The 72089-nt window shown below is 34.6% G+C and overlaps 3 protein-coding genes across 5 annotated transcripts in view; 1 reads left to right on the forward strand and 2 right to left on the reverse strand.

Annotated features, from left to right (window-relative positions):
• Positions 1-9854, forward strand: part of LOC145634888 (uncharacterized) — a 19735-nt gene extending 9881 nt beyond the window's left edge. For both annotated transcript variants that reach the window (XM_081686223.1, XM_081686224.1), the window contains exons 4-10: positions 2308-2329; positions 2536-2650; positions 2877-2909; positions 3775-3900; positions 5557-5663; positions 5735-5803; positions 9257-9854. In XM_081686223.1, the coding sequence (XP_081542349.1) occupies positions 2308-2329; positions 2536-2650; positions 2877-2909; positions 3775-3900; positions 5557-5663; positions 5735-5803; positions 9257-9576 (792 nt within the window). In that variant the 3' untranslated portion in view covers positions 9577-9854. The remainder of the gene's footprint in view (positions 1-2307; positions 2330-2535; positions 2651-2876; positions 2910-3774; positions 3901-5556; positions 5664-5734; positions 5804-9256) is intronic.
• Positions 9855-28508: 18654 nt separating this feature from the next.
• On the reverse strand, positions 28509-42656 carry LOC145636076 (solanesyl-diphosphate synthase 1, mitochondrial-like). Of its 2 annotated transcripts, XM_081687526.1 has the most exons (13): positions 42413-42656; positions 41675-41832; positions 41469-41558; positions 39373-39453; positions 39205-39276; positions 38525-38671; positions 37441-37527; positions 34778-34849; positions 34516-34601; positions 32649-32781; positions 31487-31576; positions 30580-30678; positions 28509-28993 (listed from the first exon to the last, which is right to left on the reverse strand). In XM_081687526.1, exons 2-13 carry the CDS (start codon positions 41828-41830, stop codon positions 28814-28816), a joined length of 1293 nt encoding a protein of 430 aa, XP_081543652.1. In that variant the 5' UTR covers positions 41831-41832; positions 42413-42656; the 3' UTR covers positions 28509-28813. The 2 variants fall into 2 exon arrangements, with proteins under 2 accessions (XP_081543652.1, XP_081543653.1); XM_081687527.1 differs by lacking the exons at positions 41675-41832; positions 42413-42656 and having other exon boundaries at positions 41464-41490.
• An 18905-nt stretch (positions 42657-61561) lies between these two features.
• On the reverse strand, positions 61562-63455 carry LOC145636947 (protein FAR1-RELATED SEQUENCE 5-like). Its single transcript, XM_081688478.1, has 3 exons — positions 62898-63455; positions 62615-62761; positions 61562-62398 (listed from the first exon to the last, which is right to left on the reverse strand). The coding sequence occupies exons 1-3, from the start codon at positions 63453-63455 to the stop codon at positions 61562-61564; spliced, it is 1542 nt and encodes a 513-aa protein (XP_081544604.1).
• Between the last annotated feature and the right edge of the window lie 8634 nt (positions 63456-72089).

Genomic DNA, 72089 nt, shown 5'->3' on the forward strand with positions numbered 1-72089 from the left:
AGAAATCATAAAATTGAGTGGTTGTTGGACACTTGGACCCCACCTCAATTACTTTCCTTTCCTTTTTTAATTGTGTATTTTGGACCCACACTCCATTATCTGTTTTTTCTTTGTAAATTTTTAATGTATAATAGTAAGTTCCCCCCCCCCTTTTTTTCCATCGTTAGATTAGGTAGTACTGTAGTACATCTTCTACTCCTATTTTATTAGACCGGATTCACCCAAGGCAGCGTTCCATGGTTTTTGTACCGCGTTTTGAACTGAGCACCATCCCTTTTAACTATAGGCTGGATCCCTCCCTCCCTCTTGTTTCTAGGTGTTAATTTAGTTTGCATTGTTTATCCATCTTGATAAATGATAATCATCTAGCGTATCATAACCATTAGAAATGGATGAATGGAAGTAGGAGATGTGTTGCTTGGATATGTAAGAAGAATCTAATATGAATATGAGGTCTGTCTGAATTTTAAAACTTAAAAAATGCCTGGACAAAGTCATTTTTTTTAAAAAAAAAAAATTTGGACTCAATTGAACAAAATCTCCCTTTGAATGGGATATTATTAAGTGGATAATTTTCCAATAGCCACCTTGCCACAGCAGCTTTTAGCCACTAAAATTATTTTCCACGGGCATTGATTCTTGGTATTAAATCAAAACCATTCATTTGGTTGACTACATAATTAAAATAAGAAATCAGTTACCATTTAAAAAAAAAAAAAATTGTTTTAAATTAAAAATGAGTAATCAGTTACCATTAACCCCCCCCCCCCCAAAAAAAAATAAAAAAATAGGTTTTTTCATCCCCTACCTGACTACCCTTTTAACTCAGATGGATGTGGAAAAACAGTTGGATGATTTCAAATTGATCTTTTTGCCTTTGAAGATGATGATCATACGATTATTAGGCCCCGTTCTTTAGAGCTGCTTTGCTCTGCTCTGCTTTGCTGAAATCTGCTTTGCTCTGCTCTGCTTTGCTGAAATCTGCTCTGCTCTACTTAAAATTAATACTTAATATTAAATTATTATAATAATAATTAATATTTAATAATAATAATTAATAATTAATATTTAATAATAATAATTAATATTTTATTATAATAATAATAATAAATAATTAATATTTAATAATAATAAATAATTAATATTTAATAATAATAATTAATTAATATTTAATTATAATAATAATTAATACTTAATAATAATAATAATAACAATAATTAATTATTGATATTTAATAAAAAATAAAAATAATAATAATTATTAATTATTAATATTTAATAATAATAATAAATTATTAATAAAAACAATAATAATTATAATAATAATAACAATAATAATTAATATTTAATAATAATAATAATAGTAATAATAATAGTAATTATACTAATAGTAATAATAATACTTATAAGTTATAACTAATAATATTAGTTATAATAACAATAATTGATTTTTATAATAGCAATTAATATTAAGATAATAACTAATATTTAAAGATAATACTAATTATTTATTTTTAATAATAATAATAATTAAATAATATTTAATAATAATAATTATAATTAATATAATAATAATTAATATTTAACTTTAAAAATTTAATGATTATAATAATAATGCGATAATATTAGTAGTAGTAGTAGTAGTAATAGTAATAGTAATAGTAATAATAATAGTAATAATAATAATAATAATAATAATAATAATAATTGAAATCTGCTCTGCTCTACTGTAATCTAATCTGCTCTGCTCTGCTTTGCTTTGCTTTAATTTGCTCTGCTGAAATCTGCTCTGCTCTGCCTGCCCAGAAGCTCAAAAGAACAGGGCCTTAGATTGTTAAAAGATGTGATCTGATAACAAATTGTTCAATAACTTAGAAATTTGTCAATAACACAACTATGTACTTGTTGAATTTACAAAAGTATCATTCAATTCGATATCAAGTATGCGTAAATTAATGATGTTTGTTCGAGTTTTAATGTGGAAGAAATGCATGATGTATACTATAAGTTTTCTAATAAAATTTAAAAAAAAAAAAACATTTTTTTTATTTACTTGTGAATTAATTTTCTAATTTTATTTACTTGATACAATTTTGTAGTCAAACACATGAATGGGCAAGATTGGTCCTCAAAAAATAAAGGGTAGAGATTGAAAACAATTACAATAGCTACATTTTTTATGTAGCCATTGAATAGTCATCCATTATTAAGTTTAGACTCAGTACTTTTCAACTTTTTATATAGCCGAACTAAACTTGTTGTGTTATGTATGTGGTGCAAGTCTAACAACTAATTATGTTTACTGCAGCCAGAGTTGGTGCTTTTTACAGGCAAGACTTTGTTCTTTACTTGCTATTTTATTTAAATCTATAATAACTATCCTTCGGTGTCCTTGAGGTATAGTCCTTTCTATCTCGTGTGATGGCTGGTAAGATATGCTGATAAATTTGCGATTCCAGGTTTTAGTTTGCTGTCAATGTATTTGTCTTTTTGTCTACCCATCTAAAGGGGGATCCTCCTTCATGTTGATTATTAGGCGACTTTGGCAATGAGAATGTTGAACTTGTTAGGAGCATTGCAAATGTAGACATGCCTAAAGCAGCAATACTTGGAAATCATGATTCCTGGTCTACTTATAAGTTCTCCAAGAAGTAAGTTCAGCTTCCACACTGAGTATGACAACCGATATTTTTGATGGTATGATTAGGCCTCAGATAAATATCATATTAGATTACTTGTATGGAAGTTAATAATAATCCCTATTAATTTTGACTTCCCTTCTCCATCTGTTAATACTCTTTGGTGATACATAATGTATTGATCATTTTACGAGTAGTCATATTTTTACTAACTATTGACTTTCTTTTTACATGCTAGGACGAAAGATGGAGTTCAACTACAGCTGGAATCGTAAGTTTATGCGCTGTTTGAAACTTTCTACCTTCAATATTTTGTCTTGTATTCCTGCCTGAAAATTGAAACCCACCACCTACGACCCTAGAAAGAATTCAATGTTTGATCTCTATGTTTCTACAGAAAGATGTTATGGTAACCGGCCACTATTTTAAAATCTTCTGTAATGGTTTTTAAGTGCTTCCTTATCTTCTATTACCATAAATGATGGGAGAATCAAAGAGGACAGAAAAGGCTACCATAGTATCCTTCAGTCTGTAATCAAGCATTAAATTGGTGTCTTGTTTGTGAGTTTTTCTACTTGTATCCTGAATTGGAAGATCACATCGTCCCCTCTACTGCCATTATAATGACTGTTGTCTTAGGGAGGCTCATTCTTTATAGTTTACAATATGAACCTTAGAAGATGAATGGAAATACTGAAGGACATAGATGAGTGAAATAAAATTTTGGTAACCTTATAATTTTCCAATGTAGAGTTTGGAAAATTGGATGGTTTAAAATTTCTTCTTATGATGTATTGTGAAAAACAAATGGAAAATTAAAATGGATATACAGCAAGGTGGAATGTACGTATTGTTGGGGAAAGGAAGAAAATTCTTCTAGCTAAGGCTCTTTGTTGAGTTGGTCTAAAGGTTTTAAATGCATTTTGTAACTGTTAATCTGCCCATGTGCTGCATTGGTTGATCACCTTGATTTTATGGAAAGAGATCGCTTATTGAGGCGATAGATGTTGTCGTCTATGAAGTATATCACACACTCATTATTATTTTTTAATTAGCTATTTTTCAATAAAATAGATGTTTGGAGCAATTTTTTTGATTAGGTGAAATGATTTCTTTTACCCTTTGTCAACATTTAGGTTAGGTGAAGAGCATGTTGGATATGGACGCTTGGACTTCCCCAAATTAAAGCTTAGCGTTGTAGGTGGGAGACCATTTTCTTTAGGAGGTGATAAGTTATTCAGAAAAAAGCTTCTAAAAGCAAGGTATGATATGAAAGCAAGTTCTAGATTGGCCGTCCTATATTTTGATGCATTTCATGCTGGTTGTGGTATTGCTATCTGTTGTTATATTGTTAATTATTATGCAGAAATTCTGATTTTTATTTATTTATTTATTTATTTTCAATCTTCTTGCAGTTGGTTGGTAGTTGTATAAGCCACATCTATGAGTTTTCTCAATAAATTTTATCTTTCATGAGAAATTTTGTTTTAGTTTAGTGAATAAGAACAGACTATCGGACCCTTTTTGCTGGACAATCTGTCACGTTTGATTATGGAGATGCATTAATTGGCTTTTTAAACTTTCTCTTGAACTCACTCCATAAGATTTCAGGCTCAGATGCAATTCAGTACACCCTTGGCTTAGTAATGGACAATTTTGCTGGACTATTTAGGTGCTAGAGACATTTATTATTTGCATTGTGATGTCAGACCATAGGGTGTGTGTGCAAGTTTCTGTGAATACTTGGACCATTTGGTGACAAAATGTTATGGACTGACTTCCGGTCACCGGAGATTAATAATTAATTGTAATAATTTAATAGAAGGAAGGCTTAATTCTTGATTAATTGATTATAGAGAAACGATTACAAGTGATAGTGGTAGTAACTTGAGGTTACAAGTCTCCAAGCAACTTGAGGTAGCAACTCTCTTGTGTTTGCCTTACAATTTTCTGGATAATCTCTCTCTTACTACTACTACCATACTTAAACTAAGATGGTCAAGCTGACCTTAGGGATACATGTGATGCTTAAGCTAAATTAAGAAAAACATAGATAAAGAACAAAGGAACTAGTTGCCTTCCTTTCCTTCTCTGATCTTTAATTGCTTTTGTCATCTTCTCAATTGGAGTTGTCAAGGCATGGGAGTGTCCCCTGTTGCAGCCCTTGGTTGCTCTTGATTGACTTTCCTTCTTCTTGCATAGTCGGAGGTTGACCCGCTTTGAGACTTGGATTGCTTGGATCCATGACACAAAACAGTACCCATGTTTTGTTATGGAGTGCAGTGGAGCATCATCATTCTTATCATCGTTTGCTTCCTGCATTTCTCTTTTGCGGCATGTGGGTTTTTGTACTCCTTGTAACTTCCTTCTTTATGTTCTCCTTTCTCTTTTGCTACCTTGCGATTGTTACTCCCTCTATCCCTAAATATTTCTCAATTTTCTTTTTAGTACGTCTCGTTTAAGTTTGCCCTGTACTATTTTTAGTAAGTGGGGACCATAACTTTACTTTCACAACCACTAAATTTACCCCACCACTTTTCTCTCTTGTTAATCCTTTCAACCAAAAATTTAAAAAATTACTCTACCGGGAGGTTGGTGTTCTTGTAGCTTACCATCATAATGGAAAATTTTAATGAAAGCAATGTTACATGGCCTCATTCCATTGTTCCAGACTTTTTGGACACTTTAGTTTAGGGGATTTGCAGAAATTTCCTTTCTGAACTGTTGACACCAAAGCATTGTTTTGAGGGAACCAAATCAAAGGGATTATATTATTATGTCTGATCATCAGACAATTTTTGATTTCATGTATATAGCTTACATATGATTGCATTCGCTGATTGGGGTTTTTTCTCTTTAAAATTGCAAGACTTGTTTAGCTTTTTAATGTTTGCTTTTGATTAATAATTTGAGGTCAGATATGGAGTCCAAAACATGGAAGAAAGTTCACATAAAATTCATATGGCTGCTAGTGGAACTCCAGAAGACCACTCAATTATATTTCTCTCACATAATGGGCCAACAGGTAGTCGAGCTTAAATACAATTGCTGGAGATTGTAGAAATTTTGTTGAACTTTTGGATATTGTTTGTACAGGTCTTGGTTCGGGTGTGGATGACATGTGTGGCAAGGATTGGGAAGGCGGTGGAGACAATGGGGATCCAGGTAAAATGATCCCAGTTTAAATGTTTCATTTGCACTCAGTTATTTATGTGGCCATTTTGCATTTTTCTCAATGGGATGGAGATGACTAATTGTGGACGATAAAGTTATTCATGTAAGGCCCCGTTCACTTCACCTTATTTTTTGCTGAACTAGAAATTATTTTTAGTGAAACAAAATTATATTTGCCAAACTTAATTTTTTTTTACCGAACAGAAATTATTTTTACTGATTTTCTATTATAATTCTTCTTTGATAACTGAATTTTATTGTACTGAACTTATTTTTACTAAACTGAACTTATTTTTACTGAACTGAAATTATTTTTACTTAATATTATTTTTTTTAAGGTGAAGTGAACAGGGCCTAAGTCAATTCAGTCAGATTGGCCGAGTCGTTTATGTTTGGGTTTGTTTTATGTCCCGTTTCTTTCGGGTCGAGATGAAAATGCTTAACTTGTTCCCGAACTTTCAGGTTTAGATAAATCTGATATGTTAGCTCACTTTCCTAGTTTGGATATACCAGCTTCTTTTTACATATTCTTGTTGTAGATGTGTGTTGATTTTGCATTCAGTATATTGAATGTCATAATCAAGATTGAGTTGTGTAAATAACTATCAACATAAAAAAAATAAAAAATAAAAAATAAAAAAAAAATCCACTTTTAAAGAAGGGTCAGACTCAGTATAATACGAGTCAGCTCTATTTTATATCAAGTTGAAAATGATACCATGTGAGTACACCTTTCACACGGCTCGGTAAACATGAGTTGAGAATTTACATTTCGGTGGGTATAGGACCTGGGCCAGGTCAAGGTGTATTTAAGTTAACAGCAACATTTTTATTCATCCTTTATAAAAGATGAATAAAATGGGTTTTGCCCTTATAAAGGACGAATGAAAAAGAAAAAAAAGGACAAATGAAATGGTTTTTGCTTATATAATAACATTGAACTTTTGTGTTACATGACTATCAAATTTTTGTATTCTACTGTAGTATTTCAAGATTTTAAACAATAGATTAATGTAAAGGACATGACAGTGAACACATGACCCTAGTTATCCGATGAATAACTGGTGCAATGAATTTCACAAACCAGTTTTCTTATTTTATTTTTTTTTTTGAAGGAAACTAGGCTAGTATTAATTAATCAAATTAAAATCCGTGAGTACATATGGGGAGACCTCATTAGGAACCAGTTTTCTTATTTTGTTTTGTATAGTTCAAAAGAATTTATATAATATAGGAAACTTTGAATCTAGTTTGTCAGTTTTACTGAACTGGTTCCTGCTATTTTTGACTCGTTCTTGACCTTTTTTTTATATATATATTTGACTGTTATAGGAAGTAAAATTCCATACACTGGCGGATGGACGTAGTGACCTACCCCCCTCCCCCCAAAAAAAAATAAATAAATAAATAAAATAATAAAAAAACTGTTTACAAAAAGGCCTCCTTTAAAATAAGATATAAAGATTAAACAATGCTAAGTTTACAAGGTGATTGAAGGTGTTTCAGTGGTAACAAAGCAGGTGAATGAAACTTTCTAGTATAGTTGGGGTAGTAGGTTCGAACCCCCCTTCCCCCCCCCCCCCCCTATATTTTTTTACTTTTTTCGGTTCATTTCTATATCTTTGTTTATTATTATTTTTGAAAACTATCAATGCTTTATTATTTTTTTCTATTCAAATTAGTTTCCTATTTCTTGACATTTATATTCAAATTTTCAAATACTTAGTAGAGTAGATCAAATAAATATGACTTCCATCATTAATTGATTTTTCCCCAAATCACTTTTCACTTTTTTGACATTTATAATTAGCTAAAATAACTCTCATCAAAATATGGTTAAGAACAATTCATAGTATGGAATAAAATTGTCCGTGAACAAAATTAGTAATTTCTTATTAATTTGACTAATTTATACGATTGTAAGGCAAAGTATTTCAATATATATTGTACATAATTTTATTTGTAAAAATAACTCAAATTTATAGATATTTAAAATTTTGGTGGTAACTTTTTATACAAAAATACAAAATCCCATTACATTATGCAAAAAAATTTAACTTGATGTGTTATTACCGGCTTAAATTTTGCTTCTTTTTTTAAGTCTCAAGTTAGTACTCCAATGTATATTTTTTTCCTCTATCATTTACTCGTTTAGTGCTACCTCTACTTTGAAATCCTAGATCCGCCACTGATTCCATAGGCGTATTTCATTGGAATTAAAATCCCACATCAAATTTTCTAGGAAATAATGAAAACTTGTTTGGTTGTTATGAAGGCATTTGCAAATAAGGGGTCTTTTGAGTCACCAAGGGGGGCTTATATGTAATTGCCATGGTCTTGTGGGAATTGGAAAATCTCATGAATCTGCAGTTCTCACATTTTTACTTTTTTATAGCCAACCAAACAAATCCCCTATTTTCAAATTAATATGAATGTTCAACCCTCCCCCCCCCCCCCCCCAAAAAAAAAAAAAAAAAGTTAATTACACAACCAAACAATACCTTAGTGATTTAAATTGGTGACAGACTGATATATGATTTATCTTCCCCCCAAAAAAAAGTTTTTATACAACCAAACAATACCTTAGTGATTTAAATGGTGACTGACTGATATATGATTTATTGGTCTGTTCCACTCTGACTTTTCACAACACTAGGAAAATGTAAATATAGTACCTAAGAAATTAACCAAAATGAATGTTATCTGTTTAACAAGGTGAGTCTTGGCTTAAACTTTCTTTTTTATTTTTTTGAAGATCAAGCATTAAACTTTCTTGGGTTTAAAAACAACATTTGTTGCGCTGGGTTAGCTTTTGAGATACCTCTGTACTCCCTATGTCTCAAAAGAATCTTCTCACATTTATTTAACTAGATTAACTTCCATTTGCTTTTGAATACCAATTACAGGCCCACATTCTCCGTCAACCTTGATATTTAAATCACTAAGGTAGGTGATTTGCTTAAAATGCATTGACGTTGGGGTTAGGTGATTTGCTTGACAACTCACTAATTTGTACAGGGTTGATTGGTTGAAAATGTGAAATGACATAATTCTTACATGAGATTTTCTTCAATGTGAACTTGTGAAAATCCACTTACTTTTCTTCAATGTGTTTAAGAGATTCACTACCATACAGGGATTATCCTATGTAGTTATGTCGAGAACGTTTAGAATACATAGTAATTAATTGAATGTTTGCTTTATGAAGTGATACATGAGATACCTGATGCCTTCTTGGTAACTTTTCTCTTAGTTTTCTAGTGTTGAAATCCATTTTTGGTACATGGATTTTCTCTTGTTGCATCGGCTCTGTTTTTATCTTTTTATGTTTCTCTTAAAATAATGTGTATTCCCTACGGTGCAACTAATAAAATTATGTACATAAACATGGATATTGATGTAGACATGGCTTGGATGAGCTGAAAAGTTGAGTTTATCTTGCAGATTTGGCTCAAGCGATATCTCTTGTAAAAGAGACTAGTACTAATTCCATCCCTTTGGTTGTGTTCGGGCACATGCATAAAGAAATGCTGGATGGGGGCTCCCGTAAGATGGTTTTTGTTGCTAGTGATAATACTATGTACTTGAATGGAGCCATTGTACCCAGGGTGAAACCTCTAGACTTGGGAGGTTCAGTTCGTGCATTTACCGTAGTCGATTTAATGGACGGTAGAATATCAAAGGTGGTAGAAACTTGGGTATCAGTCGATGGAGACAAGACATTGTTAAAAGAGCAACATATATTGTTTTGCTCCAGTATTTAAGGCAATAAAAGGGACTCATTTAGAGACCCATCAGCTGGGTTAAGTTTGGTCGAGTTGGTTTGAGTTATCTACAAATTTTCCTACAAAATTAGCATCACAGCAACAGTGAAGTTAATAATTGAGGGTGTTTGCGGTCTGGTTTGGTGCAGTTTGGTACTCAAGCCAAATTAAACCGCAAAAGTACACTTTGGTATTTTTCCAGGCCGAAAATAAATATGGTTTGTTGCAGTTTGCGATTTAACAACACTTTATTAAATCAATAAAATCAATAATTTATAATGTCTCTTAAATATTTATGATGTCTCTTAAATATTTTAACACAAATTTATAAATGTAAAAGTTAATTTAGTACTACTCCCTCCGTCCCTAAATTACGTTTCTCTTTGGAAATTTACACGGGAATTAAGGAGGGAAGAATAAGACAAATAACAATAATTAGATAATGCAATAGGAAGTACAAAGATAGATTATTAGTTATTACACATCACATGTCATCAATCCTTTGCAAAAAAAAAAGGACCAATCACATGCTCCTAATTGAAAATTTTTAACCTATCATATTCATTGTAATTTGGCACAAGGATTATAAGTGAAATTAGGTAAGGATGAGTGAGAAAGCATTAAATATAAAACAGAAAAAGAGACTTGATTTACTAAAAAAAACTTACCAAAAATAGAAAGGAGGAATGTAATTTTGGAATACCAAAAATAGAAAGGAGGAATGTAATTTAGGGACGGAGGGAGTATCTAATTACATACTCCGTAATATTCTTATGAAGGTATGGTACTAAAGATAAATAAAACTGTTTATTTAGGGTTCGTTTGGCATTGCTGTGGTTTTCTGTTTTTTGGTTTTTAAAAGTGTATTATATATGTCACATAATGAATCAAAAAATATATAGACTTATTAAAATCATGATAATTTTAAAAACTGACAACAGAAAAGTGGAAACACCTTTTTCTTTTTTCTTGTTTTTGGTTTTAAAAAAAAACAGAAAACTGAAAACCAAAAATGATGCCAAACAAACCCTTATTTATTTATTTTTTTATTTTGTTTTGAGAGAGAACTTTTAAAAAAATAAAAATAAAAAAAAAAGCCCAAAAACAACTAGAATGTAAAACAAAGTAAAGACCCTTTTAAAGGAAGAGAAGAGAAATTGAATGATGCATCCTCCCTTGTTTAGATATCTAATGTAAGGAGGGAAGGGGAGGAAATTGGAGGGATCCATTTTCCTTCCACTTTTAATAAATCAAATCCCTCAATTGTTGGAGAGATTTGGAAGGAAATTGGAAGGTCTCATTCTCCCTTCTCTCACCTCCCTTTCCCTTCCCTCTTTTTCCTTCCTTTTCCTTTCCCTTCACTATTGTTATCCAAACATAGTGTAACAGTAGGCCGAGGAACCTTCAAAATATTGCACGCACAAAAGGAAGGAACAAGAACATATATATCATCCGAGGTCTGATCCTAAAGAGCAATCAGTTTTGAACTACAATCAGTAAGAATCTGGAGACGGGTAAACAAGCCTGCAATTCAGACTGTAGAGCGGAATTACCAAAACAAGCGTGAGCCTCTCCCTCAATCCGAAATTGACAACTCATAATTATCTAATAGCAAAATAAGATGAAAAACTCATAATTACAAATTAAAAATAAAAAATAAATTATATCATGCTTAAGAAAATAATGGGAGTATTACATGCACAACTAATTAGAAATGGATTACGTTACAAAGTTATATGTAGGGAAGTATTATTGCATAGTGTTAAATATTCTCTAAAGAGCTTTGGCAAAATAAAAAAATTATTGTTTTGGCATGAAATTTTTTAAAAAAGGACATGACACTAGTCATTTCCGGTTTCACCTTTAATAGTTATTGTTATAGATTGTTGTATTAAAGTCAATTGGATGCACTGTAACGTGATTTTTTTTCCCTATTTCGTACTATAAAATATGAATTAAATCTACTTGATTGTAATAAAGCAATTAAAAAAATAATTTTGAGCAAATAATATCAATATTAGTAATAAGAAGGAAATTTTGAGTTTTGCTACCACTAAAATACACCATTTTGACTACAATTCAAAAAAAAAAAAAAAAAAAAAAAAAAAAAAAAAAAAAAAAAAAAACCATTTTGACTTTTGCTATCCATCTAATTTTTTTTTTTAATTTTTACTACCTCATATAAAAAAAAAAAACATATGTTTTGCTACCACTTAACAGAATTGGTTACTGTTTCGTTAGTGGGGCCAACCACGTTCTAGGTACCCCTCCCCCTTCCAACCACCCCTACTCCATGCTCACACCAACAATCAATCACCAACAACCTCCTAATCACACGCACAACAACTTATGTCTCACCACCAGCACAACACCTCTTTGCACCGTCACTTTCATCACCTCTAGCAATCAACTCAAATTTCCCCTGCTCCATTATCCGCCAACAACATCACCCAAAAACAGCAACTCACAATCGACCACCATCCCTGCCAATAACATTGTTGCACAACCACCCGATACTCCCATCACCGCTCACCCAACGCACTAGTAACCGCGACAGTAGCGGTATCAAGCAACCAATCGCAACCAATAGCAGCGACATCAAGCAACCAATTTCGGTCAATCAAGAAAGCAGCAACCAGTTGCAATCCCTACCAATAACACCAGCATAGGCATTAGGCAACACCATTAGGCCCCATCCCTCCCTGAAACCACCCTAAACGGGTAAAAATGAAACACTAAAATTCGTTTAGAGTGGTTTTAAGAGTGGTGTTTGGGGTTAGGGGTGTCGATTTTTAGGTGAGGAAAATGGGGTCACCGAGGCTGGGGGATCGTTTGGGCGTCGACATGCGGCACGAAGAGGGAAGGGGTGGCTGACGGGCTAGAGTGGCTGAGATTTTTTTTTTTTTTTTTTTATTTCTCTATGTTTTTTTTTGGGGGGTTTTCTACCTGGTACCCTTGAGTTTTTGAGTTTTCTATCTTGTACCCTCCCAAATTCAAATTTCTACAAGATAACCTTGAGTTATTAGTTTGTTTTACATTGTACCCTTAAGTTTTTGGACTTTTCTATATGGTACCCTTGAGTTATAAAATAAATGACTCTAAATTAATTTGACTCAAGCCAACACCATCCAAACGACTTATTTAGCACCTTCAAAGACAAAACTAGCATGTTTATTGCAAAAAAATGACTAACAACTCTAAAACAAGCTCTTTTAGTTAAGTAGGAGCAAAAAAATTTCTTATCTTCCATCTCAAACAATCATACAAAACTTCCATTAAATAGAAAATAATGAAAATCGGTGGTTCCTCCATCAAATATAAGTACACAAGTGGTAAATAGATCATTTAGATGGTGTCAATTTGAGTCAAATTAAGTTAGAGTTATTTATTTTACAACTCAAGGGTACTATGTAGAAAAACCCAAAAACTCAAGGGCACCTTGTAGAACTTTGGATTTTGAAGGGTACAATGTAGAAAACCCAATAACTCGGGGTACTACGTATAAAAACCTTTTTTTTTTTTTTAAAAAAAAAAGTTTTTATTTGCTTTTTAATAAATTAAATCATTATTTAATGAAATAATGGGCCTCACTTAACGAAACCTCACGATTTCTGGTAACGTAAGCTATATGTTTTAACTTTTGGTGGTATAAAAATAAAACAGAATTTTAGATGAGTAGCAAAAGTTAAAATAAAGTGTTTTTTTGTTTTTTTTTTATTTATTTTTTTAATTTTGACTATAGCAAAGGAAACTACAAATAATTAAAGAGCCTTTGAACCTGATCCCTATGAGCTTTTAAAATTGTGCACCTTTGGAACGAAGCCCCTACCTCCCTTAATTCTTTTAGTATCCAAGATATCGAAATCTCCTTGCCTAGCTTATCTTGTAAATTATTCAGAAGGGAGATGGAGTCTAATAAAATGAGGATTCCTTGTCTTCTTTTAGATCGAGCCCATTTCATGACATCAAGGCAAGCCCAAGCCTCACAATGAAGGGCAGAAGAAGCTGCCCCATGTCTCCCCCCTTCCTCCATGTCATAGCCTTGGAGATTAGGCTTAACTGCCCAACCAATCCCAGCTCTTGTAGTTTTCTTATCCCAGGAACCATCAAATTCCACGATGAACTTGTCAAAGCCCAACTTCTCCTTCCCTAATTGCTCATAATTGAAACCCGATGAAAGGATTGGGATATCCCTACTCGTAGCCTCCATATCATTAGTTGAGTTTCTTTGGAGTTGAAAAACCTCATGGTCTTTCATTGATAGATTTATAAACTCCACTATTGATCTTGTTGTCACTTTAGCCCCTTTGAACATCTTTCATTCCTGGACTTCCATAGCCCCCATAATTTTGCAATAAACAACGCACACCGATTACTATGTTTACCATCCTCGCTACAAAAAAGCAGGATATAGTGCTGAATCCATCTGTTCAAAGAATTGGACCCAGGAGAGTCAGGGCAAATTGTCAGGGAGTCATTCTCCCAAACCTCCTATGCCAAATTACAGAACCTAAAGAGGTGTTGGCTATCTTCCAAGTCCACCCTACAGTGATCACAAGCTTTATCAACTTGTATTCCCTATCTAGCCAATTAACCTTGACTGCAATACCATGAAAGAGTCTCCACAGAAAAAGCTTCCACTTCGGCTGAATATCTAATTTCCAAATTAGCTTTACAAATTCCTGATCCCTAGCCAAGAAGGTGGCTTTTTCTAACCCAAAGTCCATAGATAGAAAGTAATAACCAGTCTTAACAGTGTATCTCCTCGACGGATGGTATTTCTAGTAAAGGAAATCATCCTCCATTGACTGCAGAAGCTCCATAGAAAGGATAGACTTTGGACTCTCCCAGTCGAAACATTCCCTATTCTTTCTAGCTTTCCAAGAGCTAGTCTTCCAATCAATGAAATCCCTCATTTTCCAGCTCAAGGCAACCCTTAGAGTTTGGGAGTTTACTAAGGGGAGTTTCCCCTTCACACATATCATACTGATAGCCTTGATATTAATAATTTAATACCATTCCCAACCTTCCAAGCAAAACCTTCTTTGAACACCTGCGTGACTTTTCGTAAACTTGATCTTCCCATTGAGGGGTTCCCTTTCCTGACAAAAAGGTTTGTAAGGCTAAAAATGTCACACTATTGGAAGCCCTTGTGTCCTCTAGAGAGAAGAAGTTGTGGATTGAGATGCATCCTTATAGCTTGTTTGAAGAGGAGGGCATCATTGAGAGCAAATCCTCTAATTCCTAATCCCCCCATACTTTTAGGGAGTTGGGTGACATTCCTACTCACCCAATGTAACTCTTTTTGTCCCATTGTTAGACCACCAAAACCGAGTAATTATGAATCTTGCTTGTTTGCAATGCTCAGTGGGAGTTGCATGCACTTCATGACATGAGCTGACATGCTAACGAGCACTATGTTGTTAAGAATTAACTTGGCCGCTTGACATAGGTGCAAAGAAACCAAGGAAATAATCTTTTCCGATACCTTATGATATATCCAATTTATATAGTGTTTTACCCCCGTCCCGCGGTCGTAATTAGTAGTGTTTTTGGCTCCTTAGAGCCACTTTTATTACTAATTTGTGTTTTCTAGTGTTTTCGTAGTTTTAGTTGTATTTTACAGGAAATTGCACTTTTTGAGCATTTTCCCGGGTTTTCATGGATCAACTACGGAAGCTAGAAGGACACGACCACTCTTGAAACCCAGGATCGGTGAGAGCTGGTGACTAAGGGCTCGGTATGAGATACCGGGGCTATTGGATCGATTAATCAAGACCCGATGAGGAAACTTATATTGGGCCGAGGAATTGAGCCCAATCGAAATCCAAGCCTCGAAGAAGAAGACCGGGCCCGATCGGGCAAGCATACGCCCGATCGGGCGGCTGCGCGCATAAGGACCCTCAAGGAAGAGGCGCGCCCGATCGGGTGAGCGTAAGCTCGATCGGGCACGACACACAAGTAGCGGGCAAGGCAAAAAGGCGGGCCCGATCGGGAGGCCCTTCGCTCGATCGGGCGCGTGTTTTTCTTAGTGCTGATTAGATTAGTTTTAATTTTTGTTTTGAGAAATGTTTAAGTACGGATTATGTACGTAAATTCTATTAACCTTCTTCTTTAGATATTTCTCTCTCTTAAATTCTCTCTCAACTTTTGTTCTTAATTACTTTTCATTAATCCAGATTTCTTTTGGTAACAATTCCTTCTCTTTTAATTTCAGCTATTTTATTTACTTCTTTGATTATGTTTTGTTTTATTTATTTGATTGGTTTAGTTATGATGATGCTTGAGTGTAGACACCCATTTGTGTCTCCCCAAAACCAAACCCAGTGATGAGTACCTTTCACGTCGAATCATAATCGAATTAAACGAAAGTGTGGAAAGGTCTAGTGTTGCGGATAGTTTTAATTCTTTTCTCTTCTCTCTATTTTTGAAAACTTATTTTAAGAAAATAGTCAATCCAGTTTGGTTGGTCCATGATATGGGTCCAATAATAGTGTAGTTGGATGGGGCTTGCAAAGACCTTTCCAACGATATATTATAAGCCCAATTCCGATGAATATTGAGGAAGTTATGGCCAATTTACTAAACTGGGCCCGGTTTGAGCTTTATGTACGGCCCAATGATCTAGGGGAGGGCCTAATATGATTTATCATTCCTAATGTAATTAGGAATGGATTTAGTTTTCTAGAATCTTCTAGAAGGTTCTTTTCATTCCTAATTCAATTAGCATTGATAAGTTGACTTTGTTGACTTTTCAGAGTTTTAATCAAAATCAAATAGCATTTTCGAAGAAATTATATTATTTTATCCTCCAGTACGGTAAACTTATCAGATTTTCGAAAACGCGTTAAAATCAAGACTGGCGTCCAACCCCAGGCCTTGGCACCTAGAACCAGGCTTGGCGCCAGACGCTAGCCATTAGCGCCTGGCGCTAGCCATTGGTGCCTGGCGCCAGCTAGCCAGGGTTGGCACCAACCTCGTTTTGCGTGCGTCAGACTCTGTTTTGTTAAATTATCTTTTTTGGCTGATTTTCTCTATAAATATCGTATCAAAAATTCCGTTTTCATTCACCTACAATCATTCATCATCTATATCTATCATTCACCAATTCTCTTCATTCACAAGTTTTAATTAGCATTCTTTAAAACATTCATCTTTTCTTTCTTACTTTGTTTTCATACAAAATTCCGCATTCGCAAGATCTAGAAACACCTAGCCATATTCGAAGTTGCCTTCGCCCTAGACGTGAAAGGTTTAATTTCTGAGGGTTTGGTCCCAAATCTCTCTTTTAATTATTTAATTTAATTGTTTGTTTATTATTTTCCTTGAAGTTACTAACGCGTGTATTTTGTTATTAGAAAGAGGTACGAGACATCAAAGTAAGTACTTTAATTGATATTATGATGTAGAAATCATGTTTATATTGTTATTATGATATTCCTAGTATCATGTCTAGGGTAATTTTAATATCAAATATGCTTATTATGATTCCTGCGATGCTTCTTATGTTCTTCCTAATATTTATGATTGTTAGTATCATGTTAGGGTTAAAGATTTGATTTTTATTGCTTAGTGACATGCTAGGGTTTGTTATTAATCTTGTTAGTATCATGCCTAGGATCTTGCTATGTTTATTATGCTTTAATGTTAACATGAACATGATTATGATTATAGTTGTTATAATTTATGATGATTATTATTATTATTATTTTGATGATGATTATTATTATTTTGATGATTATTATAATTATTGTTCATGATTATTTATTCTTTGTTGCTTGATACATTATTCTTTATTGCTTGATCACGCCTTTATGCATGTTAAAGGGAATTGCTACTTGTAATCACGCTTAATAAGATAACTAATAATCTTGTTTAGGGTTAATTTGATTATAATTTAAGTGATCGCCAATAATAGTTTATTTGTGCATTAATATTCAACCAACATAGATTAAACAGGTTTAGGGTTAACCTATTGATTGCATGTTAGTCAAGAAGCGCACATGAATACGATCAGAATAAAGTAGAGGTCTATTATTAGGGCAGATTCAATCTCTTTTAGGTTGGATTTGTACCTTCATCCCCGAACCCTTATTTGGTTCATGACCTTATGGAGTTGACGATCTCTTGGATCGTTAAGGGGTGTAACCTTCACCTCGTGAACGGTTTACAAGTTCCTTAAAAACTTGTTGGCGACTCTTTTGCTCTATCTTCTTCCCTTTTGGACGCCACCGTACTTTAGTGTATGATCACAGTGGGGTTCAAGCTAGGGGATTAAGGCTTGAAATTATTCCCTACATTGAGTAGTTTTATTTCTAGGGTTTATGGGGATCTAATAAATGATATGAAGGGGTAATTTTGTGATTGTTAATTATCAATGCTTGGTTGATTTCCTATTGATTGATTTAATGCTATGCAATTAGGTTTGGCCAGATTTAATTGTATGAGCTTAGCAATATTAATTCGAGATTCGACAGATGAGAATTGATGTTTAGGCTTAGTTTCAATAGGCGGACTAATTTATAAATGGTTAAGTCGAGATTCGACAGATGATGAGATTTAATACCGGTAAATTAACTCTGTGATTATAATACATAGCGAAAGCCCTTTATAATCTGATTAACCAATGCTTGATGATTGCTTATTATGATTTGCCCTGGAATATTGTTTATTAGTGAACCTATGCCCTAGGTCTTTTAATAATTAATTTCTCCCAATTTTATTTCTTCCGACCTTATTCTTCGTAGTATAGAATTTATTCCCAAAAATATTGGTTACTTAGATAATTTAGATTATAATAATTAATTAGGAGTAGAAAGACTTGTTTCCCTGTGGAGTTCGACCCTACTTCCCTATCTACTTTAGTTAGAGGACTTAGGTATTTACTTTTGATTAGGGGATACGACTTTACCCTGTCACCTTGTCCACTAAGAATTGAAAATGAGAACTCTTCTTCCCTTGTATGTCAATCAAGGCTCCCAAGTGAATCCCCATATTTTCAGTTCCAGTCATAGCAAGGAGCTCCTTCACAGCTAGCCTCTTATCGTTGTCGACCCTAAGAGAGAACTTTATTAAAGAATTCTGAAGATTTAACTGTTAGCCAGAAGCTTTTCCAAACTTATGAAGAATGTCAGAGATGCACAAACAAGACTCCTCATCATTTTCCTTGAATAAGAGAATAGCATCATCTGCAAAGAAGAGATGAGAGATCGAGGGATACCTTCGACAAACTTTAAACTCTTGTAATTGATTGATTTCCTCTGCTAGAGCTAACATTCTTAAGAGGATATCCATACAGAAAATGAAAAGATACGGGGAAAGAGGATCCCCTGCCTCAACGCACAATTCAGAGCAAAATGATCAGAAATTTTCCTATTAATGACAGTTTTGAAACTCACCGTCGAAATACATTGTAAGATCATCCTTATCCAATGGCTGGAAAACCCATAAGCTTGCAAGTTATTTGAAAAGAAAGAGCAAATCCACTATATCACATGCTTTTGACGTATCAATCTTGACTGCTGTGAAATTCGAGCCTTTCCTCAAATTTATGAGGTGCAAAAGCTCATGACTCAGGAGAATGTTGTCTTACATATTCCTTCATGGAATAAAGGCATGCTGGTTTTTCGAAATAAGACTTGGGAGAATCGACTTTAGTATGTTAATTAGGCATTTTGAGATGCACTTATAAACCATGTTGCATAAACTTATCTGCTTGAATTGGCTAGCGAGCTCCGGGACCTTAACCTTTGGAATTAACACTAGGAGGGATTGGTTACTGTAGACACCCAATTATGTCTCCCCAAAAACAAACCCAGTGATGAATATCTTTCACGTCGAATGATAATCGAATGAAGTGAAAGTGTGAAAATTCTAGTGATGCGGTTGTTTTTAATAAAATCCTTCTTCCTGTTTTTGAAAATCTTCTTTATTTATGAAAATATCCAGTCCAATTTATTTTGGTCCATGATAAGGGTCCAATAGTGATGTAGTTGGATGGGGTTTAAAAAGACCTTTCCAACGATATATTATAAGCCCAATTCCGATGAATAATGAGGAAGTTATGGCCAAATAACTAAACTGGGCTCGATTTGGTTCTTACATGCGGCCCAATGATCTAGAGGAGGGCCTATTATTAACTATCATTCCTAAAGCTATTAGGATTGATTATAGTCTTCTAGAATTATCTAGAAGGTATTTCTCCTTTCGCAAATTCTTGACAAGTAATCGTATCTATCCCTTCTCCCTCCTCTCTCTTCTAGGGTTTTAGTTTTCTTGGTCGTTTAGGCCGAAAATAGTCTAATTTCTTCAGAAACTAGACTATTTTCGACCCTTTTTCCTTATTTCAATTTAGTTTTTTGCTTTGTTTTACATTTTGGTTTGTTTGTTTTGTTTTGTTCTCTCCATCTGTGAGAGTTTGTCCCAATTTTCTGGGATTTTGATTCTCATCCATGGATGAGAATTTTATTTTTAGGGTTCTTATAATAATTGGGAAGGTGATTTGGATTCCCATGGGCCTGAGATTTGTCATCAACTGGTCGATCAAAACGTCAGCGCAGATTGCGGAGGTCTCAACTTGGAAAGATGCAAAGACATCGAAAATCATCGCTCGCGTCAAGCTTGAAGCGATGGAGTATGAGCTATGCCAAATATGCAAATTAATTATGATTTTGATTGTAAAAGTTATGATAGTTTCTCTAATTTTGTGGTTTACAAATCTTTATTATTGTAGATGTCGTATGGCTATTATTTAATGATATTATTACTCCCCGTTCCAAAAAAAGGAATTATCTAGAAATTTCTCTTAAATCCTAATGTAATTAGGATTGATAAATATGTTTTAAAAGTTTTACTCGAAATAAAATAAGTGTTTTTACGAAAATACAATTTTAACCTTGAACACGGATTTTATGACTTAATTATATTGAAAAGTGGATTCCGCATACAGAATGTGTTATTTTCCACGCATCGCCTGGCGCTGCAGTGCGTCGCATGGCGGTGCAATGCGTTGCCTGACGCCAAGCTTGTCGCCTGGCGACTGATGAGTGTCATTTATGGCACTCAATTGGCTTCTTTTAGGATGAATTTCATGCTATTTCATAGCTCTTTTCCTTAGTTTTCCTTAGGTTTGTTCCTTATTTCCTTAGTTTGTGCTTTCCTTGGTTAGTTTTCTATCTTTGTGCTTTTCTTAGTGTATTTAGTCTTTTTCCCTTTTATTTGCTTGTTTTTGTGTATTTTCAGGTTATGATCGTGTCCCAAGGATTCCCGAGTTTTCCTCTCATATATATCATCATTTTGGATGCCTCTTGCTTGCCATTTGGAGCTCAAGTTTGAAGGAATGAAGGAGTAAGTTCATGAGTTGGTGCATGCATGTGGTGGGGGCACCATTTTTGGTGTTGAACCCCACCATGGAAGCCATTTCAAGACTGCCTACCTTAGTGTTCATCATCATCACCAAGTGGAGCGCACGAGGATGAGCAAGATCGAAGAGAGGAAGGGTTGTCCTGCTCCCAGGTGCGGGCACGCACGACTGTGGTGCGGCCGCGCATCCTGGTGGCACGGGCGCGCCTGCTGCTGGTGCCGGCGCGCCTCCCTGGGTCTCTGTTTCCGTACCCATTTTCTTGCGGCTGCGCTTCCTTTGTTGCGACCGCGCCTTCCCGGGTTTCTTTTGGACGATCTAACTAACTCTTCTTTTGTAATTTTCCTATATATAGTTTTTTCTTCTATTTTTAGAGAGAGAATCATTAGAGTAAGATTAGAGATTAATTAGACGAATAATTAGAGAGGTTTTTAGAGAGAGAAACTCTAGGTTTTTAGTGAGAGGATTTCATGGTGGATTGTTGATGATTGAAGCTAGCTACATTTCCTTTGATTTTGATCTAGTTTGTAAGGATTTCCTTTGCTTTAATTCAATCTTTAGTTTGATCTTTAGTTTTATTTCAATTGTTTTGTTGATTGTTCAAGTTTGATTGATTTGTGATTGATTTTAGCTTGTTTAATATGATCATGATGAATTTGTTGTTTAGCTTTGTTTTGATCTTGATTTCCATGGCTAGTGAGTAGTTTACTTGCTAGGATGATGGTGAAGCATATATGAGTAATGGATTGATGCTAATTGGGGAAAATTGATGGAGTTGATGATGTGATTAAATTGGTTGATTGATCATGTGCATGTGTGTAACTGATTGAAGAGTAGCTAACTTTGATTGTTGCACTAGATTGCATTGTAAGTTCACATTGATACGGACAATTGATTTGTGGCTTGCATTTGTCGATTGAGGTGTCTTGTGACGTTCCTAGCTAGAGTTTCTCGTAGTTAACGCTAGTTAGACCTCTAGGAAAATAGCTTGATATGCTCTTTTGATTGCATGCTTAGGTTTCCCTCGCATCACTCGACTTAGTCATTTTGACCTCCCGATTAGTTGAATCCGTTACGACTATATGTGGATCTTAGCCCTAGTGCTTTATATACTTGATTTCAAACTCGTTTGCTTTAGTTGTCCTTTGTCCTAGCATTACACACCTTTACCCTACTATTTCGGAATAGCTTGACTTTGACAATAGATAATCGCCCCCCATTCCTTAGTGGTTCGACCCTCGACTTACCATTATACTTGTATAAGGGTGTGTTGAGAAACTATAAATTTTGTTTGATCTAGGGTAAAGTTAGTTTCAACAACCTAGCTTGACCCCACGTCAGTGACGAGCCTTGTCGCCTGGCGACGAGCCCTGTCGCCTGGTGATAGGATGTGTTTTACTCCTTTTAAAACTCGATCTCTTTTTCTATCGGTTTCCGGACTATTTTCCTATAAATAGGGTCCTTGGATCTTAGTTTTCAATCAACAATTCTCATCAACTCTCATAAAGAATTTCTTGATTCTCTCTCTCTCTCTCTCTCTCTCTCTCTCTATTTCTAAACCAACCCTTTTGCAAACACAATTCCGCGTTCACAAGATCTAGACACACCTAGTCAAGTTCGAAGTTGCCTTCGCCCTAGACGTGAAAGGTTGATACCTTCTGAGGGTTTGGACCCAAATCACTAAACTATCTAACTCTTTCTTTTATTATTTGATTTAATTCTTTGATTTAATATTTTATTAAAGTTTACTAACGCGTGTATTTTGTTATTAGAAAGAGGCACGAGGCTTCAAAGTAAGTAATTAGCTTACTCCCTATTATTTTGATCTAGAAAGCATGCTTAGATTTGATTAATTACTAGTATCATGTTAGGATGTTAGTATTGCTTTCTAGTATCATATTTAGGTTGCCTTTTCCTTCTTTCTAATATCATGTTAGTACCATGTTAGGACTAAAGCTTTAATATTTGATGTTTAGTGACATGCTAGGGTTTGTTATTAATCATGTTAGTAAAATGCCTAGGATCTTGCTATTAATATTATCCTCTATAGAGATTATGATTATGATGATGATGATTGTTGTGTCGAATTATATAATTTAACGTAATTTGTCAATTAGCGAATTGTTTCACGTAATTTGTTAATTATCGAATCATTTACGTAATTTATTAATTTACGAATTGTTTTCAGTAATTTGTTAATTTTCGAATTATTTCATGTTATTTGTTAATTGACGAATAATTTACATATAATTTATTGTTATCATGTTGCTTGATATATATTATTGTTATTGATTAATCACGTCTTTTATGTAGGTTTAAAGAGAATTTGTACTATAAATCACGCCTAATAAGATAATTAATAATTTGATTTAGGCTAATATGATTTTAATTCAAGTGATTGCCAATAATAGACTTATTTGTGTATTAATATTCAACCAACATAGATTAAACAGGTTTAGGGTTAATCTAATGATTTCATGTTAGTCAGAAAGCGCACATGAATACGAGTAGAATAAAGTAGAGGCCTATTTTATAAGGCGAATTCTTTCTATTTAAGATTGGATTCGTACCCTCATCCCCAAACACTAGTCATGGTTCCAGTCTTCCAGACCTATTGGATTTGACGATCTCATGGATCGTTAAAGGGTGTAAACTTAACCCTATGAACGGTTTACAAGTTCCTAAAAACTGTTGGCGACTCTTTTGCTCTAACTTCCTTCCCTTTGGACGCCACCATACTTAAGTGTATGATCACAGTGGGGTTCAAGTTTAGGATAATGCTTGAAATATTCCCTACATTTTTTGGCGACTCCACATGGGAGGATTTCTATTTTAATTCCCGAAATTTATTTTGGCAATGATTTAGAATGAGCGGATGAGACACGAAAAGTTCTAAGTATTTCATGTGCGTAATTTTGATTAACATTATTGTCATATGCTTAAAAAAGGTCCTCAATTGAAAGACCATCCGAAATGAGTAAAAAACATAGGATTTTTTACACATAGGAAATTTGAGAAATATCTTTCACAATCAGAATCGAAATAATACTGCGAAAACCGGAAAATTCTAAGAACACAGAAAGCTGCTGAGGCATGTAGGAACCAGCGCCGAGAAAACATGGCGGCGCTGGCTTTGTCGCCTGGCGACAGCAATGTCGTCTGGCGACAGGGTCATCTCCTGGCGACAGACTCTGTTGTCTTGCGCCAAGTTCTTCCAATACCGAGCCAGAACTCTGCCTTCTTGTTTTGATTAGTTCTAACACTGTTTGCTCGATTCTACTTCCTGATTGAGTTTTTCTCTCTTTTCTGAAACCCATATGTGCTCTACATATGGCCATAACCCTCTCGGGGTTCACGCTCCATCTACCCAATCGAACGCTCCTGGCAACGACGGGTACATCCTAGTTTGTTAATCCACCAAACCGTGGAAGCAAGTTTAACTTGCGGGGTCCCATTCATACGCGCCAACCTTTCCAAAGGTAAGGCTTTCGCGCGATGCATCCGGACTCATAACCATGGACCCTCTTTGACTAACCCATATCCTTGAAATTTAGAGAACTAGAGTCATGGTTAGGTTGCAAACTCATTGCATCATATTGTGACTACTTGACTACTTGTGCATCTCTTACTTGTGCATACTCATTATGTGACTAAACTAACCGTTTGGTTTGACTTGTGATCATAAATATGCTTAAATAAACTAACCAATGACTAAAAGACTTTGCTTAATTAATTAATTACTTAATTAATTTGAACTAATAAATATACTTCAAATCGAGTCATAGTTCCTTTGAGTCAACCCGGATTTTTATTTCCATATACTGCACAAGCGTCAACTTGTTTTGGTCGTAGCCGGAGTTCTAAAAAGAACTATGAGTCGTAAAACCTATGGATCTGTAGCCCTGAGATTTATCTTTCATTAGGCTTTGGTTTTGTCCCAATCAGAGTCACAGATCGAAAGATATGACTAAAATACTACAGCCTATCCAGTTTAATGCATATACGTGAGGTCTTAACTTAGTCTTTGTTGAGTCTAGTCACATAGTCTAGCCACATGGTCATGACACAAGTCTTAACATGTCACCTACACTCACTAGTCTTAGCACACACTTTGTATATGTCACCATGACCATGTTTTAGGTTCATGCATGAGTCGTTTTTCCGTCATTTGAGTAGAGGGTCCATTCCATTCCTATTCTTCCATGATCTCTTCCCATCTATGGATGTTGAAATTGTGTTTGAGTCATATGATTGACAATAACCAAAAAATTGAGTAATGATGAGACAAAACACAAGGAAAACTTCTCATCAAGATTTCATGCTTTCTTCTTCTTTTTTTCAAACCCTTCCCCAATAAGTCTAGCATAGGCACCTCTTATTAGACCTGGAAAATGGGTCATTCGGGTCGGGTCTGGGTCGGGTCACTTTCGGGTCGGTTCATTTCGAGTCAGCTAACATTCAGGTCGGGTATGGGTCGGGTCGGGTCGATTCAGGTTTCGGGTCAACTTCAGGTCAGGAATCAGGTCCAGTTCGGTTCAGGTCAATTTCGGGTCAAGTATGTTCGGGTCATATTCGGGTCAGGTCAAAATTTGTTCGGGTCATGTTCGGGTTGTTTCATTTGTGAATCAAGCTCAAATCAGTAATTTTATACGCTGTATATATTTTGTTATTGTTTTAACAACACTACCAATTCAGTTTATAAGCTTATCTACGATTAAAGATGAACAATTTGAGTTATTTTTGGTACAAAACATTTTAAGTTCAATTATAAGGTAATTTTAGTTCATGTCATTTCAGGTATTGGGTTAGTTCGGGTCAATTTCGGGTATTGGGTCTGTTCGGGTCAAACAATTCGGGTCAATTTTGGGTCGGGTCAACTTCAGGTCGGGTCAATTCGGGTGTCGAGTCAACTCCATTTCGGGTCAGGTATGGGTCGGGTCAATTTCGAGTTCCGTGTCATTTTCGGGTCAATGTTTTTGACTCAATTTTGGGTCATGGGTTGGGTCATTCGGGTCAGGGTCAGGATTGCCCTAATATATATATATATATATATATATATATATATATATATATATATATATATATATATATATATATATAAAGGTTTTCCTTCATTTTTCCCCTTTTTTCCTCATCTCTTCCATCTCTTTTCGATCTCAATTGTAAATTTTTATAGGGGATTTCACCGATGGTTTTACCGGTGGTAAGCAACAAAAAACTTTTTAATTGCTTTCAATAAATGGATCCCTTCTTTATGATGGGGTTTATCCAATTAGGGTTTTTTTTTTATTATTATTATTTTTGTGTGTGTGTGTGTTCATGTGCTCAAAATTGAAAATTAGGATTTCATCGTATCCGAAAGTATCTAAAAGGCCACATGAGTTTCTTCATCCAAACAACTACTCATTCGTGGATCTCAAGTCGAATTAGAGCTAACTCATAGATTGTATTGCTTTACATCGAATCTGCAATGTAACTAGTTCTAAGGTAATTTGTTCTTATATTGGAATTTTAGATTTCCTATGAATTGGTTGTAAGTGCTTTTTAACTATTTTTCTTTAATGAAATATTTTTTCATTCTTGTCACAAAAAAAAAAAATAAATAAATAAATAAATAAATAAAATAAAATAAAAAATAAAAAATAAACAGCTTGGTATGTGCCAAATTAATCTAGATTTAATCTATTCTTAGTTTCTTACCAACCCTCGTCTCTTGTTGGCATAAATCATTTGCTTGGTTGCACAAGGACAAGGGTTGGTAAGAAAGAGAAGGGATGTGGAGGAAAAAAAAAATTACATCTATTCTTGAACAAAGAAAAATTTAAATGTTTTACACATTATAAACTTAGTTTCACTCTGTACGTGTAATATTAATTTATAGGGGTGTCCATCGGGTTTTCAGTTTAGTTTTGGGTTCGGTTTATCGGTTTTTGGTTTGTAACGGGTCGGTTTTTAACGGGTTGGAATTATTAACAGGTCAGTTCGGGTTGGTTTTAAATAATTTTAGGTCGGTTCGGTTTGGTTAATTTTTATTACAGCTTCTTTTCGGGTCGGGTTATAATTGGTTCGGGTCATAATCGGTTCGGGTTAAATTCGGTTGGTTTAAAAACAGGGTTTATTAGTTTAAAGCGGGTTTTGGGTCAACACATATCGGGTTCTAATCAGGTCGGGTTGTAAACGGTTCGGGTTGTAATTGGTTCGAGTTGAACTTAGTCGGTTTGACAACTAGTTTTGCCAGTTTTAAACGGGTTTCGTTAATGTATATCGTCTAGTATATCCTCAATATTCTTTAATTAGTTATTCCAGTAGATCATACGGAGTATTAATTAGTTGTTTAACTTTTTTTTTTTTAATTAGTTGTTTAACTTTATGTCCCTTTTTTGTATAATGATTTTAAGGATCAAATAATAATAACAAATGTAGAGTTAGCTTTTGATTTAGATTTTTAATTTTTTTTTTAAATACAATATAGTGTTCCATAAGCCTTTACTCGTTAGAGGACGATAATATTGTAGCATAAAATTCCAAACCTTTTCAATATAAATACTTTATAATTCAAATTAAACCCTTTTGTTTTACTATTGATAAAATATACCCCAAAAAAAAAAGAAAAAAAAATTCTACAGTCATAACGGGTTACGGACTTACGAATTATAAACGGTTCGGTTATAACTGATTACGGGTTGTAAACAGTTCAATCCTAACCAATTACAGGTTGTAAACGATTTGGGTTTATCGGGTTTAAACGGTTTTGGTTTACAATGGGTCGGGCTGCTATCGGGTTCAAAAGTACTCGGTTCGGGTTGTTCTCGATTTCGGGTTGTATTAGTTTGGCTTGATATCGGGTACGATTCATTAATGGTTCTCAAACATTCGGATCGGTTCATTTTCAGGTTTTAAAAAGTTGGGTCGGGTCAGTTTACGGTTTTAAAATAACAAGTTCTTAGCGGTTCGGTTTCTTTTCGGAACAGTTCAAAACGGTTCGAATTCACCAATTCGGGTCGGTATTTGACAGCTCTATTAATTTATTATCCCTTATGCCATGGAATAGGTCATGCTAAGGGAAACAATTCCACAAATCAAACACATTACCTAAATTAAGATCCGCCTTTAATTTCATAACAGGGAAAATAATAGATCATCAAAGTAAACACTTTAAATTATCTTTTGCTCATGTTCTGTTCATTTGTACTGTGTTACGCATATCCTTGTATTTACATAAAGCCAATCGTGCAAGTAACAGAACAGCGTAGGTAATCTTATTACTTTTGCATGGTTATTTAACACCCTCAAAATTGCGAAAGCCTCTTATGTACACCCGGGTGTACCATACACCCGGGTTATTTGCTCATTCAATCAACAAATGAGTAAGAATATTATTTGCTTATTTGTGGATTAAATGAGCAAATGACCACGGGGTGTATGGTACACCTGGGTGTATATAACAAATTCTACAAAATTGCATATTCCATGCAATTGTTTAAGAAAATCCCTGCCAGAATTGTCACTCATCTTTCTGAAAATTAAACATACTTTTACAAAATAAAAAGGAGCAACTCTAGTAAACACGGGGGAAAATAAAACTCAAATGTTATTAGCAGGCACAAAGACGCAAAATAATGTAAAACTACAAAAATTCTATTAATGGTATTAGAAGCAACTGTAATAGAATTAAAAAGGCATTAATTTTGCTATGTTCATTACTTGTAAATATGTATCCACTATTGTCTAACTAAAACTTTTATGCGTACGCCTTTGCTTTGAACCGCAGCAAAAGAACATAATTTCAATCTGTGAAAGAATATTGAGGCTAACCTTGAGACTGCCCATTATACATGAAGACAGAAAGAGATCAAACAAAATCGTCCATATCTTTATTCACTTAGTTCTGTTTATGACTCTGTGTGTAAGATCTACAAGTGCACGCCTTGATCTTCTAACATCCTCGTCATCACTCTCAGGAAGGGAATCAATAGCTTCAGCTGCAAGGTTTGCATGCTTCAGTGCTAATTCCTTTGCTTTCTGTATCCCTTGACTTTTTCCTAGGTAATCGAGAGCCTAAATGGGAAAAAAGAAAAAAAAAAAAAAAATCAGATTATACATTTACGTAACATTCCTTAAATAATAAAGCAAGCTACTGGTGCCTTCTACTGGCAATTATACTAGTAAACTGAAAAGGACACGCAAGCAAGCAAAATTCTCATTATATACTAGTATGAAAACGAAAAGAAAAAAAAAAAAATCTCTCTTGTGCAAAACAACTATCTACATGCTTATGTGATTACCCAAAACCTAATAAGGCAAATAAATTGGTTGGTATTTCAAGCAAATGGGTGATAAAATAAGGACGCAAAAAATACTTCCACCCCCTTTTATCCGGCACATGACAAAAAAAATAAACACCCAACTAAGAATTAAACCGCTTTATGATGTTTTCTTTGGAATTAAATCTTGCAAGGAATGGTAAGTACTTCCCTCATTATACCATGGTATGAAGAGGTTCATCAATCATCATAATATCAAGAGGATAACAAGAGCTATCATTGAATAAGTTTGTCCACGTTTGCAACTTTGTGCGTGCACCCCCACCCCCCCACCCCCCCGGGGGGGACTTAAATCAACCAACTCTCACCTTTAATAATGCAAGAGATAACCTGGATACTTCTAGATCAACTTTCACAGACTTGCATGACAAGCATTAATCCTAGACAAGACGTCCTAAACCATATACTGAAAAAACGTTAATAAAAACATTAAGTCCCAAGCCCGGATAAAGGAGAAGGGTTACGGTAGGTCAGTGACAGCCAGTGTAATACTTTGTCACATCGCTTGACATGAGCCACAATGATTGAGAGTATTACTAGGATGGGTGACCTTGGAAGTCCTCGTGAAGGTTCATGTAGCCGGCCCCACTTATAAGATTAAGGGGTGCAAGCAAGTACAGAAAATGACCATATTCCTTCACGCACCATAGATGCATATCCTTGGTGACACTAGCACATCCCAAAACCCCAGTCTCTTACCAGTTACAAGTACTTTTCTTGCACAAGCCAGCCTCTTTACAGCCTTAAATATATTAAGGTCCCGAGCACCCCTTTCAATTTGGAAAATAGAGCTCTGATATACTTGGAATTGACTCCTGAACCTCAAAATATTCCAAGCTAATATTGCACAAGACTCAGGTCACTCAACATCATTCCCAAGAGAGAGAACAATCAGAATATAAAGACGGAGGAAAAAAAAAAAGCTTTTTGCTGAATAATATTTAAAAGCCTCTTTAACCAACTTTGTACACTAAATATGCATGGTGATATTCAAAGATGTTTTTTCAACCAGCACTTAAAATTTCAGGATAGCACTTCAGGCATTCAATTGGATTAGACAGTGAATTGGAGTTCTCGAGGGAACTTCCTAGGAAAAAATAACACAGCATGTAATTAGGTGGGGAGGTGAAAAGATATGCTGAGATAAGGCTAAGAAATTAGTACACCACAAACATGCTTGCGAAAACGATTGCAAAGTCACAAAAAAATATCTGATTAATTATTTAGGAGCCCAACCTAAATAAAAGCATTCATTTATGCAAAATTTAGAAAACAAGAAACAAAGTGGGATTTTAAAATGAAGTTCACTTATAAACATACCAGATCTATATCTGCAGGGTTGTCCAAGCCTCGCTGCACAACTTCACCTAACTGTGGAAACTCTTCTATGGCAAACAACAAAGGAGCTGTGACAATCCCCTGTTGAAATAATAGCAACATGTAGCACTTAGTGACTGAAGAAATAAAAGACAAACTTTAACCCTTTAAAATAATCAGTGGGGCCTGGGGAGGACCAGGTGCAGCCCCCCCCTAGACTGAAAATCTTCTCAAAGAGCGCATATGTAAATATAAATAGACTAAAAATATGCCAACCTAGTTCTCACACACACATATAACTGTGTGTGTGTGTGTGTGTGTGTGTGTGTGTGTGTGAGAGAGAGAGAGAGAGAGAGAGAGAGTGTGTGTGTGTGTGTCTGAATACATAATTAAAAGGATATTATTATTTATCATTTATAGAATGTGAAATTAATAGCTATGGAAGTTTTGCCACAAATTATAACCGAGAACAGTATTTCTGTACAGTAATGCAGAAAATGTATTGCTACAATGGCCATTGCTGATTGAGTGAATAAATTGCAACACGAGTTTCTTTTAAGTTAACCAAAATAAGAATGAGGAAGAAAAAGATATCATGATGTAAGACTCTTTGTCAATCTCCCAAGAAGTTGATAATTTGATACCAAGCTAAAGTTACAAAAATGTTTTACCTTTTCAAATTTCAACTAATTGTGGCCTTCAGAGTTCAAATACTATTGATATGCATATGATTCTTGGTTCCTTAAATAAGAACTAGATCTAAATGCATGCAATGCATGCGTACTTCATTTTAACAAATATGTAAAAGTTTGGACACTTTATAGATTTTAGATAGATACTAAACTCCATAAGAGTTTATTTTGACAAATACGTACAATTCTCTCTAACAGAAAAGGAGGTAAGAGATTACATGACGAATATCAGAAAGTGAGCCCTTTCCAAGTGATGCAGATGTGCCAGTGTAATCAAGAACATCGTCTATCAGTTGATATGCGAGTCCCTGTGGAGGAAAAAAATGGAAATGTAATGAGCAATATCTACTGATGTTATCTAACAGAAAGGGTTACTTAAATATAAAATTATCTCATACTGAAACAATTATTAGATGAACTGCAAAGCAACTGCTAGCCTTTACCTATCAATAAATGCAATAAATCTGAATATTATGGTGATAAAAAGGTCACGATAAATCAACATATTAAAAAATTAAAGATAACTGGAAATGGGTTCCTCAAGGTGTACAGCTAGATAACTGGAAATGGATTCCTCAAGGTGCACAACTTTATCACAAATATCCAATCCATAATGAGTACCTGAAGAGGTTCTTTTAAGTTTAACACGCTAATTTAACAAATGCTTTTCTATCAGCAATATGTAAATAAAATGGTAACCTAACAGGTGCAATGGGTCCCCTTACAAAAAGTAATATCATTTCCCTAACTTGTCACTTCAGACCTAAGATTAGGTAGGCATAAGGAGCATAAGGCCTATGAAATCAACACTCATCAATAAGACAATAAATAGAAACAAGGTACTATAAAATCATAATGCTAGCCTGAATCAGCAGTAACTCAATTTCCAAAACAATTTCTCAAGTCTTCCAGAAAAACGAACATAAACAACCACCCATTTTAAGCACAAAAAATTTAATCTTGCAATGATTGAGACATGCATTAAATTGTATCAAAATGACTTTGTAATCTTGATTCCATAATTTTTATATTTATCTTTGTTGGATCTTAAAAATCATGGATCAGATCTGGATTCAGATACAAAAATTCAAATCTGGTCCATATTTGACCCATGGCCATCCCTTGATACTTTGATAGGTTCATATTAATCCAACAGACCCTATTGGGCTTTTAATTTACTTACCTACTTAACATAAGCGAATTTATTTTCTGATGCAGCGATTGGCACACTACTACACTAAGGATGATCTATACCCAAACTCTTTATTTGGCAACTAATCGTTCTTTTTCCGTTACAATCATAATGTATGCAGAGAAAACATGTCTCAATATTTCTTTCTATTAACAGAAATTAAAGATGGTGACAACTATACCACTCACCAGATTTTTCCCATACTCATAAGCTAATGTTGCAGCTTCTGCAGTTTGCCCCGCAAGAAGAGCAATTGCCTTGCAGCTATTTGAGATCAATGAGGCTGTCTTGAAGTAAGTCTTGTCCATGTAATACTGCATGCTGCAAGTAGAAATGAACCAAAATATCAGCCCTGCATACAGGATAAAGCATAAATCAATATTACATAAAGCAGCTACTGAATAAAATTGGTATCAGGTCAGTGCATTACCATTCTATATGAACCTAATAAGAAATGGTGTGTAAAACAGTAGCTTGACGAAATAAAATATCATATAGTTGGACATTAGGTGCCTCAGCAAAAGCAACAAATGAAATAATTGAAGCGATTCTGATGAAGCATAACAAGGCACACAGACGCACTGAGGTGTTCCAAGGTGCACAACATTTTTTTATTGTTTATTAGGTGTGCGTGCGCCTCACTTCAAGAGATGCATAGGCACAAAGAACTCCGAATTGTATTAGTGTGGCTCGATCATTTTATACATTAAACCATTCATCTCAGGCTAAAAAATTCTCCAGAATCTCCATGGCACTCCGAAGTGTCTTTTGATTCTTACTAGTTATCACTACCAAAGCCCACACAAATTTATTCCCAAAATTAACAAAGAAATTTTTTTGACTGACCCAATACTTCTCTGTAACACATATAACCTTCCACGTGAGTAAAAAGACACCCCACAATACAGAAAGAAGAAAAGAAGTCCAATAGGTAAACTGTACATACAAATATGCTCGCAATGAAAGCCCCTAAGATCTTTAGAAAATAAACAAGCCCCACATGCATAGCTGGCAGCATTGTTCCTTGAATTATATGGTTGTATACTGAGATTCTAAAAGTAAAATAATTAGGCTTCCTTAAATTTAATATTTACTCCCTCCGTCCCTAATATTTTGCCCCATTTGACTTTTTGCAGTCCCCAAGATGCGTCTTAAAACGATTTTATCTCTGCGCAAGCGCACACACACACACACACAAAGAGAGAGAGAGAGAGAGAGAGAGAGAAGCATACTTGCTATAATAGGTCTCTTGGCCAGGGACCAATTTTATAAAAGAGTTCATATTTTTGGGTAAGATTTTGTTTGATTGAAAGTTAAAACTGTTAAACAACTGTTCTTATCAATATTTCGAAAAAGATTAAAAATAAAAGGGAATTGTAGTTTAAGACAAAATTTCCTACTAAGTAATCCACTCCATAACCAACTACATAAGAATTTTTTTTGGATTGGGTGAAAGAACTTTCAAGGATTTTCAATTTAACAAATTAACACCACATGGTAGCATGTTACTGCATACGGCCATGGGAGGCTGGGAGCAAAGACCATGATAATACATAGTACTTGTTTCATAGTCTTAAAAGCTCACACATATCTAAATTAATTTCAGTGTAGTTAGAAAAGTCATGAGAATAAGTCCCTCCGCTAGGACATTTATGATTATTCAATAGAGTTACCAATAGATATTCCCCTCCAATATTTGATGTCCATATAGAGATCTTTAGTTTTCCCTTTGTCTCCTGATATATCATCTTCTCCACGATTTTTTAAAGTTCCTTCACCTTCAAAACATTAAACAAGCAAGAAATATTGACATAACATATTGAGGTTTTAATTCCTGTATCGTATCAGGAGAGCTTGACGAGTTGGATCTCTGTGCAGGAGATAAGAAAACAAATATGCAATCATCAACGATAGCATCCATAGGGCTAAATAACCACCTTTGATTCACAAATTTGGCAGCCAATTTATGAACATAAAGAGTTAGGTTATCCCTTCCAAAAAAAGCAAGACTGCAAAAGGTACACAAAATATAATACCAGGAGAAAATCTACATACTTTAGACGCTGCTCAGATGTTGTTGTCATCTGCATTGTTTCACCAGTGACAAGATGCTCTACAACCTTAGCTAGTAGCGTTACAACCTGCAAAACACGTACTCATTTGTAAATTGCCATTGCCCACATATTTGAGTTTCTCACAAAGAATTATGAAGCAACCAACAGGCAGTGGGGGGGGGGGGGGGGGGGGGGGGGGGGGGGGGGGTGGGATACAATTCAGAGCTACAATTTCAAATGTCTAAAAAAAACTTAAAATTTACCTCAGTATTATGTAAAGAGGCTAGAGCTACACAGGCCCTAGAGAGCAAGAAATCACCTGCTAGAACTGCCAACTGCACTGTATAAAATAGACTAAGTCATGGAATGTGCTTAAGAAAAGCATTTATAATATCATTCTTATGCTAAGATTTTATATCAAAGATTGAGGGAGTAAAAATATATATATATATATATATATATATATATATATATATATATATATATATATATATATATATATATATATATATATATATATTGGCTGCGCCGAAGCTTGTGCTTTATTACGTGTTGGAGTTTGAATTGTTACCATTATTTGCTGCCTCATGTGGTAAACAAGATCTGATAAAGGAATGGTGGTTGCTTAATGTTGTAAGAATCTCACGAACAATAATGGCATAGGATGAGGATTTAGGAAGTTGCGAATTTCTAAATTGTGATGTGTGATTACAACAATGCCATCAAGATCTACTTTTAGGGATTAAGGCTGAAAAGAACAACGATATTATGTAAGAAAATTGCCATTGATGACACGGAATGGATGATGGTTGTCAATTAAAGCCATCTGATAGAGGGGGGCACTTTTGAACCTATATATAAAACATCAGGAAAGGGTTTGCTAATAAGAAAGGGTTAAAAAGATAAAGGACTTGAGAAGAAGGGGGGGGGGGGGGGGGGGGGGGGGGGGGGGGGGGGGGTGCGCATTTGAACCTATATATAAAACATTGGGAAAGATATTGCTACAAAAAAAAAGGGTCGCATGAAAGATAAAGGAGTTTTTTTTTTTTTTTTTTTTTGGGAGGGGGGGGGGGAGCCTCAATAATACGTGATGCTCTCAATCTAACCGAAAATGGATGTCATGCACACATCATATGAGAGCAAAACAACACAGTAAACAAAAACAGGAATTTTTAAATTATACCCATACTCATGTATCCTGGTTTCAAATGTTTTATTACCACAACTACAACAGAAGCCTTAAATACGACCGCAAAAATGTCAAATTTTCAGATAACACTAAATTGGAATTATCCTTGGACAAAACTCCAATTTATCATCAGTTAGCTTGCGGTTGGCCAGAAAAAGTGCCTAGTACTCTATTCAATGGGTTCGGATACTACCATGATTGAAATTTGAGGAACAAGGGAGAGAGGAGGGATATTTGAATAAGAAAGGTAGCTTAACTAATTTCACTAACCTAATCATAATCCATCAACGTTGAGTTGAGAATTGGAAGAGAGAAATTTTTTTAAAATGGTTTAATTTTTCAATATTTGGAAGGTGCAAAAGAACAATAAAAGTGTGGAAGCCCTTTAAGCGAACATCTTACAAGAAGACTCCATTTAGGGGTCGTTTGGTTCGTTAAAATGGATTAGAGTGGTACGGAATCTAATGCTAGGGAGGTATGGATCAAATCCCATAGTAGTTTGAAGTTGTTTAGTTTATATGGAGGTTTTTACATTTCATTAATGGAATGAAATTAATGAAATGTGAATCTTAGGGGGTGGGGTGGGGTGGGTATGGGATTCTAGGGAGTTGGGGTAGAGTTAAAAGTTAGAACCATCTTGGTATCAGCTTTCATACCTAAAAAGCCTAACCAAACAATAAAATGGATGGAATGGATTTTAACTCCATTCCAAAAGATCCAAACAAGTGACCCCTTAGATGTACATGAATTCTCTAAGCAATTTGTGATGACAATGGAAATTTCTAAACACATACATCAAATGGTACAGTTTGGATACAATTGGAGATGGTCAAGAACATCCTTAATCCCTGCCAGCCCACTTTGATCCGCCCGTATGCTTCCTTTATAATTCTTTAATAATTGGCCTCCCACTCAATGGGTAATTCCAACACTCATAAGCTAAGGATTTTCTCTCTTTCTAAGCCAGCAAATTAATGTACTGGAAAATTTTGGTGGTTAGCAGATTAGAGGTCTAAATCTAAGAGTAAAACGAATGTCAAAGACAAGGTCACGTGGATTCATTAGAGAAAGCTAGCCTTATAATATTGGTTATTCAGTAATTTCTGAATCAAATCTCTTTCTAGATAGTAAATTCAGAGTCATCTATACATTGTCATACCTTGTCTACAATTCGCTCATCATGCATTGTTGGTGACTTATATCCTTGAAGCCTTGACTGTGTTCTTGGTAATTTATTTTTTTAGAGAGCATAGTTGTGGCGGTAAAGCTACGTTTCTACCTTAACCCAAGCACCTATCTCCACCAAAAACTACCTACACAAATCCTCTTCTACTAATTGCTGTCCCACGGCATTTTCCTATCCAGATCTACACAATTACGCCCCTATCAGATTTTTGTTGGTTGTACAGCAATATTGAGCTCCACAGTTAAATCAGGGGTTGGAGACTTGGAGGATATGGAAAGGGCAGATCAGTAATGGTATTGTAAACATATAGATACATACCTTTTCAAAAAATGCAATGAGATGTTGGAGCCATAAAGCAAAAAAGAAAAAAAATGAAGAAGATCACAACAAAAGTTGCCAATACTTTCTTAATACTACAGTTTAGCAAACAGTACAGAGCAACTGCATTTTTCAATTTATAATTCAAGTAACTAAAGTTGCATATAATGCAATAGCACAATAGCCACAATCTGCCAACTTTGACATGCGGCACAAGAAGCTGAAAACATTACCTTATTCCCCATCACCGAGTTCAATGAACTAACACCCCTTCTTGTATCAGCATCATCCAATACATCATCATGGAGAAGACTTGCCACCTACCACAACACACGAGTATCAATTAAGAACTTAAGACCAATAGGAGATACCCATTTCAACCATTATTTCCTGAAGCTCTACACGCTGACAGGTAAGAATTAAGAGAATGCCTTCAGATAGCAGATACAGTATTTGATAATTCATGATTAAATCATATTATCAAATCTTGATGGCCTTAGTTTGCATTAATACTGAAAACAAATGAGTAAAGCCCACCCTTTTTTTATTATTGTAGAGACTAAGCTGAATATAAACCAAGGAGAACCTTAGAGTACAAAAGGAATCCAGCTTGAAGACTGGTTTAAGCCTAAAGTTAACAGAACCATAATAAATTTCAGGATACTAAAATCTTCTGAAAACAGGAATATAGGCTGCGAATCAACTTCCAAGCTTTATTCGCTTAACTACTTAAATAACCAATAACTATCTCAATCATAGATGGAATTTCATAAGAACCATAAGACGTAATCTCAAACATCTATGCACAAAATGGGAGGCTTTTACTAAATTTCAATAACATAAATATTTACATTCACTTTCCACATACGAAAGAATAAAGAAATTCAGGGAAACAAGACAATAATCTACTACTCGATAGTGCAGCAAGGAGGTACATCCATTTGTTGACTTAGCCCCCGCCTAAGTACATTTCTCAGCACCTAGCCCAAAAGCTGGCCTAAGTGTAAGGTTATATCATTACCAATTTCTACCCCTTAGATCTAGACAACCCTAAAGCTTTCCATTGTTCACAATTCTCATAACATTGTTGTCTCGTAAGTACTGTGAAGTGTGACTACATACACCACGCTTCACAGACCTCTAAACTTTAGGCAGGAGACAGGAGTCAAGAACTAGTAAATACGATTTACCTGACACCACAAACCATTGTGTCAGGTAACTTAAACTTTGGCAAAATAACAAATTTGAACAACAATTAACAAAAACACAAAGGAGAACATCAAGAAGAACAAATGTACTTAGTAATTATATACTGACATGGATCATCTCTGTGATCTCGGCAATGCACTGTTGTCTTCGACGAAGTTGTGTTTCCAAATTATCAACTACGCTGGCAGGTGATAGTCTATCAGCAGAAGACACTGATACAGGCATGTTCAATGCTGTTGCCATCAATAATAAAACCTGCGAAGCAACAATTCAATTCTTAAGAAAGGCAAGCTAAGAATTTAAGAAGAGCAAGTCATATGTTAAACTAAGCTAGAATCCTAGACCAACTATTTAAACTCTACAATACGTGCAGCAGGAAACTTATATAGTTATATCCTAATTCATACAACCTGTTTCAGAACACCCAAAAGCAAGCATAAAGGTCTTAGACCAGGCATCTGTCTCATCTAGTAAGCCTGAATATTTTATTATAATAGATAATATAAATATATATTGAGAGACCCTTTACATCATGGTTACACCTAACTTCTACAACTCTAAAATAGAAGAAGTTACAAAAAACAAAAATTGTACGATACAAATTAAATAAGCCATGACAGCATTGAAGATAGCATGCTGTAAATAATGATGCTATCAATAGACCGGACTGACTTTACAGACACACAGATCTAAAAGAAAAAGAGTGATTTCAAACTGTTAGATGGTTATGTTACTTCATGCTTCATTGCAAACAATAGGTATATCCCGTCTATATATGCAACACTTACTGTGGGGCGAAACCGCTTTCCTTCTACTCCCATTTTGAAGAAATATTCAGCAGCAGATGCCAACTTAGGGACCTGCAAGAAGAAATAACATGAACATCATACAATGTCTAACTTTCAGCGCCCATTCCATTCAAACAGTACTAGCAGTACATAAGACAACTGTTGCACCTCTGCGACCACCATTGACCGTAATCTATCAGCTAGGATTGATAACTCATCAGCAACAAGGGAAAACGGATCCGATTGATCCTGCAAAAGTAAATTGGCAACTTTTAGCACAATATACAATCACAGAGACAACAGAAGCATGATTAGAATTAAACGCCTCTGCAGAAGAATAAGACCAACTGACCAGAACGACATGAATCTAAAAATCCATTATGAACAACTAGAGTTGTAACTTTAAAACAGTTTTTTGTTAACCCCTTCACCTCCTGACAACAGAACCATTAACATGCATACCTATCATCTACATCAATAAGCAAACTAACACATTCCTTAATATGTATTCTTTTAGCAATTACAGCTCCATGAAATACAATACAAGCATAGAGAAGCTCTATGGAACTCCCTTACATGGAAATTTCCAATCTATTAATAAATTTGCATATAACGTTCAGCATAGAAAATATAAAACTTGGATCCAGACAAACATCTAGTATCCTTCATTCTACCAAGAGGGGAGTTTGGTTCATCCAATCGGAATGGATAGGTATGGAATCTCATACTGTAGAGGTATGGATTCTAAAACCCATAATAGTCCAAAGTTGTTTGGTTATATTTTTGGAATGGATTCCACACTTCATTAATACAATGAATTGTAAATTTTAGGATGAGAGGTGGGTAGGAAGTACTGGGTAGAGTTAGAACCCCTTGGATATGAAATTCCACTACTAAAAACTCAACCAAACAAAAAAAAAAATAGATGGAAGATTCTAACTCCATTCCAACCCATTACAAATGATCCAACCAAACAACCCTCAAATGTGATCATCCAAGAATAAAAAAATAAAATAAAATAAAAGGCAGCAGAAGTGCAGAACGTCCAGAGAAAACTCAGGAAACAGAAGAGTGTCTTTTGATGAACAGCAATATGGATACAGAAGTATTCTGCTAGCAATTAACCCAATTTCCATCCCTTGTTGACGTATATACTAGAAGAGGAAAAAAAAAAAAAGAGTAGCTTGGTAATTATCAAGGAAGTTAGCTATAGAATACTGCTAGGGGCTTTATGGTATTTGGTATTCATAATGAAGTTTATTAGAGGTGAGATAAATGGAGAATTGTTTTGGCAAAGCAGAGGAGTTGAATACAGAAAGAGGCTTGTGTAACTGTGTGACAGGTATTCAGATAAGCAGAGAAAGAGAAACTTAGGGAGAGTATTCACCTCTTGAATGTGGATGATTGTATATGAGAAGCCCCAAATAATACATGTGTATTTGTTCATCACCAAATTATACTTTCTTTAGAAATGTTCATCTCTCTATTTTCTTTAAGTCTATTCACTACATTTTTGTGCTCATCTCTCAGTATAGTCTAAAAGACAGCTCAAACCATCCCCACTCTATACTAAGTAAATCACGAGTGGCTAACGGTTTCCATAGACACATATACCATCACATATACAATGCAATCACTAGACGAATGCATGAGGAGAAAACACCTTTTGTAGTCATTAAACTTGCAAATCCTCCTGAGTATTTAGTTCCACAAACAAGAAAATTACAATGTTTTTCCTTGGAACAATAGCATTCCAAGTATTCAGTTCCCCGAATCAACAATCCACAAAAATTCTAAGACGATAGCTCTCCACTTGTTCCAATCTATCAGTTTGGTTGAAAGAATTATGAATGTCATTATTGTGGAGCAATCAATCGACAGAGTAATTCTCTATGTTCATAAAAATATAATTAAAAATTCAATCTGCTTCATAGCCAATCAATAGTGGATTTGCCTTCTAACTAGTCCATAATATAAATAGTTGAAAACTAATAGTAATTCCTTTTTGTTCCAAGAGTGGCTAATATCTTTCATTTTTCTCAATGTGATCCCTTGCTAGATAATTTTCCAAGCTCTTGTATAAATTTTATAGAAGCATCTTTGGAGCATCACCAGATTCCTCATTACAAAAGTAGATTTAAGATTTTGTTTCATCCCATCCCCACAAAGAGACCAACTTAACTCACTCCCAAACAATACATAATAGCACGAGTAATATATACAAAGCCTAGTTGGATACTGGATCTGCAAAAGTCACACCTAACCTCGACTGTGGACGTTGCACTATTATGAATATGATGTCTTGCGTCATAACAAAAACCGCAAAGTGTATGTTCTGTAGATCCCCAAGCATACTGCATAGGAATACAATACAACATTATTAGATACACAATGTAATCTATAATGCCTGTCATATAAAATTTAAGAAAATGATAAGAGTCTACAGTAATTAAGGATACCCATATCATACCTTGAACATGGAAGGAGTAATTGTGGGATTAGAGTGGGAGAGCAATTTATGGTATGCAGCAACAGCTGAACTAGAAGCAGTTACACAAGGATAACGCCATCGGAATGGATTCAACCCAGTCCTTGAAACCCGGGAACATCCTCTAGAAAACATCATCTCTGTAACACCAAAAAAGGAAAAAATGGAAGATTATAAAACAGTGCAAACTCCAAAATTTTCAAAATTTTTACATGTGTTTTCTTGAACATTTCGCCAACAAATTGATCAGAAAACGAAAAATTTTGCCCCAAATTTCAATTTAGCTGCTGAATAAACATATTAATTTGGCAGTACTTAACCCAATTAGCTCGGCCAGCTGATGTGTACCCATCAATTTCAGCACAATACTTCTAAATTATAATAATTCATTCATCATTTTCGGGTTTTGAACAATCAAGCGAGTGCAGAAGAATACATGAACAGCAATAACAATTAACAACAATCATAAATTCAATACCCAATATAACAGATGGTCATTTGACAAAGTGGGTTTGAATTATATATATGACCGACATTCAGCTAAACCCCACATTACAGAATTATCTGTCTCTAATTACTTCTTTATTAATCTATTAATACAACAACTGAACCCATTAAATCAAACCATCAAGCAAAAAATACCCACTATCATAAATTTGCATTTCTCAACAAATTTCAAACAAAAAGCTGAAAAATCAAAGCATTGAAAAGTTGAGATACCTGGAGTAATAGAATGAAGGCAGGAAGAAGAATTGAAATGAAGGAGAAAAAGGTGGGTTTAATTGTTTAAGGGTTTTGATGTTGTTGAGTAAACCGACCGCATTGACTCAAAAGAGAGGTGACGACGCCAAATTATGTACCATTAATTTCTTCACACCAAAATTAGCCACTATTAAACCACAAGCACACACTTGTTCATCACAAACGAGTATTCCTTCTTTTTTTTTATTTATTTTTCAGTTTTTACAGAAAGAGATATACAAGTTTAGAGGAAATACTATTGGAGGTTTGGACGGGTAACTTGTTGAGTAAAGCACAAATACGATCCCTAAACTTTTATATTTGTGCATTTTTAGTCCCTCAACTTTCATTTGTGCACTTTTGGTCCCTCAACCACCAGTCTTGGTGTTTCTGACCAAAAAGTTGAGGGACCTTGTCTAGTCAGCAAAAGTTTAGGGACTATAACTCTTTTTTTTTTTTTTTGGTTTTCTTTTTTATTTTTGTCAGAATTTATTTTAATAAAAATATCTTTGTATTATTCATTTTTCTTATTTTTGGACAGTGTTAATTTTTTTCATTAGCATTAATTAAAAATCTAAAGTAATTAAACATAAAAATTAAAAAAAAAATCAACAATTATTTTTATTGAAAAAAATAAAATAAAATTTAACCTTTATCTTTTCATGGCTTCCAATCTCTCTCTCTCCGCCTCTTCCCTAACCCCCCTTCCAATTTTCTCTCTCATCCCTTCTTCCATAGTCCCATGGCTTACAACTCCTCATCTCCTTTGACAATGGCGGCTCCCAACCAAAAAAAAAAAAAAAAAAAAATTAGGCCAAGCTCAAACAATGCCTCCCTCTTCTCTCACAACCTTTACGTACACCACCACCATTATAATTCACCACCCGTTTTCATCATAGTCGCCGCCACTTCCATCTAGTTTGTTCGTCGCCGCCTCCTGTTTTTTCCTTTTCAAAGTTTTCGACTCGCAATTAGGGTAGGGTTCGATGATTTTTTTTTTTAACCAATAAGGGTAAAGTATTGGTGGTTGTGCGTTACGATTTTAGCGATGGTAAATGGGTTGCAAATCTAAGTGGTGGTGAGATGGGGTTTTAATTTACTGTTAATGGTGAGTTTGGGTTTTGGTTTGTTGGTGGTGGCTGGTGATTGGTGACGTAGGGTTCGTTGGTGGTGGTTGGTGACATGGGGTTTCTGTTCGTTGGTGGTGGCTAGTGACATTGGGTTTTGGTTCGTTGGTGGTGGCTGGTGAGGTGGGGTTTCGGTTGGTGGTGATGAGGTGGGGTTTCGATCTTAGGGGTAGTGATGTGGGGTTTTAGATCTTGGTGGTGGTGAGATCGTGAGAGGGTGGGGGGTGTTCGTTGCTAGTGGTGGGAGTTGGTTGGGTGCGTGGGTTTTTCGTGGTTTTAGTGGGGTTCGTTTCAGATCTAAGTAGTGGTGAGAAAGTGGTTACAAGGGTGTCGGTGGTGTTTAGTTTACTAATCAAAGTTTTCTTTCATTTTAATGAACTTATTTTAATCAAAGTTTGTATGTATTAATAATAAATATTAATTTATTAATAGCTTACCATAAAAAAAAAATAAGTCATGGTCCCTAATCTTTTGCTGACTAGGCTAGGTCCCTCAACTTTTTGGTCATAAACACCAAGAGTGGTGGTTGAGGGGCCAAAAGTGAACAAATGAAAGTTGAGGGACTAAAAGTGCACAAATACAATAGTTTAGGGACCGTATTTGTGCTTTACTTGTAACTTGTTGTCCAAACTAAAAATGACTCCTCCTTTTTTAAATACTTGCTCCATTTTGCCCTTTTTAAATACTTGTTCCATTTTCTTATTTGGAAAGCTTTTACAATATTTATTTATTTCTCTCACCTAATGGACCCAACATATATTCACTCTCCTCCCATTCTCACCAATACTTTTGCTTTTTAGAATTTTTCCCCTATCTCCATAATTTATTACTTACTCCAATTTCTCCTAAAACTCCGCGCATGGAGAAATAGAGCAAGTATTTAATAATTTTTCTTAAATAAACCTGGTACACAATAACATTATTGTGGACCAAATATCTCACGTGACTTTACTCACTCAGCCAAGCCATTACTCTCCCAACTTATTTCTTACAAATTAATTGCTCCAAATTAATTCTTTCCTTTATTTTCACAAACAATCTGACACTTTCTCTCTCTTCCCTTCTTGCATTTTCTCTCTCTTCGGCTCGACTACTTCAATGGCGAGAACCAGAAGAGGTGCTACATTTCAACGAAAACGTGGCCTTCGTTCTTCGGCTACAAAAGTCGACGAACCACCACCTTCTGGTAATCTTTGTTTATCTCTTTTTTTCTGCAAATTTTGAGCTGATTAATTGTTGTTTTTCTTTAATTGAAACTATTTGCATGAATTTTTGTATGAATTTTGTTTCGTAGTGAAGATCTAGGGTTTTGCGATGTTCGATTGTTATTCCGTTCAATTTTGATTGTTTTTTGTTTTCTCATTCAATTTTATTGATAATGTGTTGTTATCGATGATGATTTGTGTAATTTTGAGCTGATTATTTGTTGTTTTTCTTTAATTGAAACTATTTGTATGAATTTTTGTTTGAATTTTGTTTCGTAGTGAAGTTCTAGGGTTTTGCGATGTTTGATTCTTATTTCTTTCAATTTTGATTGTTTTTTATTTTCTCATTCAATTTTATTGATAATGTGTTGTTCTCGATGAAGATTTGTGTAATTTTGAGCTAATTAATTATTGTTTTTCTTTAATTGAAACTATTTGCATGAATTTTTTTTTGAATTTTGTTTTGTAGTGAAGATCTAGGGTTTTGCGATGCTCGATTCTTATTTCGTTCAATTTTGATTGTTTTTTGTTTTCTCATTCAATTTTATTGATAATGTGTTGTTCTCGATGATGACTTGTGCAATTTTGAGTTGACTTAGTGTTGTTTTCTACTTTATGATATATTTAAATGTTTTGGGATAGTAATTTTTATAGATTATATGTTTGTCTAATGTATCTAGTTAGTAGTTTAGAAAAGTATAAAGATCAAACTAGCTAACTCTCACTTGATTGTAATTGCCTAGCAATCGGTTCCTGTTAGTACTAACAAGTAACAACTTGTTAATTAGAATGTAACTCTGATATCAATATGTTTCCTATATGCCATCTAAGTTGCAATTCTAGTATATATCATAAGACTAATCCAAGACCAAAGTGCATGCTTAATTACTTATATATGTGTAAGTGAAAAATCATGCTTTCCTTGAGGATGGAGGTGGAGGGATTATATATGTTACTAACTTGATAGTCTATCTGATCAAAGATATTGTTGTGCTTTTGCTTAAAGTTTACCATAAACGATAGTGTATAGAGTCACGTATGATTTGTGAATTGTGATTTATATTCAATAACAATAAAAATTGTCCAACTGATGAGGCCTTGGCGTATTAGGTAAAACTAAGGACTTGTGTACGATACGTCATAAGCTTAAATCTTCCCACCTCCATTTGTAATTCAATAATTTGGAAATTTTGCCTATTTTTTGGAATGGTGGATTGATGATTAATGCTTGAAATCGCTTGAATAAAGTTTATGACATTATTCAGTGACAATTTAGAAACCAGATTCTTTACTAGCTGTTTATTCAATCATAATACTGGTTAAGTGCCTGTATCTTGTTTATGGTTTCTCTTTTACAAGGGAAGGGCCATTTTTAAAATATTTTTTTTACCATTCTAAGTTTCTTGATTGAATGAGCATGTCTCAGTTTAGTTGGAAGTAGGTTTACCATATTTTGTTAGTAGAATTATCTAGTCTATTGATGATATACAGTTTATTGATCTCCTAAGATATGAAAGGAGATTTTCTATATTCTTCTGTGCTGGACCACAGAACCTGCTACAAATTTCTTTCATAAAACCGTCTGTTCGCATCTGATTATCATGCATGTTAACTGTTCAGTTTTTTTTTTAAAAGTAGCATTGCTGATTGTTTTTTGTTCTGTTTTTAGTGCTCCATGTGTATTATATATGCTTCATAAACGTGCACTTTACAATGACATGTCACGATCTTAAATTTTCTGGTCACTATTGTTTCAGTAAGGTCACTATAATTTACATTTTGATTTCTTTTGTATACAAATGTTGCCAAAGGCTTGAAGAAGAATACTAGAGCTAAAAAGAAAAAGAATGTTGTTGAAGAAGATGTTTCTAGAGAGTTTCATGAGCATCAAGTTCCTACAACTAGTTCACCTTCATCTCGGCAAAAGAGAACTCGTGAAGATGAACCTGAACCTAGCGTTGAAGCTACTGCTCTTGTTCGTGTTAAGAGGCAAAGGATAAGAACGAAGGAATCAATAGTTGAAGCTGGTGGTGATGTACCTACGTAAGTAACTTTGTTTACTTTGGAGTGCTCTCAAAAAGTTAGATTCAACATGCATGTTTGTGTGACTATGCATTATTATTTCTATTTTGCAGATTGCGGCTATTTAAATCTAAAGGTGGCTAATTGATTGTTTTGACTGTGGTAGCTGCATGTTTTCAATTGATAATAGTAAGGAGTTTGTGGTGCCTGAGTATGATGTGTATGATGTGTTTTGCCTTCCTTTGAACCCCAAAAATGTTGAGGAGATACCTCGATCTGCTAATAAAAATAATCCTGACTTTGTTTTCAAACATAATTAGAGGTTGAATTTTGGGTTGACATATGAAAATGACCAAATTCCACTTAATTTGTTAGAGGATAGGATACCTACTTTAGGTCAAGGTGGAGATGAGTTTAAGCAACTCTTTGTTATGCATGCAGTATCTGAAAGGAATGGTGTCCTTCGAACAAGTGTATTATTCTGATAGCGGGTTCATAATTATTAGAAAGCTAATATATTCAGTAAGGTCAAGTGATCGAAATGCCTGGGTGGAGGCCGCTTCCGATCAGTAATATTAATATAATTAATATTACAGCTTAATCTTGACTGAACCCTTCGGGTCACACCCAAGCAAAATATACGAACCAACTCGACGAATTAATTCGGAAGAAATTAATTCGTCGCCCGAGTGTTAAACATTTAGACGTCGGAAATTCGAGCTTGGAGCGTCGAAACCGAGCGTCGGAGAATCTCAAATGTCGAGCCAAAATTTAGGATTTGGCGAGACGGGAAAATGCATCAAGTAACAAGTAAAATCCTAGCCACACGAAAGGCTAGGAATGCATGCCCAATAGGAGCATGCCACGTGGCAGCACACATGGCAAAACGCCATGTGGCAGCACACGTGGCCGCCACGTTGGCAGCCACCAAGTGGCAGCGTGCCACGTGGCAGCGCCATGGTGGCGGCGCGCCACGGTGGCGACACATGTGGCAATGGCCGTGGACCCGGGTTGATGGGTCATGGACACGGGCCAAAATAAAATGGGCCAATCGAACCCAACTTGGGGCTCAAGGTTGGGTGACACATGGTTAGTTCACATTGCATGTGAAATGCCTTGGGGACCAAGTGAGAAAGTGGTCCACACCTAACCATGTGACACTTGTTACTTGTTCCTTTGTTTATTTAACTAAGGGTTGAATTCACCAATCTTTCCATGTGGGATCTTTTTGTGAAAAGTCCCACATTGAAAGATGAGTGAAATTCACAAGGCATACTTCCTTATAAATAGTCATGGCATGACTTTAGAATTCTTTGCTTGAGTGGGAGTTAAAAAGAGCATTCCATAATTTTTGGGAAAACTCTTAAACTCATATAACACTCGGGTTTTGGTCGGACCTTGCTAACCCCAAGGTAGCGGACCTTAAAGTTGTGTTCGCCTTTTTGTGGGTGGATACCGTCGGAGGCGCGGCGCTTGACGTGCTCGTAGCTTTCAAGTAAGAGCCCCGGTTTTTGGGCGAAGCTCGCTTCGAGGGTAAGATTTGTTATCTTTTCTTTGTGATTATTTATTTATGCTTTATGATTTTAATTATTGCGAGTGGTTCCTCGGGTCGGGGTTGTTTCCGCGATGAGTCGGACTCACCAAACCCCAACAGCGGTATCGGAGCCCCGCTCGTTTATTTTTATAATCATGTTTTTCAAGGTTTATTTTGGCTTAATTTTTTGGTTTAAGTTGCTAATTAGATTAGTAGCTCGGTTTTATTTATTTTAGTCCCGTTTTTAATGTCGAGTTTGGCCCAGAACCCAGATTTTCGCCCAAGACTAGTGAATTTTGGGTGGAAAACGTGTTCTGGAAAGGTTTTTATTCCCAAGGGGAAAAGGGGACTGTGATTTTAGCCAAATTCTGACCAGAAATGCCTTTTTCGAGGGGTTTTTCGTTTTTGACGAAAAATTTTAAGTCTTTTCTAACCTTGAAATTAATGGCATAAATTGTTGATTATATGGTTGATTATTTGCATTATTTTCTACATTTTTATGTCCCCTTAAAGCACACTTACTTGGTAGTATTTGATGCTTAAAGGTTGATTTATTTTCACATAATTGCAAACTAATTGCTTTTTAGTGTGAAAGTTTTATTTTTGAGGCTTCCTAAGTGTTAAAGATTCAATCTTTATTTGTGATAAGTGATTGAAACTTTAAAAACCACTAAATTCCATGTTATTTTGTGTTAAACTTTGATGTTTTAATCATTTTGAGTTGATTGAAAACATAAAGTTTCGATTTTTGTGATAGAAATTTGGTTATCTTCATGTTGGAAGATATAATTTTCAAGGATTCACAAAATTTAGATGTTGAAATTTTCATTTGAACATTAAAGTTCATATTTTTCCAACTTCCCTTTACTTTGTCAAATTCTCAAGTTTAATTTAAATTGATTAAATTGAAAGTGAGAAATTGCCTCAATTTTATGTTGCACCAAGCTAAATCAATTTAATTAAGAATGGTTCTTGGAATTATTTTGGTTATTTGCACTTTGAAAATTTTATTAAGTTAGACTTGTTTAAAATTTTATTTTGCTCTCTAAATTAGTTCTAAAATTAATTTAGAATTAATTATTTTTGTCTCGCGAAAAGGGATCAAATCCCGAGGCCGTGGCACGCAAAACGAGGCAATGCACCACCTTGGCGAGCCGGGCTGCTGCCAAGGTGGCAGCGCCGCCTTGCTTGCGGCCACACGCGCGGCAGCAGCACGCGGGCTGCAGCAGCCACGCGCGGCTGTGTCGTGGCAGCAGCTCGCGGCCGTGTGCCGTGGGTCGTGTGTTCGTTTTTTGGCGTGTGCGTATGCTTGGTGCGGTGAGGTGACTAGCCGTAGTAAGGCTTGATGTTAATTTTTTGCCGTTTTACTTATTTTAATTAATTTTGTTTATTTTAATTAAAATTTTGGGAGGCTAGGCCTCGGTTTTGAGCGGCATTGGCAAAATTTCATTTTGACAAGTTTGGGTGCTACCGACTTAATTAATTAGATTAATTAAGGAAATGCGGAATTTAGTGGGAGCTTCAATTATTAATGACGTAAATTATATAATCAGTTAAACAACTTTGACTAGTTTTAATTAGGCGTGTTAATCGGATTAACCACCTAGATTAGTTACTAGTGCGCGCGTTGTTTAAATGCATTTTTACTTTGTTTTAAATTTGTAAATTGCATGGGCCATTCACAAATAGTGAATGGATGAATGGAATATATATATTCTCTCTCACAGGTTTTATGAAATGACAACTAGTGGGATCCGACTAGGATAGAAAATACGGACTACGTGCCGTTATGTATTTTTGTAAATCTAAATACGGTCTACGCACCGTTAAGTATTTTTGTACTTTAATATTTAGATTATTCCTAGTTGTAGACACTAGTTTTTGCATAGTTTGGTTAAGTCTTGAAGACGACGTATCTTGGAAGACAAAGCCTTGAATTGCAAATGAAGACCTTTTGAAGATATGAAGATTTCAAGGGGTCATGCTAGTTGCCAATATGCATCTATAATTTCGCTTTATATTTTATGCTTATATATATGTGAATTATTCGTTAGATGCATGTTTAGGTTTTCTTGATGTTGCGATGATTAGTTAAGTTCACTTAAATCAACCAACATAGAAATCCTAGGTCCCTAATAATATTGAGTCAAACTTGCCTTTCCAAAACAACACTTACTAACCGGACGATGGTGATGGTAGGCTACGCCAAAGCGAGGTGCCATCACTTCTCCAAGGGGCATAAGGCACACCGGGTGTGCACGTTGGTTTTGGTTTAACTCATCGGTATGAGTGAGGAGTCCTCACATACCGTGGCAAAAGAGATACATCGTCAAAGATGCATTAGATGCGATGACTGTCTAACCAAGAGTGGCTTAGAGCCATTAGCAAGGCAATGCTTACCCTAGAAGATTGAGTGTTTAAGACAAGCCAAAGCATGCTTAACCACTCTTTGTTTCTTCGGATCTTGGAATCGCCTTATTTTCGCCAAATAGGGACAATTATTATGCGTAAATAAGACGTTTAATAAGATTGAAGTTTGCATGAATGCTATTAAATTTCAAACTTATTATGTTCTTGATAAATGGTTATACTTAGCACTTATATTTATAGTATTCTAAATCAAATAATATTGTTTCCATGATTGGTAAAGGAAATCCTTGAGAATAGATCTCAAAGACAGGAAAAGCATTTCTAAAATACAATTCTCATAAATGACTTTTATAACTAAGTCCGAAAGGACGGTTGGACATCATGTATTCAAAATACTAGGTAGTTTTGATAAAACATGAGGAATTGAGTTGCAATCTCAAGATTGACAACCAACGTATCCTTTCGCATCATACATAATTAAGTAGGACTCATTGATGTAGTAATTCGAGTAAGAATTAATGGAAAAGATGGAACTTTGTCTTACGGCGCACTAGGTGCTTGATTATGCCTAACAAAGTATAAGAGTCAAGGTACTTAAAGAAATGATTCTTAAAGTAAGATTATGAGATATTGTATGATAAGAAATATAGGAAAGAAGGAACGAAGAAAAGGAATTAGATTTCATTTCAACTCATGAGTTCATGTTATTGTAGTTAACTTAGCAATTCGTTATCTTCACAAGTATCGGATACTGCTTGAGTGTTCCACTATGATAGTGACCTCAAACTATTGAAGTTAAGCTAAGTTATCGACTTACAAGCTTAGAATGAAGCAAGAAGAGCTACATCAGTTGTAAGGTCGTATGTTTTGTTTAAAGACCTTTTAAGCCAAAGGCTGGAACAAGTAATGGTTATTATGTCCCATAATCAGCAATTGATCCGTTTACACACGGAAAGACTCACATTCAAAGTAATGAGCAATAGTTGCGAGATTTATTTGAATGGCATGGTTATCCAAGCATTGGGTCAAGAATGCCTGATTATAAACAAACATTTCCCTAAACATGATAAACTCACTAAGTTCAAGTCATGGGCTTGATTTGCATTCCGAACATCTTTAGCAATGTCACATCGACAAGAACGTACTCAAAGGCTCTATTAGATAGACTCTTGATAGTTGCTCGATTTGGAATCGTTCTAAGACAAGCAAGTCTTACTTGTTGAAACCGACAAAACAGAGAGCTATTGTTCTTGGTATAGACAGTTGACTCCGAAGGCTAAAGAGGATTCAATTACTTCAACGTTTCACAAAGAATTTGAAAGGATATGGCTATATTCAAATGTGAACAAACTTGACTTGAGTAGCTCAAGAGTTCAGTGAAGTATAGAATCGACTTGGCAAGATATCAAAACGTCTAGATTAGATCGAGCGATGTTTTCTTGAGCCAAGCGTGACTATCTCAAAGTTATGAATGGAAATTTTCATAAATAACTCCACAAAGAACATAGTGTGTCTTCATGGAGACCTTGGTGTCAATTGAAAATGACTCAAACAATGATGGTTCACAACCCTTCCTATAAAGTTCTTAAAGATTTGCACAAATGACTAATGTTACACTAAACAATGTGTCAAAGCTAAGAAAGGACTCCATATTCAGTTATGGATAGAAATAACTTCTAAAAGTCTTTTCAAGTATATGTCTAAGGCTCTTAGTCTCAGTGGGAGTTCACTAGCTTAGTGGGAGAAAAGTGGCTCAGTGGGAGCTAGGTGACTCAATGGGAGCTGAATAGCTCAATAAAGACTAAGATAGCTCAAGTAGGAGCTAACTGTTTGTTTCACAACGAACTTTTACCCAAAGGCAATATACATGTCTCTTTGTAAGCATTCAAGTGAGACTACGGGTATTACCTCCACATCCTAATTGAGAACAAAAATTGTTTGTTGCTCTAAGTAGTGTCTTTCTGGAAAGTAACACGTTTCCAAAACGACAAGTGGGAGACAAATGAACTCGATGACCATCGAACTTAGCAACAAACTAGAACTGAGAATCTCGGAAGACCATAAAGGACTTCATGAGAATGCTTGATCAAGAATACTCAAAAGGAATTTACAAGTGCCTTAAAAGAGAATTCATTACTCACAAAACATTAAAAATGTGGGAGTAAGATCAACATAATAAAAGGGCTTTGAAAGCACCTTAAAACTCAGTGTTTGATGCAATTGCCCCGTATAGGTATAGAATTCACCAAAAGCTTGGATTGAATCCTATAAATTTTCTATTAAGTTAGAAACAAACCTAAGACTTACAAGCATACTATTTACTATTAGATATTAAAGGAATAATTTCTTGTAAGATAGCTACGACAAATCCAAATTCCGAATAATGGTTAAAGACCATGAAAATCCGAAATAGACTCCATGTTTGAAAATCATGTTTGAAACTTGATTAATTTGCATGAAAGGTGAAAGACCCATCGATTGCAAATAAGTTTTCAAGGAGAAAACTAACAAATGTGGAAATGTATATGCATACATAGCTAGATTGGTTGTAAAGGATATAATTAATATCAAGGAGTTGATTTTAAAATCCCATTCACCAATCGGAATGCTCAAGTCTTTTCGTGATTGATCTAGCAAAATTGCACATATGAAATATGGCAAAATAGATACAAAAACCGCCTACCCAAAATAGGATTTTGGAAGTGACTATGGAATAGTCTAAGGGTTTTGAAAATCTAAATAATGCTAGATTTGAAAGCAAGCACATGGAATCCGTCATAGGATTAAAGGAAGCATTGCATGAAGGAATTGGAACGTGTTTTCTCATAAAGTTAATAAGAGGATTGACTTATGGAGAAACATAGAAATTCTGATGAACAAGAAGTTTAGTGGGAGCAAAAGTAATGGTCCAACAAGAAGTTTACGAACTCTATTGTGAAACAACCATCAAATGCTAAATGTTTAGATTTAAAAGTATTTTCGACAATGGACCGAGCTAAAGACGATACTTATTACATGTTGGGAATTAAGTTCTATGGTATAGACTTAATTAAATGTTTAAATGAGTAAAAGAAATTACCATGTTAAACATGAAGGACTTTGAAAGGCTTTCGACCCATATGTATGAAGCTAAGTAAATGTTTGACCTATGTATAAGCTAGGCTAAGTACTAAGTCAAACGAGAAAGACTCTAGTAGGAGACTTTCAACCACATCATATAACGAACAATTTGGCAAGACTCAGTGTAACTGTATGAGCTAAATGTTACATGGATGGAATAAAATTGAGAATAATTCTAGAATTAAATCCATCATGTAAAGCTATGATATGGAATCGTCAGATGACTTAAATGCTTAGAGCATGTGAAGTACGTATATAATACCAATCGACATTAATCTAAGTATTAGATCATTAGATTATAGTCAAGAACATCCAAAGAACTTAGATAAGTAGTTGGATGAGTTCTTGACGCATGGAAACAAATATAATTTGAGTTTTGATGTTGCAAGCACAAACCTTAACAAGTATTAGATCCTTAGCAAGGAAGCCATTTATAAGCACGAGGCAAGAAGTGTCGTGGCTTGAGAATGGTAACATGGATGTGCATCCATGTATAATGTGCGGGAATTTAAGGAAAATTTCCATGCTCACAAGTGATTAGGTGTAGACACCCATTTGTGTCTCCCCAAAACCAAACCCAATGATGAGTGTCTTTCACGTCGAATCATAATCGAATGAAACAAAAGTGTGGAAAGGTCTAGTGTTGCGGAAAGTTTTATTTCTTTTTCTCTTCTCTCTGTTTTTGAAAACTTTATTTTAAGAAAACAGCCAATCCAGTTGGTTGGTCCATGATATGGGTCCAATAGTGGTGTAGTTGGATGGGGCTTGCAAAGACCTTTCTAACGATATATTGTAAGCCCAATTCCGATGAATATTGAGGAATTTATGGCCAATTTACTAAACTGGGCCCGGTTTGAGTTTTAAGTACGGCCTAATGATCTAGGGGAGGGCCTAATATAATTTATCATTCCTAATGCAATTAGGAATGGTTTTTAGTCTTCTAGAACATTCTAGAAGGTTCTTATCATTCTTAATTCAATTAGGACTCTTCAGAGTTTTAATTAGATCAAATAGCATTTTCGACTGAAATTATATTATTTTATCTTCCAGTACGGTAAGTTTATCAGATTTTCGAAAACGTGTTAAAAGCCGATTTGGCGTCCAACCCCAGGCCTTGGCGCCTGGAACCAGGATTGGCGCCTGGCGCTAGCCACTGGGTCTGGCGCCAATTAGCCAGGGCTGGCGCCAAAGTGGTTTTGTGGTCTTCAGACCCTGTTTTGATAAATTATCTTTTTTGGATGATTTTCTCTATAAATATCGTATCAAAAACTCCGTTTTCATGGACGGATTATCAATATTCATTCACCAAAAATCTTCAATTCTCTTCTTAAAATCATTCATTCTTTCTTTTCTAAAAAACTTTGTTTTCTCGAATACAAAATTCCGCATTCGCAAGATCTTGATACACCTAGCCATATTCGAAGTTGCCTTCGCCTTAGATGTGAAAGGTTTTAATTTCTGAGGGTTTGGTCCCAAATCTCTCTTTACATTATTTAATTTGATTGCTTTGATTATTATTTTCCTTGAAGTTACTAACGCGTGTATTGTGTTATTAGAAAGAGGTACGAGGCATCTAAGTAAGTACTTTAAGGGATTTTATTGATTAATTGATATTATGATGTAGATATCATGTTTAGATTGTTATTATGATTTCTAGTATCATGTCTAGGGTAATTTTAATATCAAGTATGATTGCTACGATGCTTCCTATATTCTTCCTAATACTTATGATTGTTAGTATCATGTTAGGACTAAAGCTTTGATTTTTATTGTTTAGTGACATGCTAGGGTTTGTTATTAATCTTGTTAGTATCATGCCTAGGATCTTGCTATGCTTTAACATGATTATGATTATGATTGATATTATTTTTATTAATGATGTTGATTATTTATTATTATGTTGCTTGATATGTATCATATTGTTATTGCTTGATCACTTTTATTGCATGTTTAAAGGGAACTTGGTACTTGTAACCACTCTTAATAAGATATTAATAATCTTGTTTAGGGTTAATTGTGATTATAATTCAAGTGATCGCCAATAATAGATTTGTTTGTGCATTCATATTCAACCAACATAGATTAAACAGGTTTAGGGTTAACCTATTGATTGTATGTTAATCAGAAAGCGCACATGAATACGAGCAGAATAAAGTAGAGGCCTATTATTAGGGCAGGTTTAATCTCTTTTAGGTTGGATTTGTACCATCATCCCCGGACCCTTATTTGGTTCATGACTTTATGGAGTTGACGATCTCTTGGATCGTTAAGGGGTGTAACCTTCATCCTCGTGAACGGTTTACAAGTTCCTTAAAAACTTGTTGGCGACTCTTTTGCTCTATCTTCTTCCCTTTTGGACGCCACCGTACTTTAGTGTATGATCACAGTGGGGTTCAAGCTTGGAGCGTCGAAACCGAGCGTCGGAGAATCTCAAATGTCGAGCCAAAATTTAGGATTTGGCGAGACGGGAAAATGCATCAAGTAACAAGTAAAATCCTAGCCACGCGAAAGGCTAGGAATGCATGCCCAATAGGAGCATGCCACGTGGCAGCACACATGGCAAACGCCATGTGGCAGCACACGTGGCCGCCACGTTGGCAGCCGCCACATTGGCAGCCACCTAGTGGCAGCGTGCCACGTTGGCAGCGTGCCACGTGGCAGCGCCATGGTGGCGGCGCGCCACGGTGGCGACACATGTGGCAATGGCCGTGGACCCGGGTTGATGGGTCATGGACACGGGCCAAAATAAAATGGGCCAACCGAACCTAACTTGGGGCTCAAGGTTGGGTGACACATGGTTAGTTCACATTGCATGTGAAATGCCTTGGGGACCAAGTGAGAAAGTGGTCCACACCTAACCATGTGACACTTGTTACTTGTTCCTTTGTTTATTTAACTAAGGGTTGAATTCACCAATCTTTCCATGTGGGATCTTTTTGTGAAAAGTCCCACATTGAAAGATGAGTGAAATTCACAAGGCATACTTCCTTATAAATAGTCATGGCATGGCTTGAGAATTCTTTGCTTGAGTGGGAGTTAAAAAGAGCATTCCATAATTTTTGGGAAAACTCTTAAACTCATATAACACTCGGTTTTTGGTCGGACCTTGCTAACCCCAAGGTAGAGGACCTTAAAGTTGTGTTCGCCTTTTTGTGGGTGGATACCGTCGGAGGCGCGGCGCTTGACGTGCTCGTAGCTTTCAAGTAAGAGCCCCGGTTTTTGGGCGAAGCTCGCTTCGAGGGTAAGATTCGTTATCTTTTCTTTGTGATTATTTATTTATGCTTTATGATTTTAATTATTGCGAGTGGTTCCTCGGGTCGGGGTTGTTTCCGCGGTGAGTCGGACTCACCAAACCCCAACAATATCCTCATTTTTAGCTCCTACTTCTAACAGAACCGATGATCTTAGGATTGCTAAGGCACTTGATGATGTTGGACAAATTAAGAATTTGAATTGGTGTAAATATGTTCTTGAAAAACTGTGTGAAGGTGTTAAAAGTTACCAAAAAGGAGAAATTCAGAACTGTTGTGGTTGTATTTTGATGTTGGAGATTATTTACTTTCATAGGTTGAAACTTAGGAATGTTGAATTAAGTATTTTTTTACCCTTAATTCAACATTGGAATGATGAGTTGATTAGGGACATAATTAAGAAGGAAAAATTGTCGAAAAGTTTTGGTTGTGGGATTTTACTCTATGATGTGTATCCTGTTAGTGGTAAGCTGAAGTTTCAGGATGCTCATGTGGGTACTACAGGGGGAAGTATGGGGAATGTTGATAATGTCAGGGGGGGTAATGATGTACCTGGTACAATACAGTTCATTCTCCCACCAGGTTCGATGTCAGATCAAGAGATCATTTGGCTGCTATTGATGTAAGGAGTAGCTGACTTTTATTCTTTTTTTTTTTTAATTATTGGATATGATTTAAATATTTATACATGATTTTTTTAATGTCTTTGCAGCCCGTTCATGAACATTTTTTGTTCATGAAAAGATATATGAATGTGATTTCTTGTTTTTACATTGACAAGATAAAACAGATTCTTCTTTCACGCCGCAATGAGACCAACAATGCTCCTGGTATTAATGTGTCTCAGGATGATCAGTTTTTTTGGATCCTCAAGTTCAATATGTGATTGATGAGATCTCTGAACTTGCTATTTGGGTGACAAAATGCCCGAGGTGTTGGATCAAGTTTCTACATTGACCACAACAAAACAAATGAAGGGATGGAGGAAATTAGAGGCACTTTGCCTGTGATTGGTTTTGAAAATATTCTTACAAATGGAGGGTTTAGATGTTCGATTTCTTTTAATTGGAAATATGATGAAAAGCTTATAGTTATTTCACACTTTTTGAAGTCAAATAACAAGGAAATGAAGCTATTGGATCCATTAGTCCTAGAGATTGTTGACTATTGCATTATCAATGATTCTTGTTTGGCTCCTAAGTAAGTAATCTTTTGTTTGATTACATTGATTTTCTCTTATTTATTTATTTATGAAACACCTTTTTAATTCTTATTTTATACTCTTTGACACAGTGAACTGTTGGTATTTTTTCACGAAAAGCATTTGATTCAAAGGCAAGACTTCTACACATTAGGAAAGCCTTCTGAAATCATGAGCAGTAGTATTTTGGATTGTTGGGCATTGCTTCTCAATGAAAATCAGAAATGTCTTAAGGATGGACCTCGGAAATTGTACTTTGGTTCTTTAATTAGTGTTAGTTGTTTAATTATTTCAATGTTTATACATGTTTATACTTTTCACTTATTTTTTTATTTGTTTAAATACTATGAAGGTTACAATAGTAGAAGCTGCTAGCAGTGATGACAATTCACAACTAGTGGACAATGTTTATCAAGAATTGGAGGAGTGGATGAAAATAGCTTGCAATAATTTTGATTTGTTAGAAGTGGAGCTGGTAATACTTTCTGTTTTTTAATGCTTTGAAAAATATAGTTCCCTTTTTTTATGTTGTAGATACCTTTATTTAAATGAGAGTGCCTATTGTAAAATACTCTTATAAAGTTTAGATTATAAATGAAAAGATCAGTGATATCATTAATAATAAGAACTACTTACTGAGTAGTCCAGTTTTCAGTCCACAGAGAATATAGCAAGTTAGGGCCAGATCTTGTAAGTTTTTAACTGTATCAGTTCAGCATAAACAATATAAAAAGGAGTTTAGCTGGAAGGGGCTTTCATTTTCCGTGTAGCTTGGCCTTGTAGAGTAGGTCAAAGGCTCTGAAATGGGCCTACATGGCAGGAAGCTTAAGAGTTGGAGGTGTAATAGTTAAAATTAGTTTGGCAAGACATGACCTAGAGAGGGTATATTTATGTCATATAGTGCATCCTTCAGATCAGGTTTCACAGCAATAAGAACAAAATTGCTTAATTTCCTTGACTAAGTGGCAGAATAATGTTCATTATTGAACATGGTTGCTAATGTATAATTGTGAAACTAATGATTGTTGTAATATGGAAGCAATAAAATCACCAATGGCGCAATACAACATATAACCTAGACCTCAGAGTGGCTAGAAATTAGTAGTATATTTTTAAAAGAGGTCACTATAATATCAAAAATGAAATCTATATGTGTTTTTTTCATTACTAATTGTGGTATCTTTGTTGCAGATATTTTTACCTTGTCTTTGTGGCAATCACTATTGCTTATTTGTGGTGAATTTGACTGAAGGAAAAATTCAGTTTATTGATAATCTGAATTATGATGAGGATGGTCATAACTTCTTGAAAAAGTTATCTAGTCTCTTGGTATTACTTTTTCACTCTTCCATATTCTCACTATTTTCTTGTCTAAAGGTTTTGATTGTGAGTTTTAGGAATTAGGATTTGGACAAATTTTAAACTAGTTTACATGTGAAACTAGCATTGTGAGTTTGTAAAGCGTAATTTTTATAGTAGTAACCGAGACAAAAGTCGAATAAATTGTATCATAAAGTTACAGCATGGTTGTTATAATGACTCTTAATAGATCATTTAATGTGATTGTGATCTAATTATATGGTTTTTACATAGTGTGATATGATCAATACCTTCTTTGATCAAAGGCTTACTCAATCTGAAGCTACGGTTGACTATGCTTTGGAGTTTCCTACTTTGAATTGGAGATCAAGCAAAGATAATTCAAATTCTGGTGTTTATACTATAATGAGTATGCTTTTATTCAATGGAGCTGATGAGTTTAAATGTGAAATTTTAAAAACAGTTATGATTCTATCCCTTTTAAATTATTTGTTTTATTTCTTTTAATTAATATCACAATATCTTATACTGATTATTTACTTTTTTTTAGGCTTCAAATAGGAAGATTCTCCGGATTTAAATTGCTGCATCTTTAGTGTTATCTGATATGAATGAAGCTAGATCAAATATAATTGGTAAGGTGGGTGAATTCAAGCCTGATAGGCAGCGTCTTTCAAAAGAGGTTGAAGAAAGAAGGAAGAAAGAGATTGAGCAGAGGAAGAATAAGAAGAAGCCGACAGTAGACAAGAAGAAGAAAGGAAAGGCTTAAGATGTCAGAACATTATGTAACTGATTTTTAAACTTAGTTGTGATCATAATTTTCTGAAACTAAGCAAAGTACTTTGAAGATTGTATAGCTAATTAGTACTCATTCAACTTTTGTGTAGGTCATTGAATGAAGATTGGAAAAATATTCATTTTGTGTAAACAAGCTTTTGCCAATATTTTATGAAAATGGTATATTGTTTGTTTAATTCAATTATTAAAGTTCTCTGTTATCTTAGGTCACTATATGTTAAAATAAAGTCACTATATTATTTATAAGGTCTTTGTTTGGTGAAAAAAGGTCACTTCGTTTTCATTATTTTGTAGTGTCAAAAATAAGGACTATGTTTTAAATTAATGGTAATCATCATAGATCACTATATGTTAAAATACAGTCACTATATTATTTATAAGGTCTTTGTTTAATAAAAAAAAAAAGGCCACTTCGTTTTCAATATTTTATAGTGTCAAAATTAAGGACTATGTTTTAAATTAATGGTAATTGTCATAGGTCACTATATGTTAAAATAAAGTCATTATTTTATTAATAAGGTTACTATTCTAAATATAAAGGTAACTATGTCAAAATTATGGACTATGTTAATTAATGGTAATAAACTGACAATAAAAGGGTATTAAATAAAGATTACTATTTTAAAATAAAGATCATTATATTGTAAAAAAAGTTACTATTCCAAGAAGTATATATCTCAAAATTAAAGGTTACTATGCTAATTATAATACAGACTATATCATAATAATCAGTAGTTAGTTATAAGATTTGAGCATTTCATTTTCTTGATTTCTTATCTGTTGATCACAGGAAACATTGAAACAAGATAGCTTTAACAACTAAAAGGAGCTTTTCGTGTAGGATAGCAAACTACCAATTAACAACAAGTTTAGAGAAGGAGGCTTTGGGTATAAGGTATTAAATTACTCGTTTGTTATTCCTTGTTTGTTTGAAAATGATTAAGTACAATTAAGATCAAATTAAAAAGACACTATATGATAACAAAGGACACTATGTCAATCATAAAAGACACTATATCATAAAAAAAAGACACTATCATCGTAAAAGACACTATATAAGTATTTAAAAGATATAAAGTTTCTAAGAATGAAATTACAAATAAAAGGTAACCATGTAACAATACAGGTTACTATGATAAAATATGGTGTTCTTAAGATAAAATTTGATGTTTTCAGACTATCAGAGCATATACTTATTATTAATATTTGGTGTTTTGGCACCAAATTCTCTATGCTTCCTCCTCTTCCCCTTTTTCATGTAGTCATAGCTTCCTGGAATCCTTTTATTTGATTGGCCTCCTTTAGTTTTTGCACGAGCTGGGTCTAGTACTTGAACCACACTAGATGAAGTTGGTTCTGAATTCTCTTTTACACATGTATTGTTCTCATAATGGTTGTCAGTTGACTTCATAGCAGAAATAATCTCATCAATTGCACTTGAATCTTTTGTAAAGCTTTCTTCTAAGACTATCCTTGCTTGTTCAAACTTCTGGCTCTTAAGGATTAAACTATGATACTTCCTCATCATGTGTAGCCGCCAGGGTGTGAAGTTGTTTAATGTCCCCTTCATCCTTTGCTCTGCCTCCATACTTTCCCAAACTTTATCCTTAGCCATTTTAATCCACCTGAAAGATATGTATTGCTCTGGGATTTTTTCAACAGAATGCATGTGTAAGATTCTAAGGCTATGGAAGCATAACCAACCCAACTCTTCAAAATTCTTGCATGGACATTGAATTGTTTGATTAATTGGATCATAAGTTACTACTTGAGTTGTGCCATCTCTGCCTTCCAGGTACACTTGGTAAACCATTTTGTCTCCATTAATGAATAGCAGTTTAGTTTGAGATCCAATGGCTAGGTTGAATTCTTCTTCAAAGTCCCTGAATAATGTATGTGTATAAATCTCAGTAGCATGTTTTAGTAAGACAGACATTGGATAGCTTGAAGTAGGAATTGATTTTATGCTATTGAACTCATAAAAATCCTCATTCCTTCTCCAAGTCTTCACTGTCTTCTGAAATATGTTGTAGAATTACGTCAAACTTGTTTTCTTGTTTGCTTTGAATCCCACTGCATGATTTGTGCTCTCACTTCTCTGTGATGACAAGATTCCCGCGCAGAAAAAGTCCTTACTTAGAGCTGTTGACCACTTGTGCTTTAGTGAGTATAACCTTTTGAACCAACTATTGTTTTTCAGTTTGTACTTTGTCGTCATTGAATCCCAACATACTTCAAACTGAGCTTCGGTAATACAACCACTCAAGCATTTCATGAAAGCAGCTTTGAATGTGTCATCACTCTTTAAAACTCTAAATCTTGTTACAGCATTTTGAATCAAGTGCCATAGATATAATCTATGTTTAGTATTTGGAAATACCTGCACATTTTTATACAGTTACTATAGTTTCAAAAATGGTTACTACATTTAAAATAGAGGTAACTAAATATAATTTTAGTACAAACATATTTAGATGTAGTGGTATTCAAAAAGTTCCTTCAAAATTAGAAATTACCTTTGGTATTGCTGCTGCCATGGCTGCATCTTGGTCTGTAAACAGTGAGACAGGACATTTACCACCCATTGCCTTTTTAAAGGTCTCAAATAGCCACACAAATGAATCTGTGGTCTCATCACCAATAAAAGAACAAGCAAACATAGTGTTCTTCCAGTGGTTGTTTATTCCTACAAAGGGTGCACAGATGAGGTTGTAACGATTCGTCCTATATGTGGTGTCAAATACAGTGACATTCCCATATATTTTGTAATCTTCAAGCATCATGGAATCCCTCCAAAACAAGTTACAAACCCTTCCATCTGAATCCAACCTTACTCTGAAAAAGAAGTTAGGGTCCTCAAAATAAGCTTCCTGTGGTTTGTCACAAACTACTTGAGAATCTCCTCCTTTTATGGCCTTTATTTTCAGTTTATAACAATAATTCATGTGGTCTTTCACTGTATGACCAATAGCATCTTCTACTCTAGCTTCATTTGACATGTAATTAAAGGATTCCATAGGTCTTAGTCCAGATTCTTGCATGGCCTCAATCACTTGCCCTTTAATTCCAGTCATTTCACGCTCTGAACAGTGGAAATGGTTCCATTGTGGTCTAGTGAGTGGATGATTGTGCACCAACACATGCTGAACTATCTCAAATTGCCCCTCCTCATTCAATTTTGCTATTATCAAAGCATTACAGTTTGTCCTTGTTATTGGAACTCTCCTACTTTGTCTTGTTTTTTTTAACTGAAGAACTTTCCTCTGTCAAGAGTTATTCTGCAATTTTTTCCTTCTTTTTACCAGAATTTCTTAATCCAGCTGCATAACATACAAAAAACTTTTTGGTGATGATATCTTTAGTTCCAATTTTGCTTGTTTGTTTTGCTTTTCTAACACTAAAACCTACTGCAACAGCATGTTGACAATACAATTCATGTATTTCCGCAAGTGTTGCTCGAGTTTCTCCTACTAACCAACCACTAATCTCATCGTTATTACTTGCACCTATTATTTTAAAAAATAGATCACTATACTATCACTAAAGGCAACTATGTTACTTAAAAGTGGCTTTGCATGTCATAATAGATCACTATACTATTACTAAGGCAACTATGTTACTTAAAAGTGGCTTAATTACGCATAATCGCTTAATTCACAACTACGCATAATTCAATCAACATAAATTATGCATAATCGCTAAATTTTCAATCAACATAAATTACGCATAATTGCTTAATTCACAATTGCATAATCGCCTAATTCACATTATCAAATTAATACCTAAATGCCTAATTTAATTCACAACTGCATAATCGCTTAATTCACATTATCAAATTCTAAAATCAATTGCATATAAATATATCGTATAATACCTTGAGCTTGCATTAGAGGTTGATTTTCTTCATGAACTTCATTCTCATCAACAGCTTCAATAATAGTTTGTTCTTCATCTTCAACAGCTCCGTTCAGATCGAAATTGATGACATTAATATCGAAGTTTTCTATAGTGTCCTGTATACTTCGATTTAGATCCATTTCAATTGATTGTATAGAAGAATTCTCCATGAATTTTGAAGAAATTGACCGATAATGCAGAAAATAAACCCTAGAATTGAGTAGAATTAGAAGGAAAGAGATGAAAATTCGAGATCTATGAAAGTTTTTAATGGCGTTGAAATTAGCCTTGGGAAAGAAGTTAGTACGTTGTGGCAGAAGAAATGTTAGTAAGCTTGTTAAACAAGTCAGTGGGCTGGGCTGGGCTGTGTTTTGTGGCAATTGGCACGTGAGACCATAAGGTCCACAATAAATTTATTGTGGACCAGGTCCACCCAAAATTTTTTAAGTATTTAAAAACGGAGGGAGTAATTAGATAACTAGTGTGTGATTCAGGTGTTGCCTAGAGATATTAGTTTGAATACATTTTTGTTTTTATAAATTGTTTGACTCTGTTAGTATTAATAATTTTGAAAAAAAATGGAATATAATGTTGAATATTGATGAGCATATCTATCGATTAACTATTACTAAAACAAAAGTTGCTGACATCACTATTGTCCACATGACACTTTCTCAATAAAAAATTTCCCGCCCAAATGCAATGATGATGTCATCTTTGTTTTTTTTTTTTTTGGAAAAGCTACTATATTTAACATTTTTGAAATTTAAATATTGGAAGCTTCTACATTACAACTAAAATCTATCAATTTATCGTAGAAAATTGAAACAATTTTAAATAGCACACTAATCAAAGACCTCCTACATTGAACTATGAATTAGACAACATTGAACATATACTATATCATAATTTTGATTAAAGTAAAAAATTTTAAAATTACAAAATATATGTAATTCTTATTTATATTCATGTATAATAGCGATTTATTTTTTTAAATGTACAAATTAACAATAGGCTTTATGTAAATTGTGCATTGCACAGGTTCTAACCTAGTATAAAAAGAAACGTGAGTATTTAGATTGGATTTTTTTTTATACTACATTTAAATACATTTATATTGATTGATGAATAGAGCATAAATCAATCATCAATAATCAATCAATCAATAACTATATACTAAAAGACACACCAGCAATGACATGTGTGTCCTTTAGTGTTTTTTTTAACACTAATTAAGTAAAGTTTTAATGAGGTAAAAAAAATTGACTAATAGATAAATTTCTTTAATTGTTTAAAATTAATTGTTGTCTAAATATTTACTTATAGAAAGAATTAAAAAAATCAATCACAACACTAGAAAGAAAAATCATATAGATTATAATACAATCCTGTAGACACCTAAAAATGTCTCCCCAAAACCAAACCCGATGATGAACAACCTTTCACCGCCATTATTGGTCGGGTTGAGTATTTAATCTTGGAGTGCTTAAATCCATATTTTCATTTCATAAACCAACCCAACTTCTAGCCCATTTCCCCAAACCATAACTTATTTTCCTCTTTTCGTGCCTTTAAACCCAAAATAATTCATTTCGTGTCCTTTAAAATCATTCATTTCGTGTCCTTTTTATAAAAACGTTTAATCTAGTTTATTTTGGTCCATAATCTGGGTCCAATGATTTAATAATTGGATGGGTCTTGAAAATAGCTTTCCAACGATATATTATAAGCCCAAATTCGAGTTATAACGAATAAGTTATGACCAAAATATTAAACTGAGCCCAAACCGAACCTAAGCACACCTTACCTACGACCCAATGATCATTTAATCCCATTCCTAAACCAATTAGGATTAATTAGAAGCTTCTATAAGTTTCTAAAAGATCTTAATTATCCTTTTTGAAAAGATAAGATTAAAGAGTTTGAAATTGAATAAAACTTTTCTTTTAAAAGTCCTAATTCTACCCGAATTGAAAGACGTTCAAAAATAGACAGATATTATTTTCGTGCCTCATAGTTTTATCCGAATCTTAGATGGTTGGATAGCCCTTGAAATTATCTTTCCAATGAATAAAATATCAAACTCTATCAAAAACTAACACTGTCTCACTATTTCGGCCATATCTTTTGTTCTACAAAATATTTTAATCTGATTTTAATTGTATTAGAAAGTAGACTTCAAGATCTTTCCAACGATATCTTATTTATCTTATTCCGATTTCTGGATCAAAAGATATGATAAAAACAAAAACCGTAAAAACTACAGTCTATCGAGTTTTATTCCAATTTAATTCGGATCGTATCTTGTTTTTTCGACCCTTCTTTTTCTCTATAAGTAGAGGTCATATCTCCCCTTTTTTCAAGGATCAACAAGCTTGATCATAAAATAATTTTCTTCTTCCTCTTTAGCCTAAATACTAGCCACCCTATTCTTCCATTATTCTTCCCTGGCCTTAAGCACTCCAAGGAGTCCATACAATACCCTAAGTTCTATACTTAAACCAAGGTGTGAAAGGTATAATTGACTGAGGGTTTGGACCAAATAAAATCTACCTTTATTTAATTTAATTTCCATTTGATTTATATCTTTATTGAAGTTACTAACAGTTTATTCATGATGTAGCAATTCAAGGAAACGCGGAAAGTGAGTAATTAATCACTTAATTACTCTTATTTTTATTCTTGTTGCTAGTATCATGATTAGGGTTATTATTATTATTTGATTTGACTAATTATATTATTTTTGAATTGCTTCCAATAATAATGTTAATTCTTCTATTATTTATTGATCACCATATTGCATGTTAAAGGGAATATGTAATTGAAAATCACGCCTAATAAGATAATTTGGACAACCGGTTTAGGTTCCTTTATAATCTTGTTGTTAATTTAAGTGATCACAATTTTTAGAATTATGTGTTGCATTAATATTCAACCAATTTAGAATAATATTAGTTTGGAGCAAATTGAATCTTTGTTTGCATGCCTTTGAGATCGCAGGAATCACTTTTCACTATAAGAATCGAGTAGAGGCCAATACGGGCGAATGTGACTCCATGACTCACTTCGTACCATCATCCCCGATCCTCCTTTCGTGGTTCCGAATTATATGGAGTTAGTAATCTCATGGATTATGAATTGGGTGTAACCTTCACAGGTCAATCGTTGTTGCCTATCGTTGTCCATTATTCGTGGTTGCCTTTTATGATCCGTGAACGGTTTACAAGTTCCTTAAAAACTTGTTGGCGGCTCCCTACTTTCCTTGTCCCTAATCGTATTATGTCAATTCCCACTTCCTAAGAGTGCCAAGCATATTCACAACATGCTTTAACGTAGGCACACTTCAAACGACGCCTACAAATCCATAATAGTAATTGATGATTATTATACCATATTTTTTGTAAAGCTAATTACCTTAATAATCAACAACTACCTACGAGTAATAAACATCAACAAATAACTACATAATGTATTGATTGATGACTTATAATTATTTTTATTTTTATAAGATATTTCCAAAACATAATTTTAAACATACCGATATCCCATTAGAGTTTGTAACGGGAAAAAGGTTGAATAAAGAAACTTATTCGGAAGAGATATGGATTAATATTGTAAATTGCTTGATTTGAGATTAAAAAAATATAATAATAATAACGTGATTTTAATAGTGAGTACAAAGGGAATTGAATTATTTCGTGAGGTAGATATATAGCTTTTAAAATTTATTTAATTAATAAGAAAATAATTGTACCACATAATTATATGTTCGTAACTTCATATGCATAACTTTTATATACGTAATTAGCTAATTGGATCTTCCATGATGATTTCAATAAATATTTTGGTAGTTTAGTTCACAATATTATTAGACAATTTTCTTAAACTAATTGCTATTACACTTAATTAAAATAGTGTAGAATTGATAGTAATACAAAAAATAACTGTGCATGACACGGGATCTAACCTAGTTATTGCTAATTAAGATGACAGTATGTGTGGTGTTCATTCCATGTGGTTAGGAGTTCAAACCTTGTTGGTTTGATTTAATTTTTTTTTTCATTTATTTGATCAAACTATACACTAATCATATACCATTTATAAACAAGGTCAAGTCCCATAACAAGGCCATGAGACAATGACTCTCGGCATTCCAATTTTTCGCCTAAAGCATTGTGCAATCTAGGTAACAACTATTTTTTTGGTGTTTTGAGAGCCACAAATGCGGGTATTGAGAATCAATCCCAAGATCTCCTGGAATCGGTAAGGGAGCTCGATCAAACCATTTGAGTTATGCTTCATTCTCATATAGGTAACAAATATGCATATGTAGGTTTTCAGGTACGCTGAGCGGAATTTCATTGTACGGAACATAAAGAGCCCAAGTGTGACTCCTCTATTATTTAATCCATAGCCTTTAATCAATGCTCCACTAATGCTAGTTGGACGAGAGAACCTTCCACTCTCCTGGAGTTGAAAACCAATTTATAAAGAGAGAATATGGAGAGGAAAATATTACGTTGTTTTGTGAAAACTAAGGGTTTGTTTGGCATCATTTTTTGTTTTCAGTTTCCTGTTTTTTTTAAAACTAAAAACCAAAAACATGAAACAAGATAAAGCTGTTTCCACTTTTTTGTGGTCAGTTTTCAAAACTATTATGATTTTAATAAGTTTAAATAATTTTTATTCATTATGTGACATATATCATATACTTTGATACAACAAAAAACCAAAAAATAGAAAACCACAGCAATGCCAAACGAACCTTAAATATTGTGTTTTTTATTTTCTAAAACCTTAAATAATATAATCACATTAGATTAATTAATCTCTTTCCCTAAATAATTTTGGGAAAAGCTCAAATTCCCTAAATACAACTTCTTATTCTTTTATTCTCACATTACCGTCCACGTAAGCATTTTTTTTTTTTTTTTTTGGTTTATCGATACAATGAAAAACTGCTACTTGAAGTAGTAGTTTGTTAAAAAGAAAATCGCCACTTGAAGTAGCGGTTTTTATTTTAAAATCACTACTTGAAGTGGTGGTATTTATTAAAGATAACAACTACTTAAAGTGGCGGTTTTTTGTAAACTAATAACCGATATTTCAAGTAGCGGTGTTTAGCTATATAATTAAACTTCTACTTCAAGTAGTGTTGAGTAATTAGGTTTTGATGATTGTAAACTAATGATGATTATCTATCTAATGTGTTTGTTAAGTTGTGCATAGAAATAACAAGTTATGTTTGGAACAAGATACAATGAACATGAGTAATAATGACAAGTATATATATATAAGGAACTTAAGGAGTATATGATAAGCTATAGAAGGAACAAGAACAATGATGAGTTATGGCTGATAAGCATGATGATGGTGAAAGAACCATGAAGGTAACTATGCAATTAAGTGTTTGCATATGTTAGCTTCATGAGGTAAGTACTCTATGCATACATGAGTTGTATATGTGTATGAGTATTTATGTTGCTTTAAGTTTAATTAGTTCTCTCACTTGAAGTTTGTTTATGACAAACAAACTTCAATCTAATGTTCTCTTAAGTGTTTATGTGAAGACAGGAACTAACTTAGGTGAAGTCAAGGGATTGGAACATAAAAGACTTCAACAGAAAAAAGAGAGAATGAATGAACCTAAAGCAGGTGCTCTCATGAGAACCAAACTGATATGTCCATTTTATATAATGTTTTAACCCCCGTCCCTTGGTCATTATTGGTAGTGTTTTTTGCTCTTTCGGGCCACTTTTATTACTAATTTGTGTTTTCTAGTGTTTTCGTAGTTTTAGTTGTATTTTACAGGAAATTGCACTCTTGGAGCATTTTCCCGGGCTTTATGGATTAACTACGGAAGCTAGAAGGACACGACCACTTTTGGAGCCCAGGATCGGTGAGAGCCGGTGATTAAGGGCTCGGTAATTGGGATCCCGAGGCATTTAAACCGAGTGTTCAAGACCCGAGGAGGAAATCCGAATTGGGCCGAGAAATCAAGCCCAATCGAAGTCCAAGCCTCAAAATGAAGCAAGGGCCCGATCTGGCAACCTCTAGCCCGATCGGGCGCGGCAAGGCAATGGTGATGTGCGTGCTATAGCGCGCCCGATCGTGCGAGCATCTAGCACGATCGGGCGATGCTGCTAGGAAGGAACGCGAAGAAAAAGGCGCGCCCGATCGAGCGGCCCTTTGCCCGACCGGGCGCGCGTTTTTAAAAGACCTGATTAGTTTAGCCTTAATTTTTGTTTTAGAAAACGTTTAAGTACAATTTTGTACGGATTTTTAGAGGACCTTCTTTCTTAGATTTTCTCTCTCTACTTAGAATTTTTCTCTCTCATAAATTCTCTCTCAACTTTTGTTCCTAATTCTTCCATTAATTCCAGATTTCTTTTTGGTAACAATTTCTTCTCTTTTAATTTCAGCTATTTTATTTACTTCTTTGATTATGCTATTATTTATTTATTTGATTAGTTTAGTTATGATGATGTGTGAGTAGTTTAATTTCTAGGGTTTATGGGGATATAATAAATGATATGAAGGGGTAATTTTGTGATTGTTAATTATCAATGCTTGGTTGATTTCCTATTGATTGATTTAATGCTATGCAATTAGGTTTGGCCAAATTTAATTGTATGAGTTTAGCAATATTAATTCGAGATTCGACAGATGGGAATTGATGTTTAGGCTTAGTTTCAATAGGCGGATTAATTTATAAATGGTTAAGTCGAGATTCGACAGATGAGATTTAATACCGGTAAATTAACTCTGTGATTATAATACGTAGAGAAAGCCCTTTGTAATCTGATTAACCAATGCTTGATGATTGCTTATTATGATTTGCCCTGGAATATTGTTTATTAGTGAACCTATGCCCTAGGCATTTTAATATTTGATTTTCTCCCTACTTTATTCCTTTCGCCTTTATTCTCCGTAGTTTAGATTTTATTCACAAAAATATTGGTTACTTAGATAATTTAGATTATAATAATTAATTAGGAGTAAAAAGACCTGTTTCCCTGTGGAGTTCGACCCTACTTCCCTATCTACTTTAGTTAGAGGACTTAGGTAATTATTTTTTATTAGGGGATACGACTTTACCCTGTCACAAACCACAAAGGAACTTGAAGGTATTTACCTGATGTGTCCATTTTATATATTATTTTACCCCCGTCCCTTGGTCATAATTAGTAGTGTTTTTGGCCTTTTAGAGCCACTTTTATTACTAATTGGTGTTTTCCAGTGTTTTCGTAGATTTGGTTGACTTTTGCAGGGATTTATGCTTTTGGAGTATTTTCCCGAGATATTTTGGAGCAATCACGAGCATTGGAGAAGCACGACCAGACTTTATAGCCTAGGGCCGGTTAGAGCCATCGAACCGGTGATTAAGGGCTCGGTATAGGTGATACCGGGGCATTTGGACCGAGTATTCAAGACCCAAAGAGGAAACCCAGATTGGCCCGAAGAATTGGAGCCCAATCGAAGTCTAAATATTGGCCCAAATGAGCCGCCCGGCCAAAAAGGCTGGCGCCCTGAGGCGCGCCCGGCCGGGCGGGAGAGGCTTGGTCTGGCGCCCGGTGACGCGCCCGGCCGGGCGCGAGATTTGTATTGGAGTAAAAAAGGCGTGCCCGATCGGGCGGTGCCTCGCCCGATCGGGCGCGTGTATTTTTAGGAGACGATTAGTGTCGTTTTAATTTGTTTTAGTTTAGGATTTTTGTACGGAGTATAAATACTCCTCCGTAATACGATTTTAGTATCCTCTTCTCTTAGACTTTCTCTCTCTACTTAGTTTTCTCTCTCTTAATCTCTCTCTA

The sequence above is a fragment of the Chenopodium album genome, chromosome 6 (assembly GCF_948465745.1).
Source record: "Chenopodium album chromosome 6, dcCheAlbu1.1, whole genome shotgun sequence".
In the NCBI taxonomy this organism is placed as follows: domain Eukaryota; kingdom Viridiplantae; phylum Streptophyta; class Magnoliopsida; order Caryophyllales; family Amaranthaceae; genus Chenopodium; species Chenopodium album.

Excerpts from the sequence above, each read along its gene's own strand:
- LOC145636076 (XM_081687526.1), bottom strand. The coding sequence starts at position 41,830 with ATGATGTTTTCTAGAGGATGTTCCCGGGTTTCAAGGACTGGGTTGAAT. Across the intron at positions 41,559-41,674 it reads TTACTCCTTCCATGTTCAAG|TATGCTTGGGGATCTACAGA; the intron begins GTATGATATGGG and ends ATTCCTATGCAG. Across the intron at positions 39,277-39,372 it reads GGTCAATGGTGGTCGCAGAG|GTCCCTAAGTTGGCATCTGC; the intron begins GTGCAACAGTTG and ends TTCTTCTTGCAG.
- LOC145636947 (XM_081688478.1), bottom strand. The coding sequence starts at position 63,455 with ATGACTGGAATTAAAGGGCAAGTGATTGAGGCCATGCAAGAATCTGGA. Across the intron at positions 62,762-62,897 it reads TGGCAGCAGCAATACCAAAG|GTATTTCCAAATACTAAACA; the intron begins GTAATTTCTAAT and ends AAAAATGTGCAG. Across the intron at positions 62,399-62,614 it reads TTACCGAAGCTCAGTTTGAA|AAGACAGTGAAGACTTGGAG; the intron begins GTATGTTGGGAT and ends AACATATTTCAG.